Below are 69602 nucleotides of genomic sequence, written 5' to 3'. Positions count from 1 at the left end.
TTTGGGCCCTCAGTGATGAGACACGTGGGGCCTCATGGAATGGGGGTGGAGCCAACTTTCCTCCGCCTCCCAACGAGACCCTGAGTCGCCACCCATGAACGGCCTTTCTGGCTCCTGATCAAGCTGCTTAACAGTCATGATCCCAGAGACTCAGGAACAAATCTCAGAATCCAGCAAGTTTGGGCAGAAATTCCTCCAGATTTAATTGTTAAAACTTCAAAATTCCAAAATCGTGCAGCCACTACTGCAGTCATGTGACACCATATGTTATTCATAACCAACAATAGAAAACAAATTGTCTAGTGTTGCCTTTTCAGGAGATCTGAGTGTTGGGATAAAATCCCAAATAATAATGGTGGGTCTGGTGTCGAAATATTGAATGTGATCAAAGTAGAGACAGAGTAATGTGAAAATCATCTGCCCCACAGGTAGGGGGAGGGTGTGGGATGGGGATATACTGGGGTTTTTGGTGGTGGAGAATGGGCACTGGTGAAGGTACGGGTGTTTCATTGTATGACCGAGACTTAAACCCGAAAGCTTTGTAACTGCTCTCACAGTGATTCAATAAATAAAATTATTAAAAAATGAAAAAAATAAGGTGGAGTCCATGCCCAATTCAATCAGCTAAGCTAATGGCTGAATAAATAGCAGTACTCCTACATTAAAAAAAAAAAGGTGGGGAAAATCAAAACACCAGGAAATATCATCTCACACCACAGAGACTGGCACACATCAAAAAGAACAAAAACAGGGCATTCCCTTTTGTTCTCTCTCTGCTTTTGGGTGTTGTGGTTTGCAAAAGAGGCATTGAGTGGCCATCATGTTATAGTCTACTTTCAGCATGCTTCTCCCATCCTAGGAGGATCCCCCCAACACCCTTTATTTGGTGCTCCCTTCTCTATCTGAACTCCCTTTTCCCCTAGCATGTGTGGCTGGCCTCCAAGCCATGGCGCAAAATTCCTGGTACTAATCTTGGCCACTCTTGGGTGTTAGTCTCCTATTTTGTTACTTTATGTTCCCCAGATGAATGCAATCTTTCTATGTCTATCCCTCTCTTTCTGCCTTATATTGCGTAATATGATACTTTCCATGTAGTACCATTTGTATGTAAATTTCATGACTTCATCTTTTCTAACATCTACATAGTACTCCATTGTATAAATGTACCAAAGTTTCTTTAACCAGTCATCTGTTCTCGGGCACTCAGGTTTTTTCCAGATTCTGGCTATTGTAAAGAGTGCTGCAATGAACAAACAAGTGCAGATGTCACTTAGACTAGAGAAAAAAAGGGAATGCCCTGCCACAGAGGCAGGGGGAATGGGGGGATGGGGGGGGTGGGGGGATGGGGGGGTGGGGGGATGGGGGGGTGGGGGGGTGGGAGGGATACTGGACCCGTGGTGGTGGAAAATGGGCACTGGTGGAGGGATGGGTACTTGATCATTGTATAACTGAAACCCAAGCACAAAAATTTGTAAGTCTACAACTGTACCTCATGGTGTTTCACTAATAAAAAAATTTTTTTAAAAATTTAAAACAAAAAAAAATATTCACCAAAAAAGAAGAAAGAAAAAAAGAAAATGATGGTTGGAGGAATCAGTCGGGATGGGCGATGTGTACTGAAGTTAGATAAAGGACCAAACATGACGACCTCTCATTATCTATATTGCAAACCATAATACCCAAAAGTAAAGAGAGAGTATGGGGAATATTGTCTGCCATAGAGGCAGTGAGAGGGTGGGAAAGGAGGGGTATACTGGGGATATTGGTGGTGGGGAATGTGCACTGGTAGAGGGATGGGTGTTTGATCATTGTACGATTGTAACTCAAACATGAAAATTTGTAACTATATCTCATGGTGATAAAATTTTTTAAATTTTTAAAAAGAAAAAAAAGAGCAAAAACAACCAGTGCTGGCATAGATGCAGGGAGAATGGAATTCTCTTTCATTGTTGGTGGGGATGCTGACTGATCCAACCCTTCTGGAAAACAATATGGGCATTCCTCAAAAAACTAGAAATTGAGCTTCCATATGAATCAGCAATACCACTGCAGGTAATATATCCCAGGGATGAAAAAAACACAGTAGAAATTACATCTGTGCCTGTTTATTTATTGCAGTACTGCTCACAATAGCCAGAATCTGGAAACAACCTGAGTGCCTGAGAATAGATGACTGGTTGAAGAAACTATGGTACATCTATACAATGGAGTACTATGCAGCTGTTAGTAAAGATTAAGTCATGAAATTTTCTTATAAGTGGATGGACATGGAGAGTATGCTGAGTGAAATTAGTCAGAAGGAGCGGGACAGACATAGAATGTCTGAACTCATTTATGGAATATAAAATAGCATAGTATAATCTAACACCCAAGGACAGTAGAGACAAGGTCCAAGAGGATTGCTCCATATAGTCGGAAGCCTGCCTCATGAGCTGGCAGGGAAAGGCAGCTGGGATAGAGAGGGGATCACTAATTCAGTGATGGTTGGAGGGATTTCTCGGGTTGGGAGACGTTTGCTGAAAGTAGATAAAGGACCAAACATGATGGCCTATCATATGGAATTGCAAACCATAATGCCCAAAAGTAGAGAGAGAGTAAGAAGGAAATTGTCTGCCATAAGGCAAGGGGTGGGGTGGAGTGGGTTGGTGGCAGGGATACTGGGATATTGGTGGTGGATAATGCACACTGGTGGAGGGATGGGTGTTCGATCATTGCATGACTGAAACTCAATCAGGAAAGCTTTGTAACTGTATCTCAAGGTGATTCATTAAAAAAAAATGTTTAGGCCCCCAGCGCCATGTTTACAGCAGACAGCCACAGAGAAGAAAGGCCTCTGGGTGGCTCCACAGCTCCCGGAGAATGCACCAGGTCCCAAAAAGAGCCGAGATCACCGGGAAGTCCCAGATGGGGTAGGTGCCGCATCCCGCCTCCTCCAGATGGAACCCCGGTGACCATGAGCCTCTACAAGCATAGCTCAAGTATGCGGGAACCAGGACCTTTACTCCAAACCACGCGGCCGCATAAGCGGCCGCACGACATCTCCCTAGATACAAAGTGATCAATGGAAAGTAAATCATCCAACGTTTCTGCCTGAAAATCAGGCTTAACTCTTATACAAACCACAACACCCAATAGGAGAGAGAGAACAAGGGAGGAATGCCCTGCCACAGAGGCAGGATGGGACGGGGGTGGGGGGTGGGGGTGGGAGGGATTCTGGGATCCGTGGTGGTGGGAAATGGTCACTGGTGGAGGGATGGGTATTCAAAATAAATTAATTAATTAATTTTAAAAACTGCTCAGGGGCTGGAGAGATAGCACAGCAGATAGGGCGTTTGCCTTGCGGCTGACCCGGGTTCGATTCCTAGCATCCCATATGGTCCCCTGAGCACTGCCAGGAGTAACTCCTGAGTGCAGAGCCAGGAGTAACCCCTGTGCATCACCGGGTGTGACCCAAAAAGCCAAAAAAAAGTTTAATTTTTAAAAATAAATAAATAAAGACACACAGCAGGGTAGCAATGATTGGCCAAAAGCAACACAATGGGAAAATGACTCCCCAGAACAGTTGAGAAGGGGCGCAGGGGGCCCTAGAGCAGTGGCCAGCACGCTGTGTGCTGCTGGGGACCATCATTCGCAGGACCATAAATCACAGACCTCAATCCACTTTTTTTTCAGTTTTTAAATAATAAAAATCAGGGTGGGAAGATGGTGCAAACGCCTGGGGCACTTACCTTGCTGTGAGGCCTCAGCATCACCCTGGCCCTCCTGGTCCCCAAACATCAGTGTGTCCCAAGCATCCTGAGGAACAACAAAAAGGGATCCAAGATTCTTTAGAAGCCAGAGTGGGAGATGCCACCTGTCCTTACCCCGAGGCATGCCTGGAGGGGTAGAACCAGCGGCTCCTGCTGGGAAGGCCAGGGGGAGGGGCAGGGACCTGGCTCTGGGTGCAGAGGCTGTGTGGGAGGGTGGAAGGCCAGTCCTGAGAGGAACAGCCCAGCTGCTCTTGTCCTCCAGCACTCCGGAAGCCACCGCAGCACAGATGCCAAGGCCCGGGGCCCTCTGCTGTGTGTGGCTTCTGAAGACCAGCCTGTGCCCGGTGAGTGATGGCTGCCTTTAAGCAGAACCACACGGCCCATTAACTCCAGGGTCCCTGCCCACCCTCGGGCCTAAATCCGCCTGCCCCAACCGATGGAGCAGGCTCAGAGCCCTGAGCCCCGAGCCCCTTAGGGCGCGAGAACTCCCTACATGCACGGAGCCTGCTCTGGGCCCACCTGGGCCGGACCAGCAAAGGAGCAGAGGAGGGAAGCTCAGCGATCCCATCCACCCCAGCCCCTGCTTCTGCATGTCAGGCCGCCCCGTGGTCAGACTCAGCGCTCCCTGAGGCCCTCACCAGACACACGCCAGCAGGCCAACAACTCTCCTAGAGGGTGTCCACGGCCAGCACACACACCAGGGCACACACGGGCACACACAGATAAGGGGACATGCCACACAGAAACATGCATACAGAGCCACATGCAGGCATGCACAGGGCAGATATTTGTGCAAACTGGCCTGTATGTACAGGGGTACATGCAAGCACACACAAGCAGAAATGCACTCGTGCAGACCAGCAGTTATGTACTTAGAGGTTCAGGCATATAAGGAAAGACACATGTGCACAGCACCACCTGCACATATGTGTGCACTGAGACATGTGCACTAAGACATATATGCAGTGTATACACTGAGACGTGTGCATCTGCATGTATGTACATTGAAACACAAGTGCACCTGCATGTTTATACATTGAATACATGTGCACCTGCATGTGTGTGCTCTAAGACACTTGTGCACCTGCGTGTGTGCATTGAGATATATGTGCACCTATGCATGTGTAACACTAAGACATGTGTGACCCTGTGTGTGTGCACTGAGACACATGTGAGCCTGCATGTGTGTGCACTGAGACATGTGTGCACCTGTGTGTGTGTGCACGAGACACATGAGCACCTGCATGTGTGTGCACTGAGACACATGTACCCTGAGTGTGTGCGCACTGAGACACATATGCACTGAGAGTGTGCAGTGAGACACATGTGCACATGCATGTGTGTGCACCGAGACTCGTGTGCCCTGAGTGTGCACACATTGAGACACGTGTGCACCTGCGTATGTATGCACTGAGAGTGTGCACTGAGACATGTGTGTACCTGCATGTGTGTGCACCGAGACACGTGTGCCCTGAGTGTGCGTGCATTGAGACACGTGTGCACCTGCGTAAGTGTGCACTGAGAGTGTGCACTGAGACATGTGTGCACCTGTGTGTGTGCACCGAGACACATGTGTACCTGCGTGCGTGTGCACTGAGACACGTGTGCCCTGAGTGTGTGTGCAGACACAGGCATACCTGTGCGTGTGTGCAGAGACACATAAGCGTGCACAGCTGAGATGTATCACATTTTGACGGTCAGCCTGTCCTCTAAGTCACAGAAGCAAAGTGCAGCAGGGTCCACAGCCGAGGATACGGGAAAGAGTGCAGGCCAGGCAGGGGGCAGCGGGGTGAGCTGAGTCCTGGAGGCCACGGAGGAGCCAGGTGAGCACAGATCTGCTCCGTGTCCCCCTGCAAGACCAGAAGGCTGCCGAGGGAGTGAGAACAGCTCCCAGGGCTGCCCTGCGGGCCCTCACGGAGAACAGGTGCTGGCTGACGCCCATGGGCCTGCCCCAGTGAGGAGGTGAGAGGAAGGGACATTGCCAGGCAGGCTGCCCACGCAGCTGCTCAGCGGGCCTGGTGTCCCCTGGCCCAGCCCAGAGGGCAGAGGAGCCCCCTTGTCTCTAGCAGCCGTGTAGTTTCTGAGAATCGCACGTCCTTCCAGAGAACTGTCCCCTGTGCCTCCGCCTAGCAGGTGTCCCTGGGGCCCAGGCTGGCTGGGGGCACCAGCAACACCGTGTGAGCTGAGGCCCTGTCTCTGGAACCAGCGCCCCCGCCCGCCATCTAGCAGCCTTCTAGAGCCTCCCTGCAGACCCCCAGCCTGAGTCCTGGGTCACATGGGGTCCTGGGGCCCCTGTGACGGCTGGAGGTTCCCGGGACTCTCCCATGTTCAGCCGTGGAGCAGCTGCAGGAAGGCAGGACATACTAGTGGAGCTTCAGCCATGCCCAGTGGTTCCACAGAGCAGAGGAGCCGTTAGTGGGCACCTAACTGGGGCAGAGCTGCCTGCCCACAACCACTGGGCCCTGGCCCCATCAGCCCTCACTACAGGACAGCGGCCAGGGACCATGCCGAGGTGGGCAGCCTTCAAGGCCTGTCCCGCCCACTGCCCCAGACTGGCCCTAGCCCTGAGGGAGAGCAGGGCATGGGGGGCTGGGGGTGCCGCCGGGCCCCAGCCCAGACCTCCATCGGCTTCCCAAGAACAGATGCAGAAAAGGGAACTTCCAGCGCTGAGCTGGGGGTTCCCGCCCAGTCTGAGCTGAGAGCACTGAGCCTCTGCCACAGCCCAGGACCCAGAGCCTGGACGTGACAATGACAAAGTGTCACGAATCCCCGGCATTTGGTCCAGGGCCGCAGCAAGGCGGCCCTGCCTGTCTCCAGCTGCCCTTTCACTCCAGGGGGACACAGCGACCACACAGCCACCCAAAGCCAACCTGAAGAAGACTCAGCCCAGCACGGGACAGGTGCAGAGCCGTGAGTTCAGGGGCCACGCCGGGCGTCAGCTAGGGGCTGTGTGTGGCCAGATGGCCACCAGCCAGGACAGGACTGGACAGGGCCCCCAGTCCCCCTGGGGGCCCGCATGGCAAGACAAGTGAACAGTTACATGGAAGGAAATAACTGAACCCAGGACCATGGAACATGGGTCTGAGCTGTCCTCAACCCTGACAGCTCCTCAGGGTCACTGGGCTGGCAGAGTTCAGGCTAGGAGAAGCCAGCAGAGCAAGTGTCCAGGGCAGTGCGGCCTCCCAGTGAACACAGCTGACTGGCAGAGCCCCTGGATGCTGAGCTCGGAGGCAGCATCCCCAGGACAAGCCCCTGTGTCCAGGGCAGAGCTGTGGGCACCGGCCCAGCTGTCCTGGCTGACCCACTGCATGCCCCAAGCTGACCCTGGCTGACCTGGCCTCGGCTGGACTCGCTGAGCTAAGCTGTGCTGGACAGGAGAAGCTGCGCTCGCCAGGGGGCTGGGGCCTGAGGGCCAGAAGCAGGCAAGGCCAAGCTCAGCTTGGCAGAGCTAGACTTACTGGGCTGAGGTGGCTGGGCTATGGGACGAAGCTGGGCTGGCCTAAACCGGACTGGACTAGGTCAGACAGGTTAGAGCCAACTGAACTGGCTCGGGACCGACTGACCCTGGGCTGACCTGGGCTGAGCACAGCAGGACTGGGCTGGGCTAAGGGAACTGAGCTGAGCTTGGTTGGCCTGCACTGGGCTGGACTGGGCTGGGCTGGGCTGGGCTGGACAGGACTGAGCTCGCTGGGCTGGGTGGGCTGCACTGGGCTGAGCTGGGCTGGGCTGGATGGACTAAGCCAAGGTAGGTCAAACCAGACTGAACCGAGCTGTCCAGGGCTGGGCTGAGTTAAACTGGGCCAGGATGAGCTGAGTTGAAATGGACGGGGCTGGGCTGGGCTGCGCTGGACTGGGCTGTGATGGGCTAAGTTCACTGGGCTAAGTTGGGGTGGGTTTCTTTGGGCTGCACTGGGCTGGGCTGGGCAGGACTGAGCACACTAGGCTGGGCTGGGCTGGGCTGGGCTGGGCTGAACTGGACAGGATTGGGCTGAACTAGCTAAACCAAACTAGTCTGAACTGGGCTGAGTTAAACTGGACAGGGCTGAGTGGACTGGGCGGGGCTTGGGCAGGGCTGAACTAGCTGAACTGCTGTGATCTGAATTGGGCTGAGCTGGTCAGGACTGAGCCGCTGGGTTGGGCTGAGAACTAAGCTAGACAGAGCTGGACAGAGAAGGACTGGGAGAGCTCCTGCTAGAACTGAGCAGGACTGGTCTGGGCTGATCTGGACTGAGCTGGACTGAGCTGGGCTGAGTTGGGCTGAGCTGGACTGAGCAGGACAGAGCTGGGCTGAGCTGGGCTTAGCAGGACTGAACTGGACTGAGCAGGATGGAGCTGGACTGAGCTGGGCTTAGCAGGACTGAACTGGACTGAGCAGGATGGAGCTGGACTGAGCTGGGCTGAGCTGAGCTGAGCTGGACTGAGCTGGACTGAGCTGGACTGAGCAGGACTGAGCTGGACTGAGCTGGACTGAGCTGGACTGAGCTGGGCTGAGCTGAGCTGAGCTGGACTGAGCTGGACTGAGCTGGGCTGAGTTGAGCTGAGCTGGACTGAGCAGGACTGAGCTGGGCTGAGCTGGGCTAAGCAGGACTGAACTGGACTGAGCAGGACTGAGCTGGGCTGAGCTGGGCTAAGCAGGACTGAACTGGACTGAGCAGGACTGAGCTGGACTGAGCAGGACTGAGCTGGACTGAGCTGGGCTGAGCTGGAATGAGTTGGGCTGAGCTGGGCTGAGCTGGGCTGAGCTGGGCTAAGCAGGACTGAGCTGGACTGAGCTGGACTGGGCAGGACTGGGCTTGACTGAGCTGGACTGAGCTGGGTTGAGCTGGGCTGAGCTGGACTGAGCTGGACTGAGCTGGGCTGAGCTGGGCTGAGCTGGGCTAAGCAGGACTGAGCTGGACTGAGCTGGACTGGGCAGGACTGGGCTTGACTGAGCTGGACTGAGCTGGGTTGAGCTGGGCTGAGCTGGGCTGAGCTGGACTGAGCTGGGCTGAGCTGGGCTGAGCTGGACTGAGCTGGACTGAGCAGGACTGGACTGGTCTGGGCTGAGCTGAGCTGGGCTGAGCAGGACTGAGCTAGGCTGAGCAGGACTGAGCTGGACTGAGCTGGGCTGACTGAGCTGGATTGAGGTGGGCTGAGCTGGACTGAGCTGGACTGAGCAGGACTGAGCTGGACTGAGCTGGGCTGAGCAGGATTGAGCTGAGCTGACTGAGCTGGACTGAGCTGGGCTGAGCAGGACTGAACTGGACTGAGCTGGACTGAGCAGGACTGGACTGGTCTGGGCTGAGCTGAGCTGGGCTGAGCAGAACTGAGCTAGGCTGAGCAGGACTGAGCTGGACTGAGCTGGGCTGACTGAGCTGGATTGAGGTGGGCTGAGCTGGACTGAGCTGGACTGAGCAGGACTGAGCTGGACTGAGCTGGGCTGAGCAGGATTGAGCTGAGCTGACTGAGCTGGACTGAGCTGGGCTGAGCAGGACTGAACTGGACTGAGCTGGACTGAGCTGGACTGAGCAGGACTGAGCTGGACTGAGCTGGGCTGAGCTGGAATGAGTTGGGCTGAGCTGGGCTGAGTTGGGCTGAACTGGACTGAGCTGGACTGAGCTGGACTGAGCTGGGCTTAGCTGGGCTGAGCTGGGCTAAGCAGGACTGAGCTGGACTGAGCTGGACTGAGCTGGACTGGGCTGGGCTGAGCTGGACTGAGCTGGGCTGAGCAGGATTGAGCTGAGCTGACTGAGCTGGACTGAGCTGGGCTGAGCAGGACTGAACTGGACTGAGCTGGACTGAGCTGGACTGAGCAGGACTGAGCTGGACTGAGCTGGGCTGAGCTGGAATGAGTTGGGCTGAGCTGGGCTGAGTTGGGCTGAACTGGACTGAGCTGGACTGAGCTGGACTGAGCTGGGCTTAGCTGGGCTGAGCTGGGCTAAGCAGGACTGAGCTGGACTGAGCTGGACTGAGCTGGACTGGGCTGGGCTGAGCTGGACTGAGCTGGGCTGAGCTGGACTGAGCTGGGCTGAGCTGGGCTGAGCTGGACAGAGCTGGACTGAGCAGGACTTGGCTGGGCTGAGCTGGGCTGAGCTGGACTGAGCAGGACTTGGCTGGGCTGAGCTGGGCTGAGCTGGACTGAGCAGGACTGGACTGGTCTGGGCTGAGCTGAGCTGGGCTGAGCAGGACTGAGCTAGGCTGAGCAGGACTGAGCTGAGCTGACTGAGCTGGACTGAGCTGGGCTGAGAAGGACTGAGCTGGACTGAGCTGGGCTGAGCAGGACTGAGCTGAGCTGACTGAGCTGGACTGAGCTGGGCTGAGAAGGACTAAGCTGTGCTGACTAAGCTGGATTGAGGTGGGCTGAGCTGGACTGAGCTGGACTGAGCAGGACTGAGCTGGGCTTAGCTGGGCTGAGCTGGGCTAAGCAGGACTGAGCTGGACTGAGCTGGACTGAGCTGGACTGGGCTGGGCTGAGCTGGACTGAGCTGGGCTGAGCTGGGCTGAGCAGGACTGAGCTAGGCTGAGCAGGACTGAGCTGAGCTGACTGAGCTGGACTGAGCTGGGCTGAGAAGGACTGAGCTGGACTGAGCTGGGCTGAGCAGGACTGAGCTGAGCTGACTGAGCTGGACTGAGCTGGGCTGAGAAGGACTAAGCTGTGCTGACTAAGCTGGATTGAGGTGGGCTGAGCTGGACTGAGCTGGACTGAGCAGGACTGAGCTGGGCTGAGCTGGACTGAGCTGGGCTGAGCAGGACTGAGCTGAGCTGACTGAGCTGGACTGAGCTGGGCTGAGCAGGACTGAGCTGGACTGAGCAGGACTGACAGGACTGGGCTAGGCTAAGTTGGACTGAGCTGGGCTGAGCTGGGCTAAGCAGGACGGAGCTGAACTGAGCAGGACTGGGCTGGGCTGAACTGGACTGAGCTGGACTGAGCTGGGCTGAGCAGGACTGAGCTGGACTGGGCTGGGCTGAGCTGGATTGAGCTGGACTGAGTTGGGCTGAGCTGGGCTGAGCTGGACTGAGCTGGGCTGAGCTGGACTGAGCTGGGCTGAGCTGGACTGAGCTGGACTGAGTTGGGCTGAGCAGGACTGAGCTGGGCTGAGCAGGACTGAGAAGGACTGAGTTGGACTGAGCTAGACTGAGCTGGGCTGAGCTGGACTGAGCAGGACTGAGCTGGGCTGAGCTAGACTGGCTGGGCTGAGCTAACTGGGCTGATCAGGGCTTAGCAGGGCTGAGCTGAGAGAACTTTAGGGCTGAGCTAGGATGAGATGGGCTGAGCTGGACTGAGCTGGACTGGGCAGGTCTGAGCTGGGCTGAGCAGGACTGAGCTGGGATGAGCTGGACTGAGCTGGGCTGAGCAGGACTGAGTTGGGCTGAGCTGGACTGAGCTGAGCTGAGTAGGACTGGGCTGGACTGAGCTGGACTGAGCTGGACTGAGCTGAGCTGAACAGGACTGAGCTGGGCTGAGCTGGACTGAGCTGGGCTGAGCTAGGCTGGGCTGGGCTGAGCTAGGCTGGGCTGGGCTGAGCTAACTGGGCTGAGCTGGGCTGAGCAGGACTGAGCTGGTTTGAGCTAGGTTAGCTGGGCTGAGTAGGACTCAGCTGGGCTGAGCAGGACTGAACTGGGCTGAGCTGGACTGAACTGGGCTGAGCAGAACTGAGCTGGGCTGAGCTGAGCTGAGAAGGACTGAGCTGGGCTGAGCAGGACTAAACTGGGCTGAGCAGGACTGAGCTGCACTTAGCTGGGCTGAGCAGGACTGAGCTGGGCTGAACAGGACTGAGCTGGGCTGAGCTTGGCTGAGCTGGACTGAGCTAGGCTGAGCTGAGCTGAGCTAACTGGCCCGAGCAGGACTTATCAGGGCTGAGCCTAGGTAACTTTAGGGCTAAGCTGGGCTGAGCTCGACTAAACTGGGTTATGCTGGCATGACCAAGACTAAGCATAGTGTGTTGGACTGAACTAGGCTGAGCTGGGTTGAGCTGGACTTAGCTAGACTGAGCAGGACTGAGCTGGACGGAGCTGGGCTGAACTGGGCTTAGCTAGACTTAGCAGGACTGAGCTGGCCTGAGCTGGGTATACCTGGACAGAGCTGACATAGGCAGGCTCGGCTCGGCTGGTGAAGGCCCTATCCTCCTCAAAGCGGGACCTGAGGAAGCAGCTGTTCTCGGGTGTTCTAAGTGAGGTGGGAGTCTAGCCGAGGAATCAAGCTTGTTAATCTCAGACCAAGGAGCCCAATGTGGTGTGAAGGCCGCCTCACGTGAGGAGGGTTGAGGAGCGATTTCATGGGGTTCTGGACCCTTGTGTGGGTGTAGATGTCAGCCCCTTGACAGAAGCAATAAGGGGCAGCACCAGGCTAACCCATAGAGGGGTGTGCATGGGGGCTGCGCAGTTGAGCCCCAGCAGGGACAGGTCCTGGGGCGGGGTAGCTGCAGGCGCACTGAGGGCCCAGAAGGGACCTCTGCCCCCAGCCTGGGGTGGAAAGGGGGAGCCCGGGGGCTTGGGGGTTCTGGGGCCCCTGACCCAGTGGGGGCCACAGGAGGGCAGTGACCCCCAGCACCCCAGGCGCTTCCTGATCCCAGCGGGGACGAGGTGGGCTGCTGGCCCAGGCTGCTCTGGGCCCGTCACGGAACCTCAGGCACGCAGGGACTCAGCAGCATCAGAGGGGAGTAAGATGCCCAGATCCATAAAGGGTCCAGTGCCCCAGACAGGGGCCAGGAAGGGAGAGGCCAGGGCCAAGGCTGGGCTGCAGATGCCAGGTGGTGCCCACGTTCACACTCACTGTCCTTGCCCCAGTGTCCAGCAAGGCCCCATCCGTCTTCCCCTTGGCTTCCTGCTGCAAAGATGCTGCTGCCGCCTCGGCCGTGGTGCTCGGCTGCCTGGTCACCGACTTCTTCCCGGAGCCTGTGGCCGTGACCTGGGACACAGGTGCCCTGCAGAGCAGCGTGGTCAACCTCCCCGCCTCCCTGCACTCCTCTGGCCTCTACACCACCGTCAGCCAGCTGAGAGTCCCGGGGGCACAGGCCTCGGGGACCTTCACCTGCAGCGTGGCGCATTGGGGCGTCCCCACCCTCCAACAGGACCTTCTCAGGTGAGCAGCGCAGCCGGGGGCTCGTCCAGGTGCGGGCGTAAGTCTGGGGGCCTCTGGAGCCAACCTCCCCCTCTCCACCCAGCTTGCCGCAATAACGCCCCCCGCCCCACCGTGAAGCTCTTCCACTCCTCCTGCAACCCCAACGGCGACACCAGCACCCCCATCCAGCTCCTGTGCCTCATCCTGGGCGTCCCTGCCGAAAACGTCAGCGTCACCTGGCTGGTGGACGAGGAAGAGTCCAACAGCATAGCCCCCTACGTGGGCACCCTGAAGCAGGAGGACGGGCTGTCCTCCACCTACAGCGAGGTAAACATCACCCAGGGCCAGTGGGTCTCGGAGAGGACCTACACCTGCCGGGCCACCTACGAAGGCCACAACTTTGAGGAGCACGCCCGCAAGTGCTCAGGTACGCCCCTACTGCCCGCCCGCCCTGCCGGCCCGCCTGGCCCCCAGGCTCCCCGGGGGCTCACGCTGACCTTGCAACCCCCAGACCCTGAGCCCCGCGGCGTGCGCGTCTACCTGAGCCCGCCCAGCCCTGTCGAGCTGTACGTGCAGAAGGCGCCCAAGCTCACGTGCCTGGTGGTGGACCTGGCCCGGGAGGACGGCATGAGCCTCAGGTGGCTGCAGGGGGGCAAAACCTCCACCGGAAAAGCCACAACATTCACGAAGCGGCACCACAATGGCACCCTGAGTGCCACGTCCACCCTGGCCGTGCTCACCGAGGACTGGGTGGAGGGCGAGACATTCCAGTGCGTGCTGGAGCATCCCGACCTGCCCAAGAAGATCGTGCGCTCCCTCACCAAGACCCGGGGTGAGCGGGTGGGCGGGGCGAGGGCGGGGCGAGGGCAAAGTGGGCGGGGCGAGGGCGAGGTGGGCGGGGCGATGGCAAGGTGGGTCGGACAGGGGCGGGGTGAAGGTGGGGCTGGGCGTGGGACGTTGGCAGGGGTGGGTGGGACAAGGCAGTGCGAGGGGGACAGGGCATGAGGAGGGGGCGAGGCGCAGGGCGGGATGCGAGCCGGTAAGGCAGGGCAGGGCAGGGCTGGGGAGGGGTCTGGGCGGGACCTGGGCGAGGGCAAGGCTGGGCGGGGGTGTCGGCAAGGGGGTTGGGCGGGGCGAGGGCGGGGCCGAAACGGTTTGTGGGCGGGGCAGGGAGTGGGCGGGGCCGGGCCGAGGGCAGGCCAGGCGGAGGGCCAGACTGGGCAGAGTGGGGCTGAGTGGGGCTGACCTCGCCCGTCCACAGGCCAGCGGGCAGCCCCTGAGATCTACGTGTTCAAGACTCCAGATGAGGGTGCGGCCAGCACGAACAAGGTGACCCTCACCTGCCTGGTCCAGAACTTCTTCCCCGCGGACATCTCGGTGCTGTGGCTGCGGGACCAGGCCCACGAGGGCGCGGAGCATCAGGCCACCACGCAGCCGCAGCCGATGAGCAGAGCCGGGACCCGCTTCTTCGTCTTCAGCCGCCTGGAAGTGGCCCGGCAGGACTGGGAGAAGGGCACCACCTTCTCCTGCCGGGCCGTGCACGAGGCGCTGCCCCAGCCCCGCACGCTGGACCGGTCCCTGTCCAAGGCCCGCGGTAAATGAGCGGCCGCGGGGCTGCCACCCTCCCCGGGGACAATAAACACGCTGAGCCCTGCGTCCTGGCCACATTCTCGGGGCTCCTGGGGACGGGCCCCTGACGCCCAGCCTGGGTCGATGCTCAGCCTCCCCCCAAGTCCAGCCAGACACACCCAGGCCCACGGCCACCCGAGGGGCCTAGGGAGAGGGAGCAGCTCCCAGAAGCACCTCCTCCACCTGTCGACACACGGCCACCAACCTGCCCTGCCTCGGTCAGGCATCTGCTAGGGCACATGGCCCCTCAGAGCACCCCAAGGCAGCCCCACACACGAAGCCACACGCATGGCCCCCCCCACACACGGCCCCACATGCATGGCCCCCCACACACGCACATGTCCCCACACACGGCCACACACACACACATTGCCCCACACATGGCCTCACGTATGGCCACATACACACATGCCCCCCCACACACATGCCCCCCACATGACCTCATACACACATGCCCTCACACATGCCCCCCCACACACATGCCCCCACACACATGCCCCCACACACATATCCCCCACATGGCCCCTCCACCCACACACATGTCCTCACACATGGCCACACACACATTGCCCCACACATGCCCTCACACATAGCCACATGCATGGCCACATACATGCATGCCCCACACACACACATACCTCCCACCTGACCCCACACACACACATATGTCCCCCACATGGCCCCACACACATACATATGCCCTCACACAAGGCTCCCACACACACATTGCCCCAGACATGGCCACATACACACATGTTCCCCCAAAATGGTCCCCCCACACACATACATGCCCTCACACATGGACACACACACTCAGCCACACATACACACATGCCCTCACAGATGGCCCCCAAACACACATGCCCCACATTGCCCCACACATGGCCACACGCATGACCACATACACACATGCCCCCCCACACACATGCCCCCCTACAGTCCCTCACATGGCCCCCCCACACATGCCCACACACACATCCCCCACATGGCCCACACACACATACACACATGCCCTCACACATGGCCCCCCACACACACATGCCCTCACACATGGCTCTATACACATACACACCCATGCCCCCACACACACACATGGCCCCACACACACACACATGGCCCCACACACATGGCCCCATACTTGCCCCATACATGCCCCACACTTAGCCCCCCACACACTATCCAAGCCTCCCCGGCCCTTCCCCCACATCATGGGTCAGGGTAGATGGGACACTCTCCCCCAGAGGTCCCTTTTGGTCACTGCATGTCCAGCTCCCCATGAATACTAGCACATATTCAGATATGCACATGCATAAACACGTGACATATTGACACACAGGAGTTTCCACACAGACATGCATACACACATGCACACACAAGCACGCCCGCGCGTGGACAGACACAGAGCACACTTATGCACACATCGAGTGCAGGGCCACATGGCCCATGGCATGCCTCATCCCACAGAGCCAGCCACCATGCCCGCCCCCGGTTCCGCAGACATACATGGGGGCCGTGGGGGCAGTGGGGCGACTGTGGACTCCCACAGCCCCGCTCCCCCTCTCCTTCGGGGGGTTCCTGCCACACCAGGGGTGCCCAGATGGCCAGGGGAGGAGGGGAAGACCCAGGAATGCCGGCCTGGTGACCAGCAAGGCTGAGGTCCTGGGAGGTGGGACGCAGGGGCAGGCAGGGGCGGGTAGGGCCGGAGCCCCCCCAGGCTGGCTGACAGCCGGTGCCCGCAGAGCTGGTGCTGCAGGACATGTGCGTGGACGCGGCCGAGAGCCTGGAGCTGGCCGGGCTGTGGAACAGCCTCCTCGCCTTCATCACCCTCTTCATGCTCAGCGTCGGCTACGGTGCCGCCGTCACCCTCTGCAAGGTGGGCACAGGGCCGCGGGGGCACAGGGGTGCCCGCAGAGGGCAGCCCTGAGTCCCCACCCCGCCGCAGGTGCACCGGACCTTGATGGTGGGGGCACAGGAGCCCCCCAAGACCTCCCATGACTACAGCAACATCCCGTGGCCGGCAGCATAGTGCCCGGGAGGAAGCACCAGCCCTGGACAGCAGAGCCCGCCACACGGCCCCTCAGCACCGTGTCCTCAGAGCCGGTGGAGCCAGCCGGGCGGCCCCTGAGAGGCCCCACCAGTCCTCCTGTCCAGCCCCTCAGGCCGTGCCACCCCCCGGGCCCAGCCCTGCCACCCTGCTCTCCTGTCCCTTCCCTTGGGGCCAAGTAAAGGTCTTTCCACATCCTCTGCCTGAGGGTTCCTGCCACCTCGCGGGAGCTGAGAGGTGACTTGTGGGAGAACAGAGGGAGGGGCATCTCTCGGACCCCGGGACAGTCCCTGTCCCTATGTGCCCACCATGCTGGCCTTCAGATCCCACAGATGCGAGGGTCTCTGGGGGGATCCAGAACACAGCACAGAGTGAGTGCCCCGTGAGCAGTCCCCCACACCCGAGGGGACCCCAGGGCCAAGGCGGGAAGGGGGCATCCGAAAGGCCACAGACGGGATGGCACTGGGGCAGGGCCATGGTACCAGATGCAGTCCAGCCGTGACCCTGCTGCCCATGACCTGCCTGGCTGGGCAGACACGGGCTCATCCCGGAAGAACATCTGGAAGTCAAGACCACACCTCTGCCCTCCCCTGCTCACACAGGCTCAGCACTCACACTCAGGCACACTCGGATACACACTCGCACAAACACACACACTTGTACATTCACACTTGGACTCAGAGGCACACTCAGACACACAGAGACATACTCTCTCATACAAACATACTCACAGACACACACCCTGGTACACTGGTACATTCACACTCGGACCCAGTGGCACACTCAGACACACTTGGATGCACACTCACACACAAACTCGCACTCACAGACACACACCCTGCTACACTGGTACATTCACACTCAGACACACACAGAGACACAGTCACACACTAACATTCCTGACCACAGTGGCCCCCAGGGGCCCCCGCCCAGACCCATGGGTGGCCGCATGACCTAGCCAGACAGGTTCCCAAGGACCACAGCCCCGGCCACATGCACCTGCCCCGCCACAGCCTGACCACAGAGCAGACGGCCTGTCTGAGGCCGTTGTCGGGCAGGAAGTGGGCGAGGGACCCCGTCTGTGGGCAGACACTGTCCCTCCCTGGAGAGCCCCTCACAGCTTCAGTCGCACCACGCAGAGTGGGTCAGGGGCTGCTGAGGACAGGCGGACCTGCAGGGCACCCGGACCCCCAGCACACGCAGGTGGGTGTCGGCTCTCCTGGCCCCATCTGCCCGCGGGGAAGAGCCGGGCACTGGCTTCAGGGAGCAGAGCACAGGATCGACAGGGTGAGCTGAGTGACCAGAGCCAGGCGGAACAAGTCGGTTTCACAGCACTAGCCAGACCGAACTGGGCTGAAGAGGACCGGGGTGGACCAGCTGCTGAGCTGACCCAGGAAGAACTGGGTTGAGTCAGGCTGAGTTGGGCTGACCCAGGCTGAGCAGACTACACTGGCCTGAGCGCAGATGGATTAGATTGTCCTGGAATGAGCTGGTCAGTATTAACAAGGCTGATCTAGCCAGAACTGGGCTGAACCTGGCAGACTGGGCTGAGCTGGACTAACCAGGCTGAGCTGGGATGAGCTGAGCTAACTGGGCTGAGCAGCGCTGAGCTGGGCTGAGCAGGGGTGACCAGGGCTGAGTTGGGCTGAACTGAGATAACTGGGCTGAGCAGGGTTGAGCTGAGGAGGGCTGAGCTGAGCTAACTGGGCTGAGCAGGGCTGAGCTGGGCTGAGCTGAGCTGGGCTGAGCTGAGCTAACTGGGCTGAGCAGGGTTGAGCTGGGCTGAGCTGAGCTGGGCTGAGCTGAGCTGAGCTAACTGGGCTGAACAGGGCTGAGCAGGGCTGAGCTGGGTTGAGCTGAGCTAACTGGGCTGAGCAGGGCTGAGCTGAGCTAACTGGGCTTAGCAGGGCTGAGCAGGGCTGAGCTGAGCTAACTGGGCTGAGCAGGGCTGAGCTGGGCTGAGCTGAGCTGGGCTGAGCTGAGCTAACTGGGCTGAGCAGGGCTGAGCTGGGCTGAGCTGAGATAACTGGGCTGAGCAGGGCTGAGCTGGGTTGAGCTGAGCTAACTGGGCTTAGCAGGACTGAGCAGGGCTAAGCTGAGCTAACTGGGCTGAGCAGGGCTGAGCTGGGTTGAGCTGAGCTAACTGGGCTGAGCAGGGCTGAGCAGGGCTGAGCTTAGCTAACTGGGCTGAGCAGGGCTGAGCAGGGCTGAGCTGGGCTGAGCTGAGCTAACTGGGCTCAGCAGGGCTGAGCAGGGCTGAGCTGGGCTGAGCTGAGCTAACTGGGCTCAGCAGGGCTGAGCAGGGCTGAGCTGAGCTAACTGGGCTGAGCAGGGCTGAGCTGGGTTGAGCTGAGCTAACTGGGCTGAGCAGGGCTGAGCTGGGCTGAGCTGAGCAGGGCTGAGCTGAGCTAACTGGGCTGAGCAGGGCTGAGCTGGGCTGAGCTGAGCTGGGCTGAGCTGAGCTAACTGGGCTGAGCAGGGCTAAGGTGGGCTGAGCAGAGCTGAGCTGGGCTGAGCTGGGTTGAGCTGAGCTAACTGGGCTTAGCAGGGCTGAGCAGGGCTGAGCTGAGCTAACTGGGCTGAGCAGGGCTGAGCTGGGCTGAGCTGAGCTGGGCTGAGCTGAGCTAACTGGGCTGAGCAGGGCTGAGCTGGGGTGAGCTGAGCTAACTGGGCTGAGCAGGGCTGAGCTGGGTTGAGCTGAGCTAACTGGGCTTAGCAGGGCTGAGCAGGGCTAAGCTGAGCTAACTGGGCTGAGCAGGGCTGAGCTGGGCTGAGCTGAGCTGGGCTGAGCTGAGCTAACTGGGCTGAGCAGGGCTAAGCTGGGCTGAGCTGAGCTAACTGGGCTGAGCAGGGCTGAGCTGGGCTGAGTTGAGCTAACTGGGCTGAGCAGAGCTGAGCAGGGCTGAGCTGGGCTGAGCTGAGCTAACTGGCTTGAGCAGGGCTGAGCTGGGCTGAGCTGAGCTAACTGGGCTGAGCAGGGCTGAGCTGGGCTGAGCTGAGCTAACTGGGCTGAGCAGGGCTGAGCAGGGCTGAGCTGAGCTAACTGGGCTGAGCAGGGCTGAGCTGGGCTGAGCTGAGCTGGGCTGAGCTGGGCTAACTGGGCTGAGCAGGGCTGAGCTGGGCTGAGCTGAGCTGGGCTGAGCTGAGCTAACTGGGCTGAGCAGGGCTGAGCAGGGCTGAGCTGAGCTAACTGGGCTGAGCAGGGCTGAGCTGGGCTGGGCTGGGCTGAGCTAACTGGGCTGAGCATGGCTGAGCTGGGCTGAGCTGAGCTAACTGGGCTGAGCAGGGCTGAGCTGAGCTAACTGGGCTGAGCAGGGCTGAGGTGAGCTGAGCAGAGCTGAGCTGGGCTGGGCTGAGCAGGGCTGAGCTGAGCTAACTGGGCTGAGCAGGGCTGAGCTGAGCAGGGCTGAGCTGAGCTAACTGGGCTGAGCAGGGCGGAGCTGGGCTGAGCTGAGCTAACTGGGCTGAGCAGGGCTGAGCTGGGCTGAGCTGAGCTAACTGGGCTGAGTAGGGCTGAGGTGGGCTGAGCAGAGCTGACCTGGGCTGAGCAGCTAACTGGGCTGAGCTGAGCTGGAATGGGCTGAGCTGAGCTAACTGGGCTGAGCAGGGCTGAGCTGAGCTAACTGGGCTGAGCAGGGCTGAGCTGGGCTGAGCTGAGCTGGCCTGAACTGAGCTAACTGGGCTGAGCAGGGCTAAGCTGGGCTGAGCTGAGCTGGGCTGAGCTGAGCTAACTGGGCTGAGCAGGGCTGAGCTGAGCTAACTGGGCTTAGCAGGGCTGAGCTGGGCTGAGCTGAGCTGGGCTGAGCTGCTAACTGGGCTGAGCAGAGCTCAGCTGGACTGAGCTGAGCTGGGATGGGCTGAGCTGAGCTAACTGGGCTGAGCAGGGCTGAGCTGAGCTAACTGGGCTGAGCAGGGCTGAGCTGGGCTGAGCTGAGCTGAGCTGGGCTGAACTGAGCTAACTGGGCTGAGCTGGGCTGTGCTGAGGAAACTGGGCTGAGCAGGGCTGAGCTGAGCTAACTGGGCTGAGCTGGGCTGAGCTAAGCTAACTGGGCTGAGCAGGGCTGAGCTGACCTAATTGGGTCAAGCTGAGCTGAGCAGGGCTGAGCTGGGCTGAGCTGAGCTAACTGTGTCGAGCAGGGATGAGTAGGGATGAGCTGAGCTAACTGGTTCGAGCAGAACTTAGCAGGGCTGAGCAGGGCTGAGATGGACTGAGCAGGGCTGAGCAGGGCTGACCTGAGCTAACTGGGCTGAGCAGGGCTGAGCTGAGCTAACTGGGCTGAACAGGGCTGAGCTGAGCTGAGGAGGGCTAAGCAGGGCTGTGCAGGGCTGAGCTGAGCTAACTGGACTGAGCAGGGCTGTGCTGGGCTGAGCAGGGCTGAGATAGGCTGAGCAGGGCTGAGCTGAGCTAACTGGGTCGAGCTGAGCTGAGTAGGGCTGAGCAGGGCTGAGCTGGGCTGAGCAGGGCTGAGATGGACTGAGCAGGGCTGAGCAGGGCTGAGCTGAGCTAACTGTGCCGAGCAGGGATGAGTAGGGATGATCAGAGCTAACTGTGCTGAGCAGGGCTGAGCTGGGCTGAGCAGGTATGGGCTGGCTGAGCAGGGATGATCAGGGCTGAACTGGGCTGAATTGGGCTAACTGAGATGAAATGGGTAAACTGAGCTCTGCTGAACTCATTGGGTAGAGCCTAGCTAGGTTGGGCTGAGCTGGGCTGATCCAGATGAGCAGAGGCAGCTGGTGGGGTGAGTGGGGGGCAGGCACTGGGGGTGGGCCTGGCCTGTGATGTGTCCCTACCCTGAGCCCTGGCCCAGCTGCCCCGGTCTCAGGGCATCACCACATGTGCCGTGACTGCATCCTGGTGGAAGGAACCAGAAGTCCCAGGGTCAGGCTTCCTGGAAGCCCTGTCCGGGCAGAGTTACTGACCTGTTCTTGGTCAAACCGTGGAGGCAACTGCTGCCCTGGTCGGAAAAGGGATCTGGGTGTGTGAGTGGACATCAGGACAGTGGGTGGACAGTGGCCAGTTCTCCTGGAGGTGGGCACTGGGGACCAAAAGCAAAGCCTGTCTGCAAAGCTGAGGGCACCAGCCATTGGGCAGTCAGCAGACAATGGCCTGAGGGTGCCAAGCCCCATTTGCTGGGCCTGTGTGGAGGCCACGCTTGTGGGGTCAGCTGTGGACACGAGCCTGGCTGGACTCGGGAGGCTGGTGCTCAGGGGCGCACACGGGTGAGGGCAGTGCGTTGGCTGTCTTGGGGCCCAGAGTCAGCCCGCCCTCACATCTCCTGTGTTCAGCCACCCTGCAGAACCCCAGCGTCTTCCCGCTGAGCACCGGGTGCTGTGATCCCTCCGAACCTGTGGTCCTGGGCTGCCTCGTCCGAGACTTCTTACCCTTGCCCGCCACTGTGACCTGGAGCCCCAGTGATGCCTCTGTCAGGAACTACACCCCCGTGTTCGGATCCAACGGCCTGTACACCATGAGCAGCCAGCTGGGCCCTGGCAAGTACGAAGACAAAGTGACATGTCACGTGGAGCATAGCGGCAAGGTCCAGTCGGTGGACATGTCCTGCACAAGTAAGAAGGCAGCCCGGGTGGGCAGGGCCTCAGGCCATGTCCTCCGGAGGGGCAGGACATGGGCCAGATGGGCTGGCAGGGGCGCTGACGCACAGTCTCTCTTGTTCAATGTGACCTCCTTCTCCAACTACTACAGTAATTGATCCTCCTGTATGTGACCCACGCGTGACCCTGTACAAGCCCGCCCTGGAGGACCTCCTGCTTGGCTTCAAGGCCAACCTCACGTGCACGCTGACCGGCCTCAGGAACCCTGAGCAAGCCACCTTCTCCTGGTCACCCTCGTCCGGGATGACGGTCGTCAAGGGGGAAGCCCAGGAGAACTCCTGTGGCTGCTTCAGCGTGTCCAGCTACTTGTCAGACGTCACCGACCTGTGGAACCGCGGGGAGACCTTCTCCTGCACAGTCAATCACCCCAACCTCGAGAAACCGCTGACTGCCACCATCTCCAAGCCCCAAGGTGGGCCCCCCTCTGTGCTCCGCGTGCCTGGGCATGGCTCCTCCCCGCCCAGCGCCTGAGCCGCCTCTCTCTCCCGCAGGAAACACCATCCCGCCCCAGGTGCACCTGCTGCCGCCCCCGTCGGAGGAGGTGGGCCTGGAGGAGCTGGTGACGCTGACGTGCCTGGTGCGGGGCTACAAACCCGAGGACGTGGTGGTGCTGTGGCTCCACGGGAACCAGCAGCTGCCCCGCGAGGACTTCATGACCTGGAGCTCCGAGCCCGAGCCCCGCAAGGCCGGCACCTTCGCCGTGACCAGCGTGCTGCGCGTGAACGCCCAGACCTGGAAGAGGGGCGACAGCTTCTCCTGCATGGTGGGCCACGAGGGCCTGCCCCTGAACTTCACCCAGAAGACCATCGACCGCCTGGCGGGTAAACCCACCCACGTCAACGTGTCTGTGATCATGGCGGAGGCCGACGGCGTCTGCTACTGAGCCGCCCTGCCCGGCCCTCCTCAATAAACTCCTGTTGCCCAAAGCAGCCCGCGCTTCTGTCCCCGCGCCCCGCAGCCCGCGCAGGCACGCGTGTGCAAGTGTGTGTGTGTGTGTGTGCAAGCACGCGTGTGGGGGCCACGAGACGCCCTGGGGGGATGGCGTCTGGCTGTGCTGCGGGAGGCTGGTTCCAGGGCCGCTCGGCGTGTGGCACGCCTCACATGGGCACACCACGCGCTCCACGCGCGCTCACACGGGGCGCACACGCCGCACACCGTGCTCTCGTCCTCACGCCGTTTCCACACACTGTGCACAGTTCTCCCACGTGCTCACTTTGCACACACCTGGAACCGTAACTCTCCCACCCACACACTTTGCACACACAGGTGCAATACTTCTGTGTGTGTTCACACTCAGTTGCACGTACACACTCTTCCACACACTCACACTCAGTTTGCACAGTGAACAACACTCTTGCACACTCAGTTATACATGCACACTCTCTCCCACATGCTCACACTCGGATTCGACAGCGCACAATACTCTTGCAAATGCTCTGACACATGCACACGCTCTCTCACACACACTCAATTTGCACAGTGCACAAGACTCTTGCACACACCCTGATACATGCACACTGTCTCCCACACACTCACACTCGGTTTGCACAGTGCACAGCACTCTTGCACACTTCATTACACATGCACACACGCTCACACTCGGTTTGCACAGCACACAATACTCTTGCACATGCTCTGACACATGCACACGCTCTCCCACACACACTCACACTCGGTTTTCACCGTGCACAATACTCTTGCACACTCCTTACACATGCACATGCTGTCGCACACACTCCCACTCGCTTGCCTGAGCCCTGCAGGGGCAGGTGGGTCAAAGTAGCCCCGGGCCAAGCCCCCCCCTAGGCTTCACAGGCCCTTCCCACCGCCTGGGCCCCTGGTAGCGTCTGTGCATGCTACTGGACTCCACTCAGAGTCCAGCCCCTCAGGCCCCTCCGGGACACGGCCCTGCTTGCTGCCTGGCCCCACACGCAACTCTCCCACCCTCTTCTGGTCCTGAATCATAGACAGGGCAGGGCAGGGGGCAAAGGACAGAGTTCCCTCTCTTGCTTTTACTTGCACCCCTGAAAGACAGGTGGCCAAGGGAAGCCCATCTCTGCTCTGGGGACACCTAGGCCCAGACCTCCCACCAGGGGGCAGTGAGGCCTGATCTCATCCCACATGTCCTGGACACCCCGGGCACCTCCCCGGCTGCCTCCCTCTGCTCCCAGGGCCAAAGCGCAGGTAACAGAGGTGGCCTGGCCACTGCCCTTCTTGGGGGGCCGGTCTCTGAGGGCAATGGGAGATGAACAGCTGGGAGACAAGTGCTGCCATAGAGAAGGCACTCCAGCCACCAAGGGAGGGGAGGCCTGGGGGACAGCAAAGGCAGAGAAGTCACAGGCAAGGGGCCCGCAGAGAGGGGTGGTCGCAGAGAGGGGCAATCTCAATACATAATGAGGATGAGTGGTACTGGGTGGGGGCGGGCAGCCAGTGCTTGAGGGGCAGGTGGAGAGATGGGAGGGTAAATTATGAATGGATGGACGGGTGAATGGATGAACGGGTGAGGGGTGGATAAATATGGATTAATGGATGGGAGGACAGGTGGATGGATAGGTAGATGGTAGGGAGTAGATGGATAAATAATGGATTAATGGACAGCTGGGTGGGTGGGTGGATGAATGATGGACGACAAATGGGTCTGTGGATGGGTGGGTAAAGAGTAGATGGATGGAGGGATGGATGGATAGGTGGATAGATGGATGGATGGGTGGATGGATGGATGGATGGATAGATGGATGGATGGGTGAATGGGTGGGTGGGTGGGTGGATGGATGGTTGGGTGGATGAATGATGGATGACAAATGGGTCTGTGGCTGGGTGGGGAAAGAATGGATGAATGCATGTGTGGATGGATGGATGGATGGATGGTTGGATGGGTGGATGGATGGATGGATGGATGGAGGGATGGATGGATGGATGGAGGGAGTGATGGATGGGTGGATGAATGGATGGATGGATGGTTGGATGGGTGGATGGATGGATGGAAGGATGGATGGATGGATGGATGGAGGGAGGGAGGGATGGATGGATGGGTGGGTGGATGGATGGATGGATGGATGGATGGGTGGATGGATAGGTAGATGGTAGGTAGCTGATGGATAAATAATGGATTAATGGACGGCTAGGTGGGTGGGTAAATGAATGGTGGGTAGATGAATGATGGATGACAAATGGGTCTGTGGCTGGGTGGGGAAAGAATGGATGAATGGATGGATGGATGGATGGATGGTTGGATGGGTGGATGGATGGATGGAGGGATGGAGGGAGGGAGGGATGAAGGGATGGATGGATGGATGGATGGATGGGTGGGTGGATGGATGGATGGATGGTCGGATGGGTGGATGGATGGATGGATGGATGGATAGGTAGATGGTAGGTAGCTGATGGATAAATAATGGATTAATGGATGGCTAGGTGGGTGGGTAAATGGTGGGTGGATGAATGATGGATGACAAATGGGTCTGTGGCTGGGTGGGGAAAGAATGGATGAATGCATGGATGGATGGATGGATGGATGGATGGATGGATAGATGGGTGGGTGAATGGATGGATGATGGGTGGATGGATGGATGGATGGATGGATGGGAAAAGAAGTGAGGGACCAGAGTGATAGCACAGTGGGGAGGGAATTTGCCTTGCAAGTGGCAGTCCAGGCTCAATCCCCAGCACCCCATAGGGTCCCTTGTGCCCTGCCAGGAGCAATACCTGAGTGCAGAGCCAGGAGTAACCCCCAGGCATGGCCCAAAAAGGGCGAGGTGAAGAGGCGTGAATGATTGGATGTGTCACCGTGTGACAAGCAGCCCGACTGCCATCTACCTCTGCCCTGTCCCCGAGCAGCAGGGCTGTGCTGTCTTGCTGGCACCTCTGCCTGGGCCGCCTTGTAGCTCAGGCCTCTCAGCCACGTTGGGGCGGGGGAGGGGCAGGAGTTGGGCGCCTGGTCGTGCATGTCTGCCCCTGGACCCAGGAACCCAAGCCCCGCTCTCGACTTCGCCTAGAACCCTCGTGGCTCTCAGGCTGCAGGGACTTGCCGCTGCTTTCCTGGAGCTGGGGGCTGAGACGCAGGAGGCCGCGCTTTGTGCTTGAACCCAGAGCAGCAAAAAGCATGCCTCCCCTCCCCGGCATCCAGGGCCGCTCCCATCCCGAGTCAAGCGCGTGCCCAGCGCCACGCAGCGCTCCACACACAGGCTTTCGTGTGTTGTAGGCTCTCAGAAGTTCTGCTGGGAGATCCTCGACATGCCGCATGAAGAGGACGCGCCGGGAGCCAGCCTGTGGCCCACCACCGTCACACTGCTCACCCTCTTCCTCCTCAGCCTCTTCTACAGCACCGCGCTGACCATGACGAGTGTCCGGGGACAAGCCAGCAGCAAAGACGGACCCCAGTACTGACCGGGAGCGCGGGGCCTCAGCTCCAAGGGCCCCGCCAGTGCGCCCCGGGGTGACCCCATGGCCAGGCCAGCCGCCAGGCGGACACAGGGCTGGACAGAGGAGTGGGCACTCGCTCGCCTCGGACGCTGCCCACGGCCAGATCCCTCCTGGATTCGCAGGGAGCAAACTGCAGCCACGCAGCCCCCACTCAGCCCACCCAGAGCAATAAATGGTGCCGAGACCAAGGGCCCAGGCTCCGACTGCGGGCGGGCTGGACATGCGCCGAGCACAGACCACTGCGTGGCCAGGGGTGACCAGGGCGTGTGGCACTGAGTTCCCTCTTGCGTCCCACCTCACCACCCCGCGCTCACCTGAGCAAGAGCCCCGGACAGGCTTCAACGAAAAGGGTGCGAGAAATGAGCAGACTGAAGGTCCCTGGGCTGACCCTGCCTCTGCCCCACTTCACGGTCACTGAATCCTGGTCCTGATCACTCAGCCCAAGCCCTTATCACTCAGTACAAGTCTGATAACTCAGCCCAGGTCCTGATAACTCAGCCTACGTCCCAATCACTCGGCCTGGGTCCTGATCACTCAGCCCTGATCCCAATCACTCAGCCCTAGTCCTGATCACTCGGCCCTAGTTGATCACTCAGCCCTGGTCCCTATCACTCAGCCCTGGTCCCGATCACTCAGTCCTGATTGATCACTCAGCCCTAGTTGATCATTCAGTCCTGGTTGATCACTCAGCCCTGGCCTGGATCACTCAGCCCTGGTCCCGATCACTCAGCCCAGGTCCTGATCACTCAGTCCTGGTTGATCACTCAGCCCTGGTCCCTATCACTCAGCCCTAGTTGATCACTCAGCCCTGGTCTCTATCATTCAGCCCTGGTCCCAATCACTCAGTCCTGGTTGATCACTCAGCCCTAGTTGATCACTCAGTCCTTGTTGATCATTCAGCCCTGGCCTCGATCACTCAGACCTGGTTCCGATCACTCAGTCCTGATTGATCACTCAGCCCTAGTTGATCACTCAATCCTGGTTGATCACTCAGCCCTGGCTTTGATCACTCAGCCCACGTCCTGATCACTCAGACCTGGTTGGTCACTCAGCCCTGGTCCCTATCACTCAGCCCTAGTTGATCACTCAGCCCTAGTTGATCACTCAGCCCTGGTCTCTATCATTCAGACCTGGTCCCGATCACTCAGTCCTGGTTGACCACTCAGCCCTAGTTGATCACTCAGCCCTGGTTCCTATCACTCAGCCCTGATCCCAATCACTCAGTCCTTGTTGATCACTCAGCCCTAGTTGATCACTCAGCTCTGGTCCCAATCACTCAGCCCTGGCCTCGATCACTCAGTCCTGGTCCTGATCACTCAGCCCAGGTCCTGATCACTCAGTCCTCGTTGATCACTCAGTCCTGAACCCAATCACTCGGCCTTGGTCCCAATCACTCAGCCTTAGTTAATCACTCAGTCTGGTTGATCACTCAGCCCTGGCCTCGATCACTCAGCCCAGATCCTGATCACTCAGTCCTGGTTGATCACTCAGTCCTGGACCCGATCACTCAGTCCTGGAACTCATCATTCAGTCCTGGTTGATTACTCAGTCCTAGTTGATCACTCAGTCCTAATTGATCCCTCAGCTCTGGTCACGATCACTCAGCCCTGATCCTGATCACTCAGCCCTGGTCCTTATCACTCAGCCCTAGCTGACCACTCAGCCCTCAATGATACCTCAATCCTAGTTGATCCCTCAGCCCTGGTCCCAATCACTCAGCCCTTAGATGATCACTCAGCCCTGGTCCCGGTCACCCAGTCCTCATTGGTGACTCAGCCCTGGTTGATCACTCAGCCCTATCCTAATCACTTAGCCGGTCCTGGTCACTCAGCACTAGTTGATCACTCAGTCCTGGTTGATCACTCAGTCCTCATTGATGACTCAGTCCTAGTTGATCACTCAGCCCTGGTCCCGATCACTCAGCCTTGGTCGACCACTCAGCCCTGTCCTCATCACTTAGCCTTGTTGATCACTTATACTGGTCACTCAGCCCTGGTTCGGGTCCTGGCCCACATCCTGATTAGTGAGCCCCAGTGCTGAGGCCACTCACACCTTCTGGTCATGGGCCCCTTATCCTGGGGAATGAGCTGTCCTCTGATCATGTGTCCTAGTCACTAGACCCGGTCACTAAATTCTGGTTTAATCTCTGGGTCTGGTGCAGTTATCTGGAGCCTCACCCTGGCCACTAGAATCTGTACAAATCTAAGACTCAGCACTGGGCCTGTCCTGGTCCCTGAGTCCTGGTCATGTTCTGTGGAGGCCTGTGCTGGTCATCCCTCCCCTACCTCACCTCAGGCCTTCAGTGAATCTGGACCCTGTTCCTAGTAGCCACCAGTCTGCCCCTGCCTGTTCCCGACCCTGGTACTGGCTGAATCTTCAGGAAGGGCCTGGGAGGATTCACCCCCTTGCCCTCTGACCCCTGACCCCAGCCCAGGGGTCTGTGGGGCTGAGCAGGGGCTTCAGGTGCGTCTGCCAAGGAGAATCCCTGCTGGGCCCAGGGGCAGACCCCTGCCCCGGGCCTGCCACAGGGGTGCGGGGAGACAGGAGGAGGCGGACGTGTACGCCTCTTGTTTTTCTCTTTCTGTCTCTGACACCCATCACCTGCCAAAATGCCCCACACGGCACCTGGGGCCTCTGAGTCATAGCGAGCTGCAGAAACCGCTATTCTGAGACCAGAGTCCCAAAGCCACGCCAGGCAGGTGGGCCTGGGCAGGGGACTGGGCCGCGGCACCAGCCGGGGAGTTGGAGGGCCAGGCCGCTGTGTCAGCCGCCACGGACCGGGCCTGGCTTAGGAGGTCGAACCCGGTCCAGAGGAATGAGGCTGGCCTGCTGGACCTGCTGGACACAAGCAACGTCAGCCAAGTCAGCCATGGGCAGGCCCGGACCAAACAGCCAACATCTGCCAAGTCATACCAGGCCCCATCCACACCCGGTCACACCAAGCCCCATACACGCCCAGTCACACTAGGCCATTCCATTCCCTTCACACCAGGCCCATCCACGCCTGGTCACCCTGGGCTGCTGCCTGCCCATTCCTGCTTGGGCTGTGAGGTGATCCTCCCCATCGCCACAGGCTCAGGGGTCCTGCTCCATCCCCAGACGGTTTGCCTGTCGCCAGCACCCGCCCTCCTCCTGCACCCACAGCTAGGACGATACTGGGATGCCAGAGACCCCATCGTGGGCGACCTGTGGACACAACCACTGTCACAGGTCCATGCAGGACAAGCGCATCTGCCTGGGCCACTGCAGCAGGGGCAGACAGGGACGAAGTCAGACGGTGACAGAGGGACAGACACTCACAGGGAAGGGGACACTCTCAGAGTAGAGACAGACAGACTGGGCGGGGCAGGGCTGGGCTGAGCTAGCTGCACTGCAGTGCTCTGAATTGGGCTGAGCTGTCAGGACTGAGCCGCTGGGCTGGGCTGAGAACTAAGCAAGACAGAGCTGGACAGAGAAGGACTGGGAGAGCTCCTGCTAGAACTGAGCAGGACTGGTCTGGGCTGATCTGGACTGAGCAGGACTGGGCTGGGCTGAGCTGGACTGAGCAGGACTGGGCTGGGCTGAGCTGGACTGAGCAGGACTGGGCTGGGCTGAGCTGGACTGAGCAGGACTGGGCTGGGCTGAGCTGGACTGAGCTGGGCTGAGCTGGGCTGAGCTGGACTGAACTGGGCTGAGCAGGGCTGAGCTGAGCAGGACTAAGCTGGACTGAGCTGGGCTGAGCTGGACTGAGCTGGGCTGAACAGGAATGGGCTGGGCTGACCTAGAGTGAGCTGGGATGAACTGGACTCAGCTGGATTGAGCTGGACTGAGTTGGGCTGAACTGGCTGAGCTGGACTGAGCTGGGCTGAGCTAGGCTGAGCTGGGCTAGCTAACTGGGCTGAGACGGGCTGAGTAGGACTCAGCTGGGATGAGCAGGAATGAACTGGGCCGAGCTGGGCTGAGCAGGACTGAGCAGGACTGAGCTGGACTGAGCTGGACTGAGCTGGGCTGAGCTGGACTGAGCTGGACTGAGCTGGGCTGAACAGGACTGAGTTGGACTGAGCTGGATTGAGCTGGGCTGAGCAGGACTGAGCTGGACTGAGCTGGGCTGAGCAGGACTGAGCTAGACTGAGGTGGGCTGAGCAGGGCTGAGCTGAGCAGGACTGAGCTGGACAGAGCTGGACTGAGCTGGGCTGAGCAGGACTGAGCTGGACGGAGCTGGGCTGAGCAGGAGTGGGCTGGGCTGACCTAGAATGAGCTGGGATGAGCTGGACTAAGCTGGATTGAACTGGACTGAGTCGGGCTGAACTGGGCTGAGCTGGACTGAGCTGGGCTGAGCTAGGTTGAGCTAGGCTAGCTAACTGGACTGAGATGGACTGAGTAGGACTCAGCTGGGATGAGCAGGACTGAGCAGGACTGAGCTGGACTGAGCAGGACTGAGCTGGACTGAGCTGGGCTGAGCAGGACTGAGCTGAGCTAAGCAGGACTGAGCAGGACTGAACTGGGCTGAGCAGGACTGAGCTGGACTGAGCTGGACTGAGCTGAGCTGACTGATCTGGACTGAGCTGGGCTGAGCTGGGCTGAGCTGGACTGAGCTGGGCTGAGCTGAGCTGACTGAGCTGGATTGAGTTGGGCTGAGCTGGACTGAGCAGGACTGAGCTGGGCTGACTGAGCTGGATTGAGCTGGGCTGACCTGGACTGAGCTTGACTGAGCTGGACTGAGCTAGGCTGAGCTGGACTGAGCTGGGCTGAGCCGGACTAGCTGGGCTGAGCTGGACTGAGCAGGACTGAGCTGGGCTGAGCAGGACTGAGCTGGGCTGAGCAGGACTGAGCTGGACTGAACTGGGCTGAGCAGGACTGAGCTGGACTGAGCTGGACTGAGCTGAGCTGACTGATCTGGACTGAGCTGGGCTGAGCTGGGCTGAGCTGGACTGAGCTGGGCTGAGCTGAGCTGACTGAGCTGGATTGAGTTGGGCTGAGCTGGACTGAGCAGGACTGAGCTGGGCTGACTGAGCTGGATTGAGCTGGGCTGACCTGGACTGAGCTTGACTGAGCTGGACTGAGCTAGGCTGAGCTGGACTGAGCTGGGCTGAGCCGGACTAGCTGGGCTGAGCTGGACTGAGCAGGACTGAGCTGGGCTGAGCAGGACTGAGCTGGGCTGAGCAGGACTGAGCTGGACTGAACTGGGCTGAGCAGGACTGAGCTGGACTGAGCTGGACTGAGCTGAGCTGACTGATCTGGACTGAGCTGGGCTGAGCTGGGCTGAGCTGGACTGAGCTGGGCTGAGCTGAACTGACTGAGCTGGATTGAGTTGGGCTGAGCTGGACTGAGCAGGACTGAGCTGGGCTGACTGAGCTGGATTGATCTGGGCTGAGCTGGACTGATCTGGACTGAGCTGGGCTGAGCTAGGCTGAGCTGGACTGAGCTGAGCTGAGCTGAGCTGACTGAGCTGGATTGAGTTGGGCTGAGCTGGACTGAGCAAGACTGAGCTGGGCTGAGCTGGACTGAGCTGAGCTGACTGAGCTCGATTGAGCTGGGCTGAGCTGGACTGAGCTGGACTGAGCAGGACTGAGCTGGGCTGAGCAGTATGAGCTGGGATGATCTGGGTTAAGCAGGACTGAGCTGGGATGATCTGGGTTAAGCAGAACTGAGCTGGGCTGAGCTAACTGGGCTGAGCAGGGCTTATCAGGGCTGAGCTGAGCGAACTTTAGGGCTGAGCTGGGCAGGACTGATCTGAGCTGAGCTGGACTGAGCTGGGCTGAGCAGGACTGAGCTGGGCTGAGCTGGGCTGAGCTAGGCTGGGCTGGGCTGGGCTGAGCTCAGCTAACTGGGATGAGCAGGGCTTATCAGGGCTGAGCTGAGCGAACTTTAGGGCTGAGCTGGGATGAGCTGGGATGAACTGGACTGAGCTGGACTGAGCAGGATTGAGCTGGGATGAGCTGGGCTAAGCAGGACTGAGCTGGGCTGAGCTGGACTGAGCTGGCTGACTGAGCTGGACTGAGCTGCACTGATCTGGGCTGAGCTGGGCTGAGCTAGGCTGGGCTCGGCTGGGCTGAGCTGAGCTAACTGGGCTGAGCTAGGATGAGCTGGGATGAGCTGGACTGAGCAAGACTGTGCAGGACTGAGCAGGGTTGAGCTAGGCTGAGCAGGACTGAGCTGGGCTGAGCTAACTGGGCTGAGCAGGGCTCAGCAGGGCTGAGTTGAAAGAACTTTAGGGCTGAGCTGGGCTGAGCTGCACTGAGCTGGACTGAGCTGGGCTGAGCTGGACTAGCTGGGCTGAACAGGTCTGAGCAGGACTGAGCTGGGCTGAGCAGGACTGAGCAGGACTGAGCTGCACTGAGCTAGGCTGACTGAGCTGAACTGAGCTGGACTGAGCTGGGCTGAGCAGGACTGAGCTGGGCTGAGCAGGACTGAGCTGGGCTGAGCTGGACTGATCTGGGCTGAGCAGGACTGAGCTGGGCTGAGCTGGGCTGACTGAGCTGGACTAAGCTGGACTGAGCTGGGCTGAGCAGAACTGAGATGGGCTGAGCTGGACTGAGCTGGGCTGAACAGGACTGAGCTGGACTGAGCTGAGCTGAGCAGGACTGGGCTGGACTGAGCTGGACTGAGCTGAGCTGAACAGGACTGAGCTGGGCTGAGCTGGACTGAGCTGGGCTGAGCTGGACTGAGCTGGGCTGAGCTAGGCTGGGCTGGGCTGAGCAGAACTGAGCTGGGCTGAGCTGAGCTGAGAAGGACTCAGCTGGGCTGAGCAGGACTAAACTGGGCTGAGCAGGACTTAGCTGCACTTAGCTGGGCTGAGCAGAACAGAGCTCGGCTGAACTGGGCTGAGCTGGGCTGAGCTTGGCTGAGCTGGACTGAGCTAGGCTGAGCTAAGCTGAGCTAACTGGCCCGAGCAGGACTTATCAGGGCTGAGCCTAGGTAACTTTAGGGCTAAGCTGGGCTGAGCTCGACTAAGCTGGGTTATGCTGGGATGACCAAGACTGAGCATAGTGTGTTGGACTGAACTAGGCTGAGCTGGGTTGAGCTGGACTTAGCTAGACTGAGCAGGACTGAGCTGGACGGAGCTGGGCTGAACTGGGCTTAGCTAGACTTAGCAGGACTGAGCTGGCCTGAGCTGGGTATACCTGGACAGAGCTGACATAGGCAGGCTCAGCTCGGCTGATGAAGGCCCTATCCTCCTCAAAGCGGGACCTGAGGAAGCAGCTGTTCTCGGGTGTTCTAAGTGAGGTGGGAGTCAAGCCGAGGAATCAAGCTTGTTAATCTCAGACCAAGGAGCCCAATGTGGTGTGAAGGCCGCCTCACCTGAGGAGGGTTGAGGGGCGATTTCATGGGGCCCTGGACCCTTGCGTGGGTGTAGAGGTCAGCCCGTTGACACGAGCGGTAAGGGGCAGCACCAGGCTAACCCATAGAGGGTGTGCATGGGGGCTGCGCAGTTGAGCCCCAGCAGGGACAGGACCTGGGGCGGGGTAGCTGCAGACGCACTGAGGGCCCAGAAGGGACCTCTGCCCCCAGCCTGGGGTGGAAAGGGGGAGCCCGGGGGCTTGGGGGTTCTGGGGCCCCTGACCCAGTGGGGCCCACAGGAGGGCAGTGACCCCCAGCACCCCAGGCGCTTCCTGATCCCAGCGGGGACGAGGTGGGCTGCTGGCCCAGGCTGCTCTGGGCCCGTCACGGAACCTCAGGCACGCAGGGACTCAGCAGCATCAGAGGGGAGTAAGATGCCCAGATCCATAAAGGGTCCAGTGCCCCGGACAGGGACCAGGAAGGGAGAAGCCAGGGCCAAGGCTGGGCTGCAGATGCCAGGTAGTGCCCGCGTTCACACTCACCATCCTTGCCCCAGTGTCCAGCAAGGCCCCATCCGTCTTCCCCTTGGCTTCCTGCTGCAAAGATGCTGCTGCCGCCTCGGCTGTGGTGCTCGGCTGCCTGGTCACCAGCTTCTTCCCGGAGCCTGTGGCCGTGACCTGGGACACAGGTGCCCTGCAGAGCAGCACGGTCACCCTCCCCGCCTCCCTGCACTCCTTGGCCTCTACACCACCGTCAGCCAGCTGAGAGTCCCGGGGGCACAGGCCTCGGGGACCTTCACCTGCAGTGTGGCGCATGGGGCGTCCCCGCCCTCCAACAGGACCTTCTCAGGTGAGCAGCGCAGCCGGGGGCTCGTCCGGGTGTAGGAGTGAGTCTGGGGGCCTCTGGCGCCAACTCCCCCCCTCCACCCAGCCTGCCGCAATAACATCCCCCGCCTCACCGTAAGCTCTTCCACTCCTCCTGCAACCCCAGCGGCGACACCAGCACCCCCATCCAGCTCCTGTGCCTCATCCTGGGCGTCCTTGCCGACAACGTCAACGTCACCTGGCTGGTGGACAAGAACAAGTCCGACAGCATAGCCAACGTGGGCACCCTGAAGCAGGAGGACGGGTTGTTGTCCACCTACAGCGAGGTCAACATCACCCAGGGCCAGTGGGTCTTGGAGAGGACCTACACCTGCCGGGCCACCTACGAAGGCCACAACTTTGAGGAGCACGCCCGCAAGTGCTCAGGTACGCCCCTACTGCCCGCCCGCCCTGCCGGCCCGCCTGGCCCCCAGGCTCCCCGGGGCTCACACTGACCTTGCAACCCCCAGACCCTGAGCCCCGCGGCGTGCGCGTCTACCTGAGCCCGCCCAGCCCTGTCGAGCTGTACGTGCAGAAGGCGCCCAAGCTCACGTGCCTGGTGGTGGACCTGGCCCGGGAGGACGGCATGAGCCTCAGGTGGCTGCAGGGGGGCAAAACCTCCACCGGAAAAGCCATGACATTCACGAAGCGGCACCACAATGGCACCCTGAGTGTCACGTCCACCCTGGCCGTGCTCACCCAGGACTGGGTGGAGGGCGAGACATTCCAGTGCGTGCTGGAGCATCCGGACCTGCCCAGGAAGATCGTGCGCTCCCTCACCAAGACCCGGGGTGAGCGGGTGGGCGGGGCGAGGGCTAAGTGGGCGGGGCGAGGGGAAAGTGGGCGGGGCGAGGGCAAGGTGGGGGGAAGGGGCGGGTGAGGGTGGGGCTGGGCCTGGGGCATGGGCAGGGGTGGGTGGGGCAAGGGGGTGCGAGGGGGACAGGGCATGAGGAGGGGGCGGGGGCAGGGCAGGATGTGAGCCGGTGAGGCAGGGCAGGGCAGGGCTGGGGAGGGGCCTGAGCAGGACCTGGTCGAGGGCAGAGCTGGGCGGGGGTGTCAGCAAGGGGGGTGGGCGGGGCGAGGGCGGGACCGGAGTGGGTTGTGGGCGGGGCGGGGAGTGGGCGGGGCCTGCCGAGGGCGGGGCGGGCCGTGAGCCCGATGGGACAGAGTGGGGCTGAGCGGGGCTGACCTCGCCCTCCCACAGGCCAGCGGGCAGCCCCTGAGATCTACGTGTTCAAGACTCCAGATGAGGGTGCGGCCAGCACGGACAAGGTGACCCTCACCTGCCTGGTCCAGAACTTCTTCCCCGCGGACATCTCGGTGCTGTGGCTGCAGGACCAGCCCCACGTGGTTGCGGAGCATCAGGCCACCACGCAGCCGCAGCCGATGAGCAGAGCCGGGACCCGCTTCTTCGTCTTCAGCCGCCTGGAGGTGGCCCGGCAGGACTGGGAGAAGGGCACCACCTTCTCCTGCCGGGCCGTGCACGAGGCGCTGCCCCAGCCCCGCACGCTGGACCGGTCGCTGTCCAAGGCCCGCGGTAAATGAGCGGCCGTGGGGCTGCCACCCTCCCCGGGGACAATAAACACGCTGAGCCCTGCGTTCTGGCCACATTCTCGGGGCTCCTGGGGACGGGCCCCTGACGCCCAGCCTGGGTCAACGCTCAGCCTCCCCCCAAGTCCAGCCAGACACACCAGGGCCCACGGCCACCAGAGCGGCCTGGGGAGATGGAGCAGCTCCCAGAAGCACCTCCCCCACCTGTCGCCACACGGCCACCAACCTACCCCGCCTCGGTCAGGCACCTGCCAGGGCACACGGCTCCTCCAAGCACCCTCAGGCAGCCCCACACACGAAGCCACACGCATGGCCCCTCACACAAACGGCCCCACATGCATGGCCCCCCACACACGCACATGCCCCCACACACGGCCACACACACACACATTGCCCCACACATGGCCTCACACATGGCCACATATACACATGCCCCCCACACACACATGCCCCCCACAGGCCCCCACACACACATGCCCTCACACATGCCCCCACACACACACACATGCTCCCCCACACATGCCCCCACACACACATCCCCCACATGGCCCCTCCACACACACACATGTCCTCACACATGGCCACACACACATTGCCCCACACATGCCCTCACACATAGCCACACGCATGGCCACATATATGCATGCCCCCCACACACACATGCCTCCCACCTGACCCCACACACACACATATGTCCCCCACATGGCCCCACAGACATACATATGCCCTCACACAAGGCCCCCACACACACATTGCCCCAGACATGGCCACATACACACATGTTCCCCCAAAATGGCCCCCCCACACACATATGCCTTCACACATGGCCACACACACATATGGCCACACATACACACATGCTCCGCCACATACACACATGCCCTCACACAAGGCCCCCAAACACACATGCCCCACATTGCCCCACACATGGCCACACTCATGGCCACATACACACATGCCCCCCCGCACACATGCCCCCCCACAGTCCCTCACATGGCGCCCCCCACACATGCCCACACACACATGTCCCCATACTTGCCTCATACATGCCCCACACTTAGCCCCCAACACACTATCCAGGCCACCCCGGCCCTTCCCCCACATCATGGGTCAGGGGAGGTGGGACACTCTTCCCCAGAGGTCCCTTTCGGTCACTGCACATCCAGCTCCCCATGAATACCAGCACATACTCAGATATGCACATGCATAAACACGTGACATATTGACACACAGGAGTTTCCACACAGACATGCATACACACATGCACACACAAGTACGCCCGCACGTGGACAGACACAGAGCACACTTATGAACACATTGGGTGCAGGACCACGTGGCCCGTGGCATGCCTCATCCCACAGAGCCAGCCACCATGCCCGCCCCCGGTTTGGCAGATATACACGGGGACCGTGGGGGCAGTGGGGCGGCTGTGGGCTCCCACAGTCCCGCTCCCCCTCTCCTTCGGGGGGTTCCTGCCACTCTGGGGGTCCCCAGATGGCCAGGAGAGGAGGGGAGGACCCAGGCATGCTGGCCTGGTGACCAGCAAGGCTGAGGTCCTGGGAGGTGGGATGCAGGGGCAGGCGGGGGCAGGTAGGGCCGGAGCCCCTCCAGGCTGGCTGACAGTCAGTGCCCGCAGAGCTGGTGCTGCAGGACATGTGCGTGGACGCGGCCGAGAGCCTGGAGCTGGCCGGGCTGTGGAACAGCCTCCTCGCCTTCATCACCCTCTTCAAGCTCAGCGTTGGCTACGGTGCCGCCGTCACCCTCTGCAAGGTGGGCACAGGGCCGCGGGGGCACAGGGGTGCCCCCAGAGGGCAGCCCTGAGTCCCCACCCCCCCGCAGGTGCACCGGGCCTTGACGGTGGGGGCGCAGGAGCCCCCCAAGACCTCCCATGACTACAGCAACATCCCGTGGCCGGCAGCGTAGTGCCCAGGAGGAAGCACCAGCCCTGGACGGCAGAGCCCGCCGCACGGCCCCTCAGCACCGTGTCCTCAGAGCCGGTGGAGCCAGCCGGGCGGCCCCTGGGAGGCCCTGCCAGCCCTCCCGTCCAGCCCCTCGGGCCGTGCCACCCCCCGGGCCCAGCCCTGACACCCTGCTGTCCTGTCCCTTCCCTTGGGGCCAAGTAAAGGTCTTTCCACATCCTCTGCCTGAGGGTTCCTGCCACCGTGCGGGAGCTGGGAGGTGACTTGTGGGAGAACAGAGGGAGGGGCATCTCTCGGACCCCAGGACAGCCCCTGTCCCTATGTGCCCACCATGCTGGCCTCCAGTTCCCACAGATGCGAGGGTCTCTGCGGGATCCAGAACACAGCACAGAGCAGTGCCCTGTGAGCAGTCCCCCACACCCGAGGGGACCCCAGGGCCAAGGCGGGAAGGGGGCATCCGAAAGGCCACAGACAGGATGGCACTGGGGCAGGGCCATGGTACCAGATGCAGTCCAGCCGTGACCCTGCTGCCCATGCCCTGCCCGGCTGGGCAGACGCGGGCTCATCCCGGAAGAACATCTGGAAGTCAAGACCACACCTCTGCCCTCCCCTGCTCACACAGGCTCAGCACTCACACTCAGACACACTCGGATACACACTCGCACAAACACACACACTCGTACATTCACACTTGGACTCAGAGGCACACTCAGACACACACAGAGACACAGTTACATACAAACTCACACAGACACACACACTTGTACATTCACACTCAGACTCAGAGGTACACTCAAACACACACACAGAGACACAGTCACATACAAACTCGCACTCACAGACACACACCCTGGTATATTTACTCTCAGACTCAGAGGCACACTCAGACACACATAGAGATACACTCACATACAAACTCGTGCTCACAGACACACACCCTGGTACACTGGTACATTCACACTTGGACCCAGAGGCACACTCAGACACACAGAGACATACTCTCACATACAAACACACTCACAGACACACACCCTGGTACACTGGTACATTCACACTCGGACCCAGTGGCACACTGAGACACACTTGGATACGCACTCACACACAAACTCGCACTCACAGACACACACCCTGGTACACTGGTACATTCACACTCAGACACACACAGAAACACAGTCACATGCTAACATTCCTGACCACAGTGGCCCCCAGGGGCCCCCGCCCAGACCCATCGGTGGCCGCATGACCTAGCCAGACAGGTTCCCAAGGACCACAGCCCCGGCCACATACACCTGCCCCGCCACAGCCTGATCACAGAGCAGACGGTTGTCTGAGGCCGCCGTCGGGCAGGAAGTGGACGAGGGACCCCATTTGTGGGCAGACACTGTCCCTCCCTGGAGAGCCCCTCACAGCTTCAGTCGCACCACTCAAAGTGGGTCAGGGGCTACTGAGGACAGGCGGACCTGCAGGGCACCCGGACCCCCAGAACACGCAGGTGGGTGTCGGCTCTCCTGGCCCCATCTGCCCGCGGGGAAGAGCCGGGCACAGGCTGCAGGGAGCAGAGCACAGGATCGACTGGGTGAGCTGAGTGACCAGAGCCAGGCGGAACAAGTCGGTTTCACAGCACTAGCCAGACCGAACTGGGCTGAAGAGGACCGGGGTGGACAGCTGCTGAGCTGAACCAGGAAGAACTGGGTTGAGTCAGGCTGAGTTGGGCTGACCCAGGCTGAGCAGACTACACTGGCCTGAGAGCAGATGGATTAGATTGTCCTGGAATGATCTGGTCAGTATTAACTAGGCTGATCTAGCCAGAACTGGGCTGAACCTGGCAGACTGGGCTGAGCTGGGCTAACCAGGCTGAGCTGGGATGAGCTGAGCTAACTGGGCTGAGCAGCGCTGAGCTGGGCTGAGCAGGGGTGACCAGGGCTGAGCTGGGCTGAACTGAGATAACTGGGCTGAGCAGGGTTGAGCTGAGGAGGGCTGAGCTGGGCTAACTGGGCTGAGCAGGGCTGAGCTGGGCTGAGCTGAGCTAACTGGGCTGAGCAGAGCTGAGCAGGGCTGAGCTGGGCTGAGCTGAGCTAACGGGGCTGAGCAGAGCTGAGCAGGGCTGAGCTGGGCTGAGCTGAGCTAACTGGGCTGAGCAGAGCTGAGCAGGGCTGAGCTGGGCTGAGCTGAGCTAACTGGGCTGAGCAGAGCTGAGCAGGGCTGAGCTGGGCTGAGCTGAGCTAACTAGGCTGAGCAGGGCTGAGGGGGGCTGAGCTGAGCTAACTGGACTGAGCAGGGCTGAGCTGGGCTGAGCTGAGCTAACTGGGCTGAGCAGGGCTGAGCTAACTGGGCTGAGCAGGGCTGAGGGGGGCTGAGCTGAGCTAACTGGACTGAGCAGGGCTGAGCTGGGCTGAGCTGAGCTAACTGGGCTGAGCAGGGCTGAGCTGGGCTGAGCTGAGCTAACTGGGCTGAGCAGGGCTGAGCTGGGCTGAGCTGAGCTGGGCTGAGCTGAGCTAACTGGGCTGAGCAGGGCTGAGCTGGGCTGAGCTGAGCTAACTGGGCTGAGCAGGGTTGAGCTGGGCTGAGCTGAGCTGGGCTGAGCTGAGCTTAGCTAACTGGACTGAGCAGAGCAGAGGGGGGCTGAGCTGAGCTAACTGGACTGAGCAGGGCTGAGGGGGGCTGAGCTGAGCTAACTGGGCTGAGCAGGGCTGAGCTGGGCTGAGCTGAGCTAACTGGGCTGAGCAGGGCTGAGCAGGGCTGAGCTGGGCTGAGCTGAGCTAACTGGGCTGAGCAGGGGTGAGGGGGGCTGAGCTGAGCTAACTGGACTGAGCAGGGCTGAGCTGGGCTGAGCTGAGCTACTGGGCTGAGCAGGGCTGAGCTGAGCTAACTGGGCTGAGCAGGGCTGAGCTGGGCTGAGCTGAGCTGAGCTGGGCTGAGCTGAGCAGGGCTGAGCTGAGCTAACTGGGCTGAGCAGGGCTGAGCTGGGCTGAGCTGAGCTAACTGGGCTGAGCAGGGCTGAGCTGGGCTGAGCTGAGCTGAGCTGGGCTGAGCTGAGCAGGGCTGAGCTGAGCTAACTGGGCTGAGCAGGGCTGAGCTGGGCTGTGCTGAGGAAACTGGGCTGAGCAGGGCTGAGCTGAGCTAACTATGCTGAGCAGGGCTGAGATGGGCTGAGCTGAGCTAACTGGGTTGACCAGGGCTGAGCTGAGCAGGGCTGAGCTGAGCTAACTGGGCTGAGCAGGGCTGAGGTGGGCTGAGCAGAGCTGAGCTGGGCTGAGCTGAGCTGGGCTGAGCTGAGCTAATTGGGCTGAGCAGGGCTGAACTGGGCTGAGCTGGGCTGAGCAGGGCTGAGCAGGGCTGAGCAGGGCTGAGCAGGGCTGAGCTGAGCTAACTGGGCTGAGCAGGGCTGAGCTGAACTAACTGGGCTTAGCAGGGCTGAGCAGGGCTGAGCTGAGCTAACTGGGCTGAGCAGGGCTGAGCTGGGCAGAGCTGAGCTAAATGGGCTGACCAGGGCTGAGCTGGGCTGAGCTGAGCTAACTGGGCTGAGCAGGGCTGAGCTGAGCAGGGCTGAGCTGAGCTAACTGGGCTGAGCAGGGCTGAGCTGGGCTGAGCTGAGCTAACTGGGCTGAGCAGGGCTGAGCAGTTCTGAGCTGAGCTAACTGTGCTGAGCAGGGCTGAGATGGGCTGAGCTGAGCTGGGCAGAGCTGAGCTAACTGGGCTGAGCAGGGCAGAGCTGGGCTGAGCTGAGCTAACTGGTTTGACCAGGGCTGAGCTGAGCAGGGCTGAGCTGAACTAACTGGACTGAGCAGGACTGAGCTGAGCTAACTGGGCTGAGCAGGACTGAGCTGGGCTGAGCTGAGCTAACTGGGCTGAGCAGGGCTGAGGTAGGCTGAGCAGAGCTGAGCAGGGCTGAGCAGAGCTGAGCTGGGCTGAGCTGAGCTAACTGAGCTGAGCAGGGCTGAACTGAGCAGGGCTGAGCTGAGCTAACTGGGCTGAGCTGAGCGGGGCTGAGCTGAGCTGGGATGGGCTGAGCTGAGCTAACTGGGCTGAGCAGGGCTGAGGTGAGCTAACTGGGCTGAGCAGGGCTGAGCTGGGCTGAGCTGAGCTGGGCTGAACTGAGCTAACTGGGCTGAGCAGGGCTGAGCAGAGTTGAGCTGGGCTGAGCTGAGCTAACTGGGCTGAGCAGGGCTGAGCTGGGATGAGCTGAGCTAACTGCGCTGAGCAGGGCTGAGCTGGGCTGAGCTGAGCTAACTGGACTGAGCAGGGCTGAGCTGGGCTGAGCTGAGCTAACTGGGCTGAGCAGGGCTGAGCTGAGCAGGGCTGAGCTGAGCTAACTGGGCTGAGCTGGGCTGAGCTGAGCAAACTAGGCTGAGCATGGCTAAGCTGGGCTGAGCTGAGCTGGGCTGAGCTAACTGGGCTGAGCAGGGCTGAGCTGGGCTGAGCTGAGCTGGGCTGAACTGAGCTAACTGGGCTGAGCAGGGCTGAGCAGAGCTGAGCTGAGCTAACTGGGCTGAGCAGGGCTGAGCTGGGCCGGGCTGAGCTGAGCTAACTGGGCTGAGCAGGGCTGAGCTGAGCTAACTGTGCTGAGCAGGGCTGAGATGGGCTCAGCTGAGCTGGGCTCAGCTGAGTTAACTGGGCTGAGCAGGGCTGAGCTGGGCTGAGCTGAGCTAACTGGGCTGAGCAGGGCTGAGGTGGGCTGAGCAGAACTGAGCAGGGCTGAGCAGAGCTGAGCTGGGCTGAGCTGAGCTAACTGGGCTGAGCAGGGCTGAGGTGGGCTGAGCAGAGCTGAGCTGGGCTGAGCTGAGCTGGGGTGGGCTGAGCTTAGCTAACTGGGCTGAGCAGGGCTGATCTGGGCTAAGCTGAGCAGGGCTGAGCTGGGCTGGGCTGAGCTGAGCTGAGCTAACTGGGCTGAGCAGGGCTGAGATGAGCTAACTGGGCTGAGCAGGGCTGAGCTGGGCTGAGCTGAGCTAACTGGGCTGAGCAGGGCTGAGCTGAGCTAACTGTGCTGAGCAGGGCTGAGATGGGCTTAGCTGAGCTGGGCTGAGCTGAGTTAACTGGGCTGAGCAGGGCTGAGCTGGGCTGAGCTGAGCTAACTGGGCTGAGCAGGGCTGAGGTGGGCTGAGCAGATCTGAGCAGGGCTGAGCAGAGCTGAGCTGGGCTGAGCTGAGCTAACTGGGCTGAGCAGGGCTGTGGTGGGCTGAGCAGAGCTGAGCTGGGCTGAGCTGAGCTGGGCTGGGCTGAGCTGAGCTAACTGGGCTGAGCAGGGCTGATCTGGGCTCAGCTGAGCAGGGCTGAGCTGGGCTGGGCTGAGCTGAGCTGAGCTAACTGGGCTGAGCAGTGCTGAGATGAGCTAACTGGGCTGAGCAGGGCTGACCTGGGCTGAGCTGAGCTAACTGGGCTGAGCAGAGCTGAGCTGGGCTGAGCTGAGCTGGGATGGGCTGAGCTGAGCTAACTGGGCTGAGCAGGGCTGACGTAAGCTAACTGGGCTGAGCAGGGCTGAGCTGACCTAATTGGGTCAAGCTGAGCTGAGCAGGGCTGAGCTGGGCTGAGCTGAGCTAACTGCGTTGAGCAGGGATGAGTAGGGATGAGCTGAGCTAACTGGTTCGAGCAGAACTTAGCAGGGCTGAGCAGGGCTGAGATGGACTGAGCAGGGCTGAGCTGAGCTAACTGGGCTGAACAGGGCTGAGCTGAGCTGAGGAGGGCTGAGCAGGGCTGTCCTGGGCTGAGCAAGGCTGAGATAGGCTGAGCAGGGCTGAGCTGAGCTAACTGGGTCGAGCTGAGCTGAGTAGGGCTGAGCAGAACTGAGCTGGGCTGAGCAGGGCTGAGATGGACTGAGCAGGGCTGAGCAGGGCTGAGCTGAGCTAACTGTGCCAAGCAGGGATGAGTAGGGATGATCTGAGCTAACTGTGCTGAGCAGGGCTGAGCAGGGCTGGGCAGGTTTGAGCTGGGCTGAGCAGGGATGATCAGGGCTGAACTGGGCTGAATTGGGCTAACTGAGATGAAATGGGTAAACTGAGCTCTGCTGAACTCATTGGGTAGAGCCTAGCTAGGTTGGGCTGAGCTGGGCTGATCCAGATGAGCAGAGGCAGCTGGTGGGGTGAGTGGGGGGCAGGCACTGGGGGTGGGCCTGGCCTGTGATGTGTCCCTACCCTGAGCCCTGGCCCAGCTACCTCGGTCTCAGGGCATCACCACGTGTGCTGTGACTACATCCTGGTGGAAGGAACCGGAAGTCCCGAGGTCAGGCCTCCTGGAAGCCCTGTCCCGGCAGAGTCGCTGACCTGTTTGGGTTGTTGGTCGAACCGTGGAGGGGACTGCTGCCCTGGTCGGAAAAGGGCTCTGGGTGTGTGAGTGGACATCAGGACTGTGGGTTGACAGTGGCCAGTTCTCCTGTAGGTGGGCACTGGGGACCAAAAGCAAAGCCCGTCTGCAAAGCTGAGGGCACCCGCCGTTGGGCAGTCAGCGGACAATGGCCTGAGGGTGCCAAGCCCCATTTGCTGGGCCTGTGTGGAGGCCACGCTCACGAGGTCAACTGTGGGCACGAGCCTGGCTGGACTCGGGAGGCTGGTGCTCAGGGGCACACACGGGTGAGGGCGGTGCAGCAGCTGTCTTGGGGCCCAGAGTCAGCCCGCCCTCACATCTCCTGTGTTCAGCCACCCTGCAGAACCCCAGCGTCTTCCCGCTGAGCACTGGGTGCTGTGATTCCTCCGAATCTGTGGTCCTGGGCTGCCTCGTCCGAGACTTCTTACCCTTGCCCGCCACTGTGACCTGGAGCCCCAGCGATGCCTCTGTCAGGAACTACACCCCTGTGTTTGGATCCAATGGCCTGTACACCATGAGCAGCCAGCTGGGCCCTGGCAAGTACGAAGACAAAGTGACGTGTCAGGTGGAGCATAGCGGCAAGATCCAGTCGGTGGACATATCCTGCACAAGTAAGAAGGCAGCCCGGGTGGGCGGGGCCTCAGGCCATGTCCTCCGGAGGGGCAGCGCGTGGGCCAGATGGGCTGGCAGGGGCGCTGACCCGCCGCCTCTCTTGTTCAATGTGACCTCCTTCTCCAGCTCCTACAATAGCTCCTCCTATTGAACTTCCATGTGACCCACGCGTGACCCTGTACAAGCCGGCCCTGGAGGACCTCCTGCTGGGCTTCAAGGCCAACCTCACGTGCACGCTGACCGGCCTCAGGGACCCTGAGAAAGCCACCTTCACCTGGTCACACACGTCCGGGATGACGGTCGTCAAAGGGGAAGTCAAGAATAACACCTGTGGCTGCTTCAGCGTGTCCAGCTACTTGTCAGACGTCACCGACCTGTGGAACCGCGGGGAGACCTTCTCCTGCACGGTCAATCACCCCAACCTCAAAAACCCGCTGACCACCACCATCTCCAAGACCCAAGGTGGGCCCCCCTCTGTGCTCCGCGTGCCTGGGCATGGCTCCTCCCCGCCCAGCGCCTGAGCCGCCTCTCTCTCCCGCAGGAAACACCATCCCGCCCCAGGTGCACCTGCTGCCGCCCCCGTCGGAGGAGGTGGGCCTGGAGGAGCTGGTGACGCTGACGTGCCTGGTGCGGGGCTACAAACCCGAGGACGTGGTGGTGCTGTGGCTCCACGGGAACCAGCAGCTGCCCCGCGAGGACTTCATGACCTGGAGCTCCGAGCCCGAGCCCCGCAAGGCCGGCACCTTCGCCGTGACCAGCGTGCTGCGCGTGAACGCCCAGACCTGGAAGAGGGGCGACAGCTTCTCCTGCATGGTGGGCCACGAGGGCCTGCCCCTGAACTTCACCCAGAAGACCATCGACCGCCTGGCGGGTAAACCCACCCACGTCAACGTGTCTGTGATCATGGCGGAGGCCGACGGCGTCTGCTACTGAGCCGCCCTGCCCGGCCCTCCTCAATAAACTCCTGTTGCCCAAAGCAGCCCGCGCTTCTGTCCCCGCGCCCCGCAGCCCGCGCAGGCACGCGTGTGCAAGTGTGTGTGTGTGTGTGTGCAAGCACGCGTGTGGGGGCCACGAGACGCCCTGGGGGGATGGCGTCTGGCTGTGCTGCGGGAGGCTGGTTCCAGGGCCGCTCGGCGTGTGGCACGCCTCACATGGGCACACCACGCGCTCCACGCGCGCTCACACGGGGCGCACACGCCGCACACCGTGCTCTCGTCCTCACGCCGTTTCCACACACTGTGCACAGTTCTCCCACGTGCTCACTTTGCACACACCTGGAACCGTAACTCTCCCACCCACACACTTTGCACACACAGGTGCAATACTTCTGTGTGTGTTCACACTCAGTTGCACGTACACACTCTTCCACACACTCACACTCAGTTTGCACAGTGCACAACACTCTTGCACACTCAGTTATACATGCACACTCTCTCCCACATGCTCACACTCGGTTTTGACAGCGCACAATACTCTTGCACACGCTCTGACACATGCACACGCTCTCTCACACACTCAATTTGCACAGTGCACAAGACTCTTGCACACACCCTTATACATGCACACTCTCTCCCACACACTCACACTCGGTTTGCACAGTGCACAGCACTCTTGCACACTTCATTACACATGCACACACGCTCACACTCGGTTTGCACAGCACACAATACTCTTGCACATGCTCTGACACATGCACACGCTCTCCCACACACACTCACACTCGGTTTTCACCGTGCACAATACTCTTGCACACTCCTTACACATGCACATGCTGTCGCACACACTCCCACTCGCTTGCCTGAGCCCTGCAGGGGCAGGTGGGTCAAGGTAGCCCCGGGCCAAGCCCGCCAGGTGCCTGGGCCCCTGGTAGCGTCTGTGCATGCTACTGGACTCCACTCAGAGTCCAGCCCCTCAGGCCCCTCCGGGACACGGCCCTGCTTGCTGCCTGGCCCCACACGCAACTCTCCCACCCTCTCCTGGTCCTGAATCATAGACAGGGCAGAGCAGGGGGCAAAGGACAGAGTTCCCTCTCTTGCTTTTACTTGCACCCCTGAAAGACAGGTGGCCAAGGGAAGCCCATCTCTGCTCTGGGGACACCTGGGCCCAGACCTCCCACCAGGGGGCAGTGAGGCCTGATCTCATCCCACATGTCCTGGACACCCCGGGCACCTCCCCGGCTGCCTCCCTCTGCTCCCAGGGCCAAAGCGCAGGTAACAGAGGTGGCCTGGCCACTGCCCTTCTTGGGGGGCCGGTCTCTGAGGGCAATGGGAGATGAACAGCTGGGAGACAAGTGCTGCCATAGAGAAGGCACTTCAGCCACCAAGGGAGGGGAGGCCTGGGGGACAGCAAAGGCAGAGAAGTCACAGGCAAGGGGCCCGCAGAGAGGGGTGGTCGCAGAGAGGGGCAATCTCAATACATAATGAGGATGAGTGGTACTGGGTGGGGGCGGGCAGCCAGTGCTTGAGGGGCAGGTGGAGAGATGGGAGGGTAAATTATGAATGGATGGACGGGTGAATGGATGAACGGGTGAGGGGTGGATAAATATGGATTAATGGATGGGAGGACAGGTGGATGGATAGGTAGATGGTAGGGAGTAGATGGATAAATAATGGATTAATGGACAGCTAGGTGGGTGGGTGGATGAATGATGGATGACAAATGGGTCTGTGGATGGGTGGGTAAAGAGTAGATGGATGGAGGGATGGATGGATGGATGGATGGATGGATGGATGGGTGTATGGATGGATAGATGGATGGATGGGTGGATGGGTGGGTGGGTGGGTGATTGGTTGGTTGGGTGGATGGATGGATGGATGGATGGATGGATGGATGGATGGATGGATGAGTGGATGGATGGATGGATGGATGGATGGATGGATGGATGGATGGATGGATGAGTGGATGGATGGATGGATGGATGGAAGGATGGATGGATGGATGGATGGATGGATGGATAGGTAGATGGTAGGTAGCTGATGGATAAATAATGGATTAATGGACGGCTAGGTGGGTGGGTAAATGAATGGTGGGTGGATGAATGATGGATGACAAATGGGTCTGTGGCTGGGTGGGGAAAGAATGGATGAATGCATGGGTGGATGGATGGGTGGATGGATGGATGGATGGAGGGATGGATGGATGGATGGAGGGAGGGAGTGATGGGTGGGTGGATGGATGGATGGATGGGTGGGTGGATAGATGGATGGAAGGATGCATGGATGGATGGAGGGATGGATGGATGGATGGGTGGGTGGATGGATGGATGGATGGATGGATGGTTGGATGGGTGGATGGATCGATGGATGGATGGATGGATGGATGGATAGGTAGATGGTAGGTAGCTGATGGATAAATAATGGATTAATGGACGGCTAGGTGGGTGGGTAAATGAATGGTAGGTGGATGAGTGATGGATGACAAATGGGTCTGTGGCTGGGTGGGGAAAGAATGGATGAATGCATGGATGTATGGATGGATGGATGGATGGATGGAGGGAGGGAGTGATGACTGGGTGGATGGATGGATGGATGGTTGGATGGGTGGATGGATGGATGGATGGATGGAGGGATGGAGGGATGGAGGGATGGATTGATGGATGGATGGATGGGTGGGTGGGTGGATGGATGGATGGATGGATGGTTGGATGGGTGGATGGATGGATGGATGGATGGATAGGTAGATGGTAGGTAGCTGATGGATAAATAATGGATTAATGGATGGCTAGGTGGGTGGGTAAATGAATGGTGGGTGGATGAATGATGGATGACAAATGGGTCTGTGGCTGGGTGGGGAAAGAATGGATGAATGCATGGATGGATGGATGGATGGATGGATGGGTGGGTGAATGGATGAATGACGGGTGGATGGATGGATGGATGGATGAATGGATGGATGGGAAAAGAAGTGAGGGACCAGAGTGATAGCACAGTGGGGAGGGCATTTGCCTTGCAAGTGGCAGTCCAGGCTCAATCCCCAGCACCCCATAGGGTCCCTTGTGCCCTGCCAGGAGCAATACCTGAGTGCAGAGCCAGGAGTAACCCCCAGGCATGGCCAGAAAGGGCGGGGTGAAGAGGCGTGAATGATTGGATGTGTCACCGTGTGACAAGCAGCCCGACTGCCATCTACCTCTGCCCTGTCCCCGAGCAGCAGGGCTGTGCTGTCTTGCTGGCACCTCTGCCTGGGCCGCCTTGTAGCTCGGGCCTCTCAGCCACGTTGGGGCGGGGGAGGGGCAGGAGTGGGGCGCCTGGTCGTGCATGTCTGCCCCTGGACCCAGGAACCCAAGCCCCGCTCTTGACTTCCCCTGGAACCCTCGCGGCTCTCAGGCTGCGGGGACTTGCCGCTGATTTCCTGAAGCCGGGGGCTGAGACACAGGAGGCCGCGCTTTGTGCTTGAACCCAGAGCAGCAAAAGGCACGCCTCCCCTCCCCGGCAGCCAGGGCCGCTCCCGTCCCGAGGCAGGCGCGTTCCCAGCGCCACGCAGCGCTCCACACGCAGGCTTTCGTGTGTTGTAGGCTCTCAGAAGTTCTGCTGGGAGATCCTCGACATGCCGCATGAAGAGGACGCGCCGGGAGCCAGCCTGTGGCCCACCACCGTCACACTGCTCACCCTCTTCCTCCTCAGCCTCTTCTACAGCACCGCGCTGACCATGACGAGTGTCCGGGGACAAGCCAGCAGCAAAGACGGACCCCAGTACTGACCGGGAGCGCGGGGCCTCAGCTCCAAGGGCCCCGCCAGTGCGCCCCAGGGTGACCCCATGGCCAGGCCAGCCGCCAAGTGGACACAGGGCTGGACAGAGGAGTGGGCACTCGCTCACCTCAGACGCTGCCCATGGCCAGATCCCTCCTGGATTCGCAGGGAGCAAACTGCAGCCACGCAGCCCCCACTCAGCCCACCCAGAGCAATAAACGCTGCTGAGACCAAGGGCCCAGACTCCGACTGCGGGCGGGCTGGACATGCGCCGAGCACAGACCACTGCGTGGCCAGGGGTGACCAGGGCGTGTGGCACTGAGTTCCCTCTTGCGTCCCACCTCACCACCCCGCGCTCACCTGAGCAAGAGCCCCGGACAGGCTTCAACGAAAAGGGTGCGAGAAATGAGCAGACAGAAGGTCCCTGGGCTGACCCTGCCTCTGCCCCACTTCACGGTCACTGAATCCTGGTCCTGATCACTCAGCTCAAGCCCTTATCACTCAGTACAAGTCTGATAAATCAGCCCAGGTCCCGATCACTCAGCCTACGTCCCAATCACTCGGCCTGGGTCCTGATCACTCAGCCCTGATCCCAATCACTCAGCCCTAGTCCTGATCACTTGGCCCTAGTTGATCACTCGGCCCTGGTCCCTATCACTCAGCCCTGGTCCCGATCACTCAGTCCTGATTGATCACTCAGCCCTAGTTGATCATTCAGTCCTGGTTGATCACTCAGCCCTGGCCTCGATCACTCAGCCCTGGTCCCGATCACTCAGCCCAGGTCCTGATCACTCAGTCCTGGTTGATCACTCAGCCCTGGTCCCTATCACTCAGCCCTAGTTGATCACTCAGCCCTGGTCTCTATCATTCAGCCCTGGTCCCAATCACTCAGTCCTGGTTGATCACTCAGCCCTAGTTGATCACTCAGTCCTTGTTGATCATTCAGCCCTGGCCTCGATCACTCAGCCCTGATTCCGATCACTCAGTCCTGATTGATCACTCAGCCCTAGTTGATCACTCAATCGTGGTTGATCACTCAGCCCTGGCCTTGATCACTCAGCCCAGGTCCTGATCACTCAGACCTGGTTGGTCACTCAGCCCTGGTCCCTATCACTCAGCCCTAGTTGATCACTCAGCCCTGGTCTCTATCATTCAGACCTGGTCCCGATCACTCAGTCCTGGTTGATCACTCAGCCCTAGTTGATCACTCAGCCCTGGTTCCTATCACTCAGCCCTGATCCCAATCACTCAGTCCTTGTTGATCACTCAGCCCTAGTTGATCACTCAGCTCTGGTCCCAATCACTCAGCCCTGGCCTCGATCACTCAGTCCTGGTCCTGATCACTCAGCCCAGGTCCTGATCACTCAGTCCTTGTTGATCACTCAGTCCTGAACCCAATCACTCGGCCTTGGTCCCAATCACTCAGCCTTAGTTGATCACTCAGTCTGGTTGATCACTCAGCCCTGGCCTCGATCACTCAGCCCAGGTCCTGATCACTCAGTCCTGGTTGATCACTCAGTCCTGGACCTGATCACTCAGTCCTGGACCTGATCATTCAGTCCTGGTTGATTACTCCACCCTAGTTGATCACTCAGCCTGGACCAGATCACTCATCCCTAGTTCCAATCACTCAGCCCTAGTTGATCACTCAGTCCTAATTGATCCCTCAGCTCTGGTCACGATCACTCAGCCCTCAATGATGCCTCAATCCTAGTTGATCCCTCAGCCCTGGTCCCAATCACTCAGCCCTTAGATGATCACTCAGCCCTGGTCCCGGTCACCCAGTCCTCATTGGTGACTCAGCCCTGGTTGATCACTCAGCCCTATCCTAATCACTTAGCCGGTCCTGGTCACTCAGCACTAGTTGATCACTCAGTCCTGGTTGATCACTCAGTCCTCATTGATGACTCAGTCCTAGTTGATCACTCAGCCCTGGTCCCGATCACTCAGCCCTGGTCGACCACTCAGCCCTGTCCTCATCACTTAGCCTTGTTGATCACTTAGCCTGGTCACTCAGCCCTGTTTCGGGTCCTGGCCCACATCCTGATTAGTGAGCCCCAGTGCTGAGGCCACTCACACCTTCTGGTCATGGGCCCCTTATCCTGGGGAATGAGCTGTCCTCTGATCATGTGTCCTAGTCACTAGACCCGGTCACTAAATTCTGGTTTAATCTCTGGGTCTGGTGCAGTTATCTGGAGCCTCACCCTGGCCACTAGAATCTGTACAGATCTAAGACTCAGCACTGGGCCTGTCCTGGTCCCTGAGTCCTGGTCATGTTCTGTGGAGGCCTGTGCTGGTCATCCCTCCCCTACCTCACCTCAGGCCTTCAGTGAATCTGGACCCTGTTCCTAGTAGCCACCAGTCTGCCCCTGCCTGTTCCCAACCCTGGTACTGGCTGAATCTTCAGGAAGGGCCTGGGAGGATTCACCCCCTTGCCCTCTGACCCCTGACCCCAGCCCAGGGGTCTGTGGGGCTGAGCAGGGGCTTCAGGTGCGTCTGCCAAGGAGAATCCCTGCTGGGCCCAGGGGCAGACCCCTGCCCCGGGCCTGCCACAGGGGTGCGGGGAGACAGGAGGGGGCGGACGTGTACGCCTCTTGTTTTTCTCTTTCTGTCTCTGACACCCATCACCTGCCAAAATGCCCCACACGGCACCTGGGGCCTCTGAGTCATAGCGAGCTGCAGAAACTGCTATTCTGAGACCAGAGTCCCAAAGCCACGCCAGGCAGGTGGGCCTGGGCAGGGGACTGGGCCGCGGCACCAGCCGGGGGAGTTGGAGGGCCAGGCCGCTGTGTCAGCTGCCTCGGACCGGGCCTGGCTTAGGAGGACGAACCCGGTCCAGAGGAGTGAGGCTGGCCTGCTGGACCTGCTGGACACAAGCAACGTCAGCCAAGTCAGCCATGGGCAGGCCCGGACCATACAGCCGACATCTGCCAAGTCATACCAGGCCCCATCCACACCCGGTCACACCAAGCCCCATACACGCCCAGTCACACTAGGCCATTCCATTCCCTTCACACCAGGCCCATCCACACCTGGTCACCCTGGGCTGCTGCCTGCCCATTCCTGCTTGGGCTGTGCGGTGACCTTCCCCATCGCCACAGGCTCAGGGGTCCTGCTCCATCCCCAGACGGTTTGCCTGTCACCCACACCCGCCCTCCTCCTGCACCCACAGCCAGGACCATCCTGGAATGCCAGAGACCCCATCGTGGGCGACCTGTGGGCACAACCACTGTCACAGGTCCATGCAGGACAAGCGCATCTGCCTGGGCCACTGCAGCAGGGGCAGACAGGGACGAAGTCAGACGGTGACAGAGGGACAGACACTCACAGGGAATGGGACACTCTCAGAGTAGAGACAGACAGACTGGGAGGAGCAGGGCTGGGCTGAGCTAGCTGAACTGCAGTGCTCTGAATTGGGCTGAGCTGTCAGGACTGAGCCGCTGGCCTGGGCTGAGAACTAAGCTAGACAGAGCTGGACAGAGAAGGACTGGGAGAGCTCCTGCTAGAACTGAGCAGGACTGTGCTGGGCTGAGCTGGACTGAGCAGGACTGGGCTGGGCTGAGCTGGACTGAGCTGGGCTGAGCTGGGCTGAGCTGGACTGAACTGGGCTGAGCAGGGCTGAGCTGAGCAGGACTAAGCTGGACTGAGCTGGGCTGAGCTGGACTGAGCTGGGCTGAGCAGGAATGGGCTGGGCTGACCTAGAGTGAGCTGGGATGAACTGGACTCAGCTGGATTGAGCTGGACTGAGTTGGGCTAAACTGGCTGAGCTGGACTGAGCTGGGCTGAGCTAGGCTGAGCTGGGCTAGCTAACTGGGCTGAGACGGGCTGAGTAGGACTCAGCTGGGATGAGCAGGAATGAACTGGGCCGAGCTGGGCTGAGCAGGACTGAGCTGGACTGAGCTGGACTGAGCTGGGCTGAGCTGGACTGAGCTGGACTGAGCTGGGCTGAACAGGACTGAGTTGGACTGAGCTGGACTGAGCTGGGCTGAGCAGGACTGAGCTGGACTGAGCTGGGCTGAGCAGGACTGAGCTAGACTGAGGTGGGCTGAGCAGGGCTGAGCTGAGCAGGACTGAGCTGGACAGAGCTGGACTGAGCTGGGCTGAGCAGGACTGAGCTGGACGGAGCTGGGCTGAGCAGGAGTGGGCTGGGCTGACCTAGAATGAGCTGGGATGAGCTGGACTAAGCTGGATTGAACTGGACTGAGTTGGGCTGAACTGGGCTGAGCTGGACTGAGCTGGGCTGAGCTAGGCTGAGCTGAGCTAGCTAACTGGGCTGAGATGGGCTGAGTAGGACTCAGCTGGGATGAGCAAGACTGAGCAGGACTGAGCTGAACTGAGCAGGACTGAGCTGGACTGAGCTGGGCTGAGCAGGACTGAGCTGAGCTAAGCAGGACTGAGCAGGACTGAACTGGGCTGAGCAGGACTGAGCTGGACTGAGCTGGACTGAGCTGAGCTGACTGATTTGGACTGAGCTGGGCTGAGCTGGGCTGAGCTGGACTGAGCTGGGCTGAGCTGAGCTGACTGAGCTGGATTGAGTTGGGCTGAGCTGGACTGAGCAGGACTGAGCTGGGCTGACTGAGCTGGATTGAGCTGGGCTGAGCTGGACTGATCTGGACTGAGTTGGGCTGAGCTACGCTGAGCTGGACTGAGCTGGGCTGAGCTGAGCTGACTGAGCTGGATTGAGTTGGGCTGAGCTGGACTGAGCAGGACTGAGCTGGGCTGACTGAGTTCGGCTGAGCAGGACTGAGCTGAGCTGACTGAGCTCGATTGAGCTGGGCTGAGCTGGACTGAGCTGGACTGAGCAGTATGAGCTGGGATGATCTGGGTTAAGCAGGACTGAGCTGGGCTGAGCTAACTGGGCTGAGCAGGGCTTATCAGGGCTGAGCTGAGCGAACTTTAGGGCTAGCTGGGCAGGACTGATCTGGGCTGAGCTGGACTGAGCTGGGCTGAGCAGGACTGAGCTGGGCTGAGCTGGGCTGAGCTAGGCTGGGCTGGGCTGGGCTGAGCTCAGCTAACTGGGCTGAGCAGGGCTCTTCAGGGCTGAGCTGAGCGAACTTTAGGGCTGAGCTGGGATGAGCTGGGATGAACTGGACTGAGCTGGACTGAGCAGGATTGAGCTGGGATGAGCTGGGCTAAGCAGGACTGAGCTGGGCTGAGCTGGACTGAGCTGGCTGACTGAGCTGGACTGAGCTGCACTGATCTGGGCTGAGCTGGGCTGAGCTAGGCTGGGCTCGGCTGGGCTGAGCTGAGCTAACTGGGCTGAGCTAGGATGAGCTGGGATGAGCTGGACTGAGCAAGACTGTGCAGGACTGAGCAGGGTTGAGCTAGGCTGAGCAGGACTGAGCTGGGATGAGCTGGGCTAAGCAGGACTGAGCTGGGCTGAGCTAACTGGGCTGAGCAGGGCTCAGCAGGGCTGAGCTGAAAGAACTTTAGGGCTGAGCTGGGCTGAGCTGCACTGAGCTGGACTGAGCTGGGCTGAGCTGGACTAGCTGGGCTGAACAGGTCTGAGCAGGACTGAGCTGGGCTGAGCAGGACTGAGCAGGACTGAGCTGCACTGAGCTAGGCTGACTGAGCTGAACTGAGCTGGACTGAGCTGGGCTGAGCAGGACTGAGCTGGGCTGAGCAGGACTGAGCTGGGCTGAGCTGGACTGATCTGGGCTGAGCAGGACTGAGCTGGGCTGAGCTGGGCTGACTGAGCTGGATTGAGCTGGACTGAGCTGGGCTGAGCAGAACTGAGCTGGGCTGAGCTGGACTGAGCTGAGCTGAACAGGACTGAGCTGGGCTGAGCTGGACTGAGCTGGGCTGAGCTGGACTGAGCTGGGCTGAGCTAGGCTGGGCTGGGCTGAGATACCTGGGCTGAGCTGGGCTGAGCAGGACTGAGCTGGTTTGAGCTGGGTTAGCTGGGCTGAGTAGGACTCAGCTGGGCTGAGCAGGACTGAACTGGGCTGAGCTGGACTGAACTGGGCTGAGCAGAACTGAGCTGGGCTGAGCTGAGCTGAGAAGGACTGAGCTGGGCTGAGCAGGACTAAACTGGGCTGAGCAGGACTTAGCTGCACTTAGCTGGGCTGAGCAGAACAGAGCTGGGCTGAGCTGGGCTGAGCTTGGCTGAGCTGGACTGAGCTAGGATAAGCTAAGCTGAGCTAACTGGCACGAGCAAGACGTATCAGGGCTGAGCCTAGCTAACTTTAGGGCTAAGCTGGGCTGAGCTCAACTAAGCTGGGTTAAGCTGGGATGACCAAGACTGAGCATAGTGTGTTGGACTGAACTAGGCTGAGCTGGGTTGAGCTGGACTTAGCTAGACTGAGCAAGACTGTGCTGGACAGAGCTGGGCTGAACTGGGCTTAGCTAGACTTAGCAGGACTGAGCTGGGCTGAGCTGTGCTGACCTGGGTTTACCTGGACAGAGCTGACTTAGGCAGGCTCGGCTCGGCTGATGAAGGCCCTATCCTCCTCAAAGCGGGACCTGAGGAAGCAGCTGTTCTCGGGTGTTCCAAGTGAGGTGGGAGTCAAGCCGAGGAATCAAGCTTGTTAATCTCAGACCAAGGAGCCCAATGTGGTGTGAAGGCCGCCTCACCTGAGGAGGGTTGAGGGGCGATTTCATGGGGCCCTGGACCCTTGCGTGGGTGTAGAGGTCAGCCCGTTGACACGAGCGGTAAGGGGCAGCACCAGGCTAACCCATAGAGGGGTGTGCATGGGGGCTGCGCAGTTGAGCCCCAGCAGGGACAGGACCTGGGGCGGGGTAGCTGCAGACGCACTGAGGGCCCAGAAGGGACCTCTGCCCCCAGCCTGGGGTGGAAAGGGGGAGCCCGGAGGCTTGGGGGTTCTGGGGCCCCTGACCCAGTGGGGGCCACAGGAGGGCAGTGACCCCCAGCACCCCAGGCGCTTCCTGATCCCAGCGGGGACGAGGTGGGCTGCTGGCCCAGGCTGCTCTGGGCCCATCACGGAACCTCAGGCACGCAGGGACTCAGCAGCATCAGAGGGGAGTAAGATGCCCAGATCCATAAAGGGTCCAGTGCCCCGGACAGGGACCAGGAAGGGAGAAGCCAGGGCCAAGGCTGGGCTGCAGATGCCAGGTGGTGCCCGCGTTCACACTCACTGTCCTTGCCCCAGTGTCCAGCAAGGCCCCATCCGTCTTCCCCTTGGCTTCCTGCTGCAAAGATGCTGCTGCCGCCTCGGCTGTGGTGCTCGGCTGCCTGGTCACCGGCTTCTTCCCGGAGCCTGTGGCCGTGACCTGGGACACAGGTGCCCTGCAGAGCAGCGTGGTCACCCTCCCCGCCTCCCTGCACTCCTCTGGCCTCTACACCACCGTCAGCCAGCTGAGAGTCCCGGGGGCACAGGCCTCGGGGACCTTCACCTGCAGCGTGGTGCATGGGGCGTCCCCGCCCTCCAACAGGACCTTCTCAGGTGAGCAGCGCAGCCGGGGGCTCGTCCGGGTGTAGGAGTGAGTCTGGGGGCCTCTGGCGCCAACTCCCCCCCTCCACCCAGCCTGCCGCAATAACATCCCCCGCCTCACCGTAAGCTCTTCCACTCCTCCTGCAACCCCAGCGGCGACACCAGCACCCCCATCCAGCTCCTGTGCCTCATCCTGGGCGTCCCTGCCGAGAACGTCAGCGTCACCTGGCTGGTGGACGAGGAAGAGTCCAACAGCATAGCCCCCTACGTGGGCACCCTGAAGCAGGAGGACGGGCTGTCCTCCACCTACAGCGAGGTAAACATCACCCAGGGCCAGTGGGTCTCGGAGAGGACCTACACCTGCCGGGCCACCTACGAAGGCCACAACTTTGAGGAGCACGCCCGCAAGTGCTCAGGTACGCCCCTACTGCCCGCCCGCCCTGCCGGCCCCGCCTGGCCCCCAGGCTCCCCGGGGCTCACGCTGACCTTGCAACCCCCAGACCCTGAGCCCCGCGGCGTGCGCGTCTACCTGAGCCCGCCCAGCCCTGTCGAGCTGTACGTGCAGAAGGCGCCCAAGCTCACGTGCCTGGTGGTGGACCTGGCCCGGGAGGACGGCATGAGCCTCAGGTGGCTGCAGGGGGGCAAAACCTCCACCGGAAAAGCCATGACATTCACGAAGCGGCACCACAATGGCACCCTGAGTGTCACGTCCACCCTGGCCGTGCTCACCCAGGACTGGGTGGAGGGCGAGACATTCCAGTGCGTGCTGGAGCATCCGGACCTGCCCAGGAAGATCGTGTGCTCCCTCGCCAAGACCCGGGTAAGCGGGTGGGCGGGGCGAGGGCGGGGCGAGGGCAAAGTGGGCGGGGCGAGGGCAAGGTGGGCGGGAAGGGGTGGGTGAGGGTGGGGCTGGGCCTGGGGCGTGGGCACGGGTGGGTCGGGCAAGGGGGTGCGAGGGGGACAGGGCATGAGGAGGGGGCGGGGGCAGGGCGGGATGTGAGCCGGTGAGGCAGGGCTGGGCAGGGCTTGGGAGGGGCCTGAGCAGGACCTGGTCGAGGGCAGAGCTGGGCGGGGGTGTCAGCAAGGGGGGTGGGCGGGGCGAGGGCGGGGCCGGAGCGGGTTGTGGGCGGGGCGGGGAGTGGGCGGGGCCTGCCGAGGGCGGGGCGGGCCGTGAGCCCGATGGGACAGAGTGGGGCTGAGCGGGGCTGACCTCGCCCTCCCACAGGCCAGCGGGCAGCCCCTGAGATCTACGTGTTCAAGACTCCAGATGAGGGTGCGGCCAGCACGAACAAGGTGACCCTCACCTGCCTGGTCCAGAACTTCTTCCCCGCGGACATCTCGGTGCTGTGGCTGCGGGACCAGGCCCACGAGGGCGCGGAGCATCAGGCCACCACGCAGCCGCAGCCGATGAGCAGAGCCGGGACCCGCTTCTTCGTCTTCAGCCGCCTGGAGGTGGCCCGGCAGGACTGGGAGAAGGGCACCACCTTCTCCTGCCGGGCCGTGCACGAGGCGCTGCCCCAGCCCCGCACGCTGGACCGGTCGCTGTCCAAGGCCCGCGGTAAATGAGCGGCCGTGGGGCTGCCACCCTCCCCGGGGACAATAAACACGCTGAGCCCTGCGTCCTGGCCACATTCTCGGGGCTCCTGGGGACGGGCCCCTGACGCCCAGCCTGGGTCGATGCTCAGCCTCCCCCCAAGTCCAGCCGGATACACCCGGGCCCACGGCCACCCGAGCGGCCTGGGGAGAGGGAGCAGCTCCCAGAAGCACCTCCCCCACATGTCGCCACACGGCCACCAACATACCCCGCCTCAGTCAGGCACCTGCCAGGGCACACGGCCCCTCCAAGCACCCCCAGGCAGCCCCACACACTAAGCCACACGCATGGCCCCTCACACACACGGCCCCACATGCATGGCCCCACACACACGCACATGCCCCCACACACGGCCACACACACACACATTGCCCCACACATGGCCTCACGCATGGCCACATACACACATGCCCCCCACACACACATGCCCCCCACAGGCCCCCACACACACATGCCCTCACACATGCCCCCCCACACACACATGCCCCCCCACACATGCCCCCACACACACATCCCCCACATGGCCCCTCCACACACACACATGTCCTCACACATGGCCACACACACATTGCCCCACACATGCCCTCACACATAGCCACACGCATGGCCACATATATGCATGCCCCCCACACACACATGCCTCCCACCTGACCCCACACACACACATATGTCCCCCACATGGCCCCACAGACATACATATGCCCTCACACAAGGCCCCCACACACACATTGCCCCAGACATGGCCACATACACACATGTTCCCCCAAAACGGCCCCCCCACACACATATGCCTTCACACATGGCCACACACACATATGGCCACACATACACACATGCTCCCCCACATACACACATGCCCTCACACAAGGCCCCCAAACACACATGCCCCACATTGCCCCACACATGGTCACACTCATGGCCACATACACACATGCCCCCCACACACACATGCCCCCCCACAGTCCCTCACATGGCGCCCCCCACACATGCCCACACACACATGTCCCCATACTTGCCCCATACATGCCCCACACTTAGCCCCCCACACACTATCCAGGCCACCCCGGCCCTTCCCCCACATCATGGGTCAGGGGAGGTGGGACACTCTTCCCCAGAGGTTCCTTTCGGTCACTGCACGTCCAGCTCCCCATGAATACCAGCACATACTCAGATATGCATATGCATAAACACGTGACATATTGACACACAGGAGTTTCCGCACAGACATGCATACACACATGCACACACAAGCAGGCCTGCTCGTGGACAGACACAGAGCACACTTGTGCACACATCGGGTGCAGGGCCACGTGGCCCGTGGCATGCCTCATCCCACGGAGCCAGCCCCCATGCCCACCCCCGGCTCGGCAGACATACATGGGGACCACGGGGGCAGTGGGGCGGCTGTGGGCTCCCACAGCCCTGCTCCCCCTCTCCTTCAGGGGGTTCCTGCCACTTCGGGAGTCCCCAGATGGTCAGGGGAGCAGGGGAGGACCCAGGCATGCCGGCCTGGTGACCAGCAAGGCTGAGGTCCTGGGCGGTGGGACGCAGGGGCAGGCGGGGGCGGGTAGGGCCGGAGCCCCCCCAGGCTGGCTGACAGCCGGTGCCTGCAGAGCTGGTGCTGCAGGACATGTGCGTGGACGCGGCCGAGAGCCTGGAGCTGGCCGGGCTGTGGAGCAGCCTCCTCGCCTTCATCACCCTCTTCATGCTCAGCGTCGGCTACGGTGCCGCTGTCACCCTCTGCAAGGTGGGCACAGGGCCGCGGGGGCACAGGGGTGCCCCCAGAGGGCAGCCCTGAGTCCCCACCCCCGCAGGTGCACCGGACCTTGATGGTGGGGGCGCAGGAGCCCCCCAAGACCTCCCATGACTACACCAACATCCCGTGGCCGGCAGCATAGTGCCCGGGAGGAAGCACCAGCCCTGGACGGCAGAGCCCGCCGCACGGCCCCTCAGCACCGTGTCCTCAGAGCCGGTGGAGCCAGCCGGGCGGCCCCTGGGAGGCCCCGCCAGCCCTCCCATCCAGCCCCTTGGGCCGTGCCACCCTCGGGCCCAGCCCTGCCACCCTGCTCTCCTGTCCCTTCCCTTGGGGCCAAGTAAAGGTCTTTCCACATCCTCTGCCTGAGGGTTCCTGCCACCTTGCGGGAGCTGGGAGGTGACTTGTGGGAGAACAGAGGGAGGGGCATCTCTCGGACCCCGGGACAGCCCCTGTCCCTATGTGCCCACCATGCTGGCCTCCAGCTCCCACAGATGCGAGGGTCTCTGGGGAATCCAGAACACAGCACAGAGTGAGTGCCCCGTGAGCAGTCCCCCACACCCGAAGGGACCCCAGGGCTGAGGCGGGAAGGGGGCATCCGAAAGGCCACAGAGGGGATGGCACAGGGGCAGGGCCATGGTACCAGCTGCAGTCCAGCCATGACCCTGCTGTCCATGACCTGCCTGGCTGGGCAGACACGGGCTCATCCCGGAAGAACATCTGGAAGTCAAGACCACACCTCTGCCCTCCCCTGCTCACACAGACTCAGCACTCACACTCAGACACACTCGGATACACACTCGCACAAACACACACACTCGTACATTCACACTTGGACTCAGAGGCACACAGACACACACAGAGACACAGTTACATATAAACTCACACAGACACACACACTTGTACATTCACACTCAAACTCAGAGGCACACTCAAACACACACACAGAGACACAGTCACATACAAACTCGCACTCACAGACACACATCCTGGTATATTTACACTCAGACTCAAAGACACACTCAGACACACATAAAGATACACTCACATACAAACTCGCACTCACAGACACACAATCTGGTACACTGGTACATTCACACTTGGACTCAGAGGCACACTCAGACACAGAGAGACATACTCTCACATACAAACACACTCACAGACACACACCCTGGTACACTGGTACATTCACACTCGGACCCAGTGGCACACTCAGACACACTTGGATGCACACTCACACATAAACTCGCACTCACAGACACACACCCTGCTACACTGGTACATTCACACTCAGACACACACACAGAGACACAGTCACACGCTAACATTCCTGACCACAGTGTCTCTGGCCCCCAGTGGCCCCCGCCCAGACCCATGAGTGGCCGCATGACCTAGACAGACAGGTTCCCAGGGACCACAGCCCTGGTCACATGCACCTGCCCCGCCACAGCCTGACCAGAGAGCAGACGGCCTGTCTGAGGCCGCCGTCGGGCAGGAAGTGGGCAAGGGACCCCGTCTGTGGGCAGACACTGTCCTTCCCTGGAGAGCCCCTCACAGCCTGTCACACCGCTCAGAACAGGTCGGGGGCTGCTGAAGACAGGTGGACCTGCAGGGCACCCAGACCCCCAGCACACGCAGGTGCGTGTCGGCTCTCCTGGCCCCATCTGCCCACGGGGAAGAGCCCGGCACAGGCTGCAGGGAGCAGATCACCGGTTCGACTGGGTGAGCTGAGTGACCAGAGCCAGGCGGAACAAGTCGGAGTCACAGCACTAGCCAGACCGAACTGGGCTGAAGAGGACCGGACTGGACCAGCTGCTGAGCTGAACCAGGCAGGGCTGGGTTGAGTCAGTCTGAGTTGGGCTGACCCAGGCTGAGCAGACTACACTGGCCTGAGCGCAGATGGATTAGATGGTCCTGGAATGAGCTGGTCAGTATTAACTAGGCTGATCTGGCCAGAACTGTGCTGAACCTGGTAGACTGGGCTGAGCTGGACTAACCAGGCTGAGCTGGGATGAGCTGAGCTAACTGGGCTGAGCAGGGCTGAGCTGGGCTGAGCAGGGCTGAGCTGAGCTGAGCTAACTGGGCTGAGCAGGGATGAACAGGGCTGAGCTGAGCTAACTGGGCTGAGCAGGGCTGAGCAGGGATGAGTAGGGATGAGCTGAGCTAACTAGACTGAGCTAAACTAACTGGTTCGAGCAGAACTGAGCAGGGCTGAGCAGGACTGAGATGGGCTGAGCAGGGCTGAGCTGGCTGAGCTGAGCTAACTGGGCTGAGCAGGGCTGAGCTGGGCTGAGCTGAGCTAACTGGGCTGAGCAGGGCTGAGCTGGGCTGAGCTGAGCTAACTGGGCTGAGCAGGGCTGAGCAGGGCTGAGCTGAGCTAACTGGGCTGAGCAGGGCTGAGCTGGGCTGAGCAGGGCTGAGCTGAGCTAACTGGGCTGAGCAGGGCTGAGCAGGGCTGAGCAGGGCTGAGCAGGGCTGAGCTGAGCTAACTGGGCTGAGCAGGGCTGAGCTGGGCTGAGCTGAGCTAACTGGGCTGAGCAGGGCTGAGCTGGGCTGAACAGGGATGAGTAGGGATGAGCTGAGCTAACTGGGCTGAGCTGATCTAACTGGTTCGAGCAGAACTGAGCAGGTATGAGCAGGGCTGAGAAGGGCTGAGCTGAGCTAACTGGGTCGAGCAGGGATGAGTAGGGATGAACTGAGCTAACTGGGCTGAGCAGGGCTGAGCTGGGCTGAGCTGAGCTAACTGGGCTGAGCAGGGCTGAGCTGGGCTGAGCTGAGCTAACTGGGCTGAGCAGGGCTGAGCTGGGCTGAGCAGGGCTGAGCTGAGCTAACTGGGCTGAGCAGGGCTGAGCAGGGCTGAGCAGGGCTGAGCTGAGATAACTGGGCTGAGCAGGGCTGAGCTGGGCTGAGCTGAGCTAACTGGGCTGAGCAGGGCTGAGCTGGGCTGAGCTGAGCTAACTGGGCTGAGCAGGGCTGAGCTGAGCTGAACAGGGATGAGGAGGGATGAGCTGAGCTAACTGGGCTGAGCAGGGCTGAGCTGAGCTAACTGGGCTGAGCAGGGCTGAGCAGGGCTGAGCAGGGCTGAGCTGAGCTAACTGGGCTGAGCAGGGCTGAGCTGGGCTGAGCTGAGCTAACTGGGCTGAGCAGGGCTGAGCTGGGCTGAGCTGAGCTAACTGGGCTGAGCAGGGCTGAGCTGAGCTGAACAGGGATGAGTAGGGATGAGCTGAGCTAACTGGGCTGAGCAGGGCAGAGCTGAGCTAACTGGGCTGAGCAGGGCTGAGCTGGGCTGAGCAGGGCTGAGCTGAGCTAACTGGGCTGAGCAGGGCTGAGCAGGGCTGAGCAGGGCTGAGCTGAGCTAACTGGGCTGAGCAGGGCTGAGCTGGGCTGAGCTGAGCTAACTGGGCTGAGCAGGGCTGAGCTGGGCTGAACAGGGATGAGTAGGGATGAGCTGAGCTAACTGGGCTGAGCTGATCTAACTGGTTCGAGCAGAACTGAGCAGGTATGAGCAGGGCTGAGAAGGGCTGAGCTGAGCTAACTGGGTCGAGCAGGGATGAGTAGGGATGAACTGAGCTAACTGGGCTGAGCAGGGCTGAGCTGGGCTGAGCTGAGCTAACTGGGCTGAGCAGGGCTGAGCTGGGCTGAGCTGAGCTAACTGGGCTGAGCAGGGCTGAGCTGGGCTGAGCAGGGCTAACTGGGCTGAGCAGGGCTGAGCTGGGCTGAGCTGAGCTAACTGGGCTGAGCAGAGCTGAGCTGAGCTGAACAGGGATGAGTAGGGATGAGCTGAGCTAACTGGGCTGAGCAGGGCTGAGCTGAGCTAACTGGGCTGAGCAGGGCTGAGCAGGGCTGAGCAGGGCTGAGCTGAGCTAACTGGGCTGAGCAGGGCTGAGCTGGGCTGAGCTGAGCTAACTGGGCTGAGCAGGGCTGAGCTGGGCTGAGCTGAGCTAACTGGGCTGAGCAGGGCTGAGCTGAGCTGAACAGGGATGAGTAGGGATGAGCTGAGCTAACTGGGCTGAGCAGGGCTGAGCTGAGCTAACTGGGCTGAACAGGGCTGAGCAGGGCTGAGCAGGGCTGAGCAGGGCTGAGCTGAGCTAACTGGGCTGAGCAGGGCTGAGCTGGGCTGAGCTGAGCTAACTGGGCTGAGCAGGGCTGAGCTGAGCTGAACAGGGATGAGTAGGGATGAGCTGATCTAACTGGTTCGAGCAGAACTGAGCAGGGCTGAGCAGGACTGAGATGGGCTGAGCAGGACGGAGCTGGGCTGAGCTGAGCTGGGCTGAGCTGAACTAACTGATCTGAGGAGGGTTGAGCTGGGCTGAGCTGAGCTGGGCTGAGCTGAGCTAACTGGGCTGAGCTGGTCTGAGCAGGGCTGAGCTTAGCTACCTGAGCTGAGCAGGGCTGAGCAGGGATGAGTAGGGATGAGCTGAACTAACTGGGCTGAGCTGAGCTAACTGGTTCGAGCAGAACTGAGCAGGGCTGAGCAGGGCTGAGAAGGGCTGAGCTGAGCTAACTGGGCTAAGCAGGGCTGAACTGGGCTAAGCTGAGCTAACTGGGCTGAACAGGGTTGAGCTGAGCTGAGCAGGGCTGAGCAGGGCTGTGCTGGGCTGAGCTGAGCTAACTGGGTCGAGCAGGGATGAGTAGGGATGAGCTGAGCTAACTGGGGTGAGTTGAGCTAACTGGTTCGAGCAGAACTGAGCAGGAATGAGCAGGACTGAGATGGGCTGAGCAGGGCTGAGATGGGCTGAGCAGGGCTGTGCTGGGCTGAGCTGAGCTAACTGGGTCGAGCAGGGCTGAGCTGGGCTAAGCTGAGCTAACTGGGCTGAGCTGGGCTGAGCTGAGCTGAGCAGGGCTGAGATGGGCTGAGCTGAGCTGAGCAGGGCTGTGCAGGGCTGAGATGGCCTGAGCAGGGCTGTGCTGGGCTGAGCTGAGCTAACTGGGTCGAGCAGGGATGAGTAGGAATGAGCTGAGCTAACTGGGCTGAGTTGAGCTAACTGGTTCGAGCAGAACTGAGCATGGATGAGCAGGGCTGAGCAGGGCTGAGCTGAGCTAACTGGGCTGAGCAGGGCTGAGCTGGGCTGAGCTGAGCTAACTGGGCTGAGCAGGGCTGAGCTGAGCTAACTGGGTCGAGCAGGGATGAGTAGGGATGAGCTGAGCTAACTGGGCTGAGTTGAGCTAACTGGTTCGAGCAGAACTGAGCAGAGATGAGCAGGACTGAGATGGGCTGAGCAGGGCTGAGAAGGGCTGAGCTGAGCTAACTGGACTGAGCAGGGCTGTGCTGGGCTGAGCAGGGCTGAGATGGACTGAGCAGGGCTGAGCAGGGCTGAGCTGAGCTAACTGGGCTGAACAGGGCTGAGCTGAGCTGAGGAGGGCTGAGCAGGGCTGAGCAGGGCTGAGCTGAGCTAACTGTGCCGAGCAGGGATGAGTAGGGATGATCCGAGCTAACTGGGCTGAGCAGGGCTGAGCAGGGCTGGGCAGGTTTGAGCTGGGCTGAGCAGGGATGATTAGTGCTGAATTGGGCTAACTGAGATGAAATGGGTAAACTGAGCTCTGCTGAACTCATTGGGTAGAGCCTAGCTAGGTTGGGCTGAGCTGGGCTGATCCAGATGAGCAGAGGCAGCTGGTGGGGTGAGTGGGGGGCAGGCACTGGGGGTGGGCCTGGCCTGTGATGTGTCCCTACCCTGAGCCCTGGCGCAGCTGCCTCGGTCTCAGGGCATCACCACATGTGCCATGACTGCATCCTGGTGGAAGGAACCGGAAGTCCCGAGGTCAGGCCTCCTGGAAGCCCTGTCTGGGCAGAGTTACTGACCTGTTCTTGGTCAAACCGTGGAGGCAACTGCTGCCCTGGTCGGAAAAGGACTCTGGGTGTGTGAGTGGACATCAGGACAGTGGGTGGACAGTGGCCAGTTCTCCTGGAGGTGGGCACTGGGGACCAAAAGCAAAGCCCGTCTGCAAAGCTGAGGGCACCCGCCATTGGGCAGTCAGCGGGACAGTGGCCTGAGGGTGCTAAGCCCCGTTTGCCAAGCCTGTGTGGAGGCCACGCTCACGGGGTCAGCTGTGGGCACGAGCCTGGCTGGACTCGGGAGGCTGGTGCTCAGGGGCGCACACGGGTGAGGGCGGTGCGGTGGCTGTCTTGGGGCCCAGAGTCAGCCCGCCCTCACATCTCCTGTGTTCAGCCACCATGCAGAACCCCAGCGTCTTCCCGCTGAGCACCGTGAGCTGTCATCCCTCCGAACCTGTGGTCGTGGGCTGCCTCGTCCGAGACTTCTTACCCTTGCCCGCCACCGTGACCTGGAGCCCCAGCGACGACTCCGTCAGGAACTACACCCCCGTGTTCGGATCCAATGGCCTGTACACCATGAGCAGCCAGCTGGGAGCTGACAAGTGCAAAGACAAAGCGATGTGTCGGGTGGAGCATAATGGCAAGACCCAGACGGTGGAAGTGCCCTGCATAAGTAAGAAGGCAGCCCGGGCGGGGGGGGAGGGGGGGCGGGCCTCAGGCCGTGTCCTTTGGAGGGGCAGCGCATGGGCCAGACGGGCTGGCAGGGCCACTGACCCGTCGCCTCTCTTGTTCAATGTGACCTCCTTCTCCAACTCCTACAATAGTTGAGCCTCTTCCATGTGACCCACGTGTGACCCTGTACAAGCCGGCCCTGGAGGACCTCCTGCTGGGCTTCAAGGCCAACCTCACGTGCACGCTGACCGGCGTCAGGAACCCTGAGCAAGCCACCTTCTCCTGGTCACCCTCGTCCGGGATGACGGTGGTCAAGGGGGAAGTCCAGGAGAACTCCTGTGGCTGCTTCAGCGTGTCCAGCTACTTGTCGGACGTCACCGACCTGTGGAACCGCGGGCAGAGCTTCTCCTGCACGGTCAATCACCCCAACCTCAAGAAACCACTGACCACCACCATCTCCAAGACCCAAGGTGGGCCCCCCTCTGTGCTCCGCGTGCCTGGGCATGGCTCCTCCCCGCCCAGCGCCTGAGCCGCCTCTCTCTCCCGCAGGAACCACCATCCCGCCCCAGGTGCACCTGCTGCCGCCCCCGTCGGAGGAGGTGGGCCTGGAGGAGCTGGTGACGCTGACGTGCCTGGTGCGGGGCTACAAACCCGAGGACGTGGTGGTGCTGTGGCTCCATGGGAACCAGCAGCTGCCCCGCGAGAACTTCATGACCTGGAGCTCCGAGCCCGAGCCCCACGACGCCGGCACCTTTGCCGTGACCAGCGTGCTGCGCGTGGATGCCCAGACCTGGAAGAAGGGCGACAGCTTCTCCTGCATGGTGGGCCACGAGGGCCTGCCCCTGAACTTCACCCAGAAGACCATCGACCGCCTGGCGGGTAAACCCACCCACGTCAACGTGTCTGTGATCATGGCGGAGGCGGACGGCGTCTGCTACTGAGCCGCCCTGCCCGGCCCTCCTCAATAAACTCCTGTTGCCCAAAGCAGCCCGCGCTTCTGTCCCCGCGCCCCGCAGCCCGCGCAGGCACGCGTGCGCAAGTGTGTGCGTGTGTGTGTGTGCAAGCACGCGTGTGGGGGCCACGAGACGCCCTGGGGGGATGGCGTCTGGCTGTGCGGCGGGAGGCTAGTTCCAGGGCCTCTCGGCGTGTGGCACGCCTCACATGGGCACACCACGCGCTCCACGCACGCTCACACGGGGCGTACACGCCGCACACCGTGCTCTCGTCCTCACGCCGTTTCCACACACTGTGCACAGTTCTCCCACGTGCTCACTTTGCACACACCTGGAACCGTAACTCTCCCACCCACACACTTTGCACACACAGGTGCAATACTTCTGTGTGTGTTCACACTCAGTTGCACGTACACACTCTTCCACACACTCACACTCAGTTTGCACAGTGCACAATACTCTTGCACACTCAGTTATACATGCACACTCTCTCCCACATGCTCACACTCGGATTCGACAGCGCACAATACTCTTGCAAATGCTCTGACACATGCACACGCTCTCTCACACACACTCAATTTGCACAGTGCACAAGACTCTTGCACACACTCTGATACATGCACACTGTCTCCCAAACACTCACACTCGGTTTGCACAGTGCACAATACTCTTGCACACTCCTTACACATGCACATGCTCGCGCACACACTCCCACTCGCTTGCCTGAGCCCTGCAGGGGCAGGTGGGTGAAGGTAGCCCCGGCCCAAGCGCCCCCCCAGGCTTCACAGGCCCCGTCCCACCGCCTGGGCCCCTGGTAGCGTCTGTGCATGCTACTGGACTCCACTCAGAGTCCAGCCCCTCAGGCCCCTCCGGGACACGCCCCTGCTTGCTGCCTGGCCCCACACGCAACTCTCCCACCCTCTCCTGGTCCTGAATCATAGACAGGGCAGGGCAGGGGGCAAAGGACAGAGTTCCCGCTCTTGCTTTTACTTGCACCCATGAAAGACAGGTGGCCAAGGGAAGCCCATCTCTGCTCTGGGGACACCTGGGCCCAGACCTCCCACCAGGGGGCAGTGAGGCCTGATATCATCCCACATGTCCTGGACACCCCGGGCACCTCCCCGGCTGCCTCCCTCTGCTCCCAGGGCCAAAGCGCAGGTAACAGAGGTGGCCTGGCCACTGCCCTTCTTGGGGGGCCGGTCTCTGAGGGCAATGGGAGATGAACAGCTGGGAGACAAGTGCTGCCATAGAGAAGGCACTCCAGCCACCAAGGGAGGGGAGGCCTGGGGGACAGCAAAGGCAGAGAAGTCACAGGCAAGGGGCCCGCAGAGAGGGGTGGTCGCAGAGAGGGGCAATCTCAATACATAACGAGGATGAGTGGTACTGGGTGGGGGCGGGCAGCCAGTGCTTGAGGGGCAGGTGGAGAGATGGGAGGGTAAATTATGAATGGATGGACGGGTGAATGGATGAACGGGTGAGGGGTGGATAAATATGGATTAATGGATGGGAGGACAGGTGGATGGATAGGTAGATGGTAGGGAGTAGATGGATAAATAATGGATTAATGGACAGCAGGTGGGTGGGTGGATGAATGATGGATGACAAATGGGTCTGTGGATGGGTGGGTTAATAGTAGATGGATGGAGGCATGTATGGATGGGTGGATGGATGGGTGGGTGGATGGATGGTTGGATGGGTGGATGGATGGATGGTTGGATGGGTGGATGGGTGGATGGATGGTTGGGTGGATGAATGATGGATGACAAATGGGTCTGTGGATGGGTG

The 69602-nt window shown here is 60.7% G+C and overlaps 6 gene segments (V, D, J or C); all 6 read left to right on the top strand.

Annotated features, from left to right (window-relative positions):
- The first annotated feature begins 11647 nt into the window (after positions 1-11647).
- On the top strand, positions 11648-16444 carry LOC130023145 (immunoglobulin heavy constant epsilon-like). The segment is given in 7 exon segments: positions 11648-11666; positions 12516-12764; positions 12893-13216; positions 13301-13621; positions 14051-14383; positions 16158-16291; positions 16361-16444. Coding segments are annotated over 7 exon segments (1464 nt in total).
- A 474-nt stretch (positions 16445-16918) lies between these two features.
- Positions 16919-26458, top strand: LOC130023144 (immunoglobulin heavy constant alpha 2-like). The segment is given in 5 exon segments: positions 16919-16940; positions 21749-22027; positions 22164-22484; positions 22564-22947; positions 26274-26458. Coding segments are annotated over 5 exon segments (1191 nt in total).
- Positions 26459-33634: 7176 nt separating this feature from the next.
- Positions 33635-38091, top strand: LOC130023143 (immunoglobulin heavy constant epsilon-like). The segment is given in 8 exon segments: positions 33635-33695; positions 34311-34442; positions 34593-34603; positions 34719-35004; positions 35088-35408; positions 35822-36154; positions 37805-37938; positions 38008-38091. Coding segments are annotated over 8 exon segments (1362 nt in total).
- Positions 38092-38563: 472 nt separating this feature from the next.
- On the top strand, positions 38564-45954 carry LOC130023142 (immunoglobulin alpha-2 heavy chain-like). The segment is given in 4 exon segments: positions 38564-38585; positions 44717-44995; positions 45123-45458; positions 45538-45954. Coding segments are annotated over 4 exon segments (1029 nt in total).
- Positions 45955-56113: 10159 nt separating this feature from the next.
- On the top strand, positions 56114-60564 carry LOC130023141 (immunoglobulin heavy constant epsilon-like). The segment is given in 8 exon segments: positions 56114-56174; positions 56791-57084; positions 57166-57194; positions 57251-57488; positions 57573-57890; positions 58295-58630; positions 60280-60413; positions 60481-60564. Coding segments are annotated over 8 exon segments (1494 nt in total).
- A 6027-nt stretch (positions 60565-66591) lies between these two features.
- LOC130023139 (immunoglobulin alpha-2 heavy chain-like) lies at positions 66592-67805 on the top strand. The segment is given in 3 exon segments: positions 66592-66865; positions 67017-67334; positions 67414-67805. Coding segments are annotated over 3 exon segments (984 nt in total).
- The last annotated feature ends 1797 nt before the right edge of the window (positions 67806-69602 follow it).

This window comes from Sorex fumeus, unplaced genomic scaffold (assembly GCF_029834395.1).
Source record: "Sorex fumeus unplaced genomic scaffold, SorFum_2.1 ptg000022l, whole genome shotgun sequence".
In the NCBI taxonomy this organism is placed as follows: domain Eukaryota; kingdom Metazoa; phylum Chordata; class Mammalia; order Eulipotyphla; family Soricidae; genus Sorex; species Sorex fumeus.
The sequence above is the reverse complement of the archived record's forward strand: the minus strand, read 5'-3'. Positions and strand labels throughout refer to the sequence as shown.